This window comes from Mesocricetus auratus, unplaced genomic scaffold (genome assembly GCF_017639785.1).
Source record: "Mesocricetus auratus isolate SY011 unplaced genomic scaffold, BCM_Maur_2.0 Super-Scaffold_100042, whole genome shotgun sequence".
NCBI lineage: Eukaryota > Metazoa > Chordata > Mammalia > Rodentia > Cricetidae > Mesocricetus > Mesocricetus auratus.
In genome coordinates this window covers 6818359-6888509 of record NW_024429219.1, presented here as the reverse complement: position 1 = coordinate 6888509, position 70151 = coordinate 6818359, and the positions used below count along the sequence as shown (strand labels likewise).

The following is a 70151-nucleotide window of genomic DNA, read 5'->3' as shown; positions in this document are numbered from 1 at the left end:
TTTTTAAGTACACTCTCAGGGATGGGTACTGTCAAAAGACAGAGATCAACAGCTGTTGGCCAAGACGGGAAGAAAGCCTAATCCTTGTGTACCTTTTGGGAGGTCCACTGGTGACGTCAGCCTGGAGCACTTTGGCCCCTCTTCCACAGAATCACCACATGACCCTAGAATTCCACTTCCAGGCCAAAAGGATTAGGGCAGGAATTCAAAGAGGATTTTTTTTTTACACCATTTTGCTTGTTTTTGAGTCTTACAGAGTCCCACCAGGCTGGCCTGAACTCACTCTGTACCCCAGGCTGGCCTGAAACTCGCTCTGTGCCCCAGGCTGGCCTGAAACTCGCTGTGTACCCCAGGCTGGCCTGAAACTCACTGTACCCCAGGCTGGCCTGAAACTCGCTGTGTGCCCCAGGCTGGCCTGAAACTCACTCTGTGCCCCAGGCTGGTCTTGAACCGTGGCATCTTTCTGCTTCAGCCACCCAAGGGCGGGGATCCCAGGTGTGGTATTTTAACACCTGTGCCTTTAGCAGCGCTGTTTACACACTGAGCCAGAAGGCAGTGGAAGAAAGAGCAAGCAAAATGTGGCCTAGCAGTACAAGGAGCAATAATTCAGCTCAGGAGCTGGAGAGACGGCTCAGCCGCTCAGCGCACACGCTAGCTCATGCACAGGACCCACGTCAGGCAGCGCAGCCCTGCTTGTGACTCCAGCTGCAGCGGGATCCCAAGCCTCTTGCCTCTCCCAGCAACAGTACTTGATGCCTTTACCATTGCCATGCACACATAATTTAAAGTAATGAAAATAAATCTTTAAAAATATAAGAGCATGCACTGCTCTGGCAAAGGATCAAAATTCGGTTCGGGTCTCCCTCCCTCCCTCTCTCCCTTTTTTTTTTGGTTTTTTCAAGACAGGGTTTCTCTGTGGCTTTGGAGGCTGTCCTGGAACTCGCTCTGTAGACCAGGCTGGCCTCGAACTCACAGAGATCCGCCTGCCTCTGCCTCCCGAGTGCTGGGATTAAAGGCGTGCACCACCAACGCCCGGCCCTGTGTATATTTTTATACGTATTTATTTATTATTGGTGTTCACGTCCTAACAAAGGTACGGAGGTTAGAGGACAGCCATCAGAACTCAGTTCTCTTCTTCTGACACTCGGATCCCAGATGTCACACTCAAGTTGTCAGGGTTAGTGACAAGTGCCTTTGTGTGTTGAGCCATCTCCCTGACCCGGGTGGTGGTGCACGCCTTTGACCCAGCATTTGGGAGGCAGAGGGATCTCTGTGGGAGTTGGTTTCAGTACAGCTAAGTGCTGTTACACAGAGAAACCCTGTCTAGAAAAACAAAAACAAACAAACAATAAAATCTGGGCATGGTGGCCCTCATCCTTAATCTCAGCAATAGGGAGGCAGAGGCAAGTGGATCTCTGTGAGTTCAAAGCCAGCCTGGTCTACAGTGAGTTCCAGGCCAACCAGAGCTACAAAGTGAGACCTTGTCTCCACCGCCCCCCTCCCACCAAAGGATATATATGCGTGTGTGTGTGTGTGTGTGTGTGTGTGTGTGTTCATGTGAGTGTAAGTTAAAGCTGACTTTTTTGTTTGGTTGGTTTTTTGCTTGCTTTTACTTATCTTTTTTTTTTTTTTTTGACAGGGTCTATGTATCCCTGCTGGGGCTGGAATAAATAAATAAAATTTAACTAAAATCAAGCGCCCTCTGCTTCCGCTCGGGTGTCCATGTGGAGAAGTGCAGGTCACCTCCCTAAACCACAGACTTCCCATTGTTCTCCAGTCCCTTTGGAATCCAGGCTGCTACCCAAGAAAGCTGTGTCGGTTCAGATCCCCTGCAGAAGCGGCGTGGCGAGAAGCTTCCTCTTTTATTCCACAAAAGCTGCCGTTTCTCCGTGTCGTTGCAGCAGACTGTGCAGCCCCCGCTTTGGGGGAAACGACCGAGTCCCTGCGGCGGGCGCCGGCGGCTCCGGCAGTCCTCACCCGGACACGTGGCAGCCCTTCCCAGCTCTGCACACCGAAGTCCCCCTGGTGGACGCTTCGCGGTGAAACTCGCAGTGGCCCCTCTTCCAATCCGAGTCGTGTCAGCTCTGACAGTTGGCGCCAGCCTGCAGGAAAGGAAGGAAACCCTTGGGAGAGAAGTTGCATCCTCGGCCCGGTGCGGCTTTCCCATCATAGCCTGCACCACATTGCCTTTCTTTGGTTCCTAAAAGTATTCGGATATTTCCAGGCGTAGACTGTGGAGCAGAGGCCTCAGACGCTGTTTCCCTACTGGGTCCCACCGAGGCAGGATATAAAGAGTTCCAGCTGAAGCCTCAGTTTCTAGACTTTCCGCACAATTAGCATTTTCTGTGAAGGTGACCAACAAAATGTGTCTTTTATGTATTTCCAAATAAAATGTTACAATATCGCGGGGTGTGGTGGCGCATGCCTGTAATTCCAGCGCTTGGGCGGCATAGACAGGCGGATCTCTGTGAATTCGAGGCCAGCCTGGCCTACAAAGCGATTTCCAGGACAGTCAGGAAAGAAAAAGAAGAAAGTTAAAATGTCAATGAACTATCATCCTAAGGCCTAAGTGTATACACTGTCTTTATGTTGGCCACCATGACAAGGAAAATTAGTTGTGTTGAGTCTCCTGATGCTGGGACTTCAACCAGGCTCTGGCATGGCGTTCCCATCCATCTGGGTGGTCCCGCCGGCTTGAAGACTTGTGCAGTCTCCCTGAAGCCCTCCCCCCCATTTACTCGCCACCGCTGTGTAACTGCTCCCCTCCCCCCTGAGCCTGGCTTCCTCTTCACATCACATTCCCTTCTGCGTTTTGGTCCCTTCCCCCTCCTTCAGCTGGCAAGTTCCCACAGTCCTCCCTTCCCTGCACTATTCACCTTGTGCTGCGGATCCCTCGTCTAAACTGGCTGCCTCTCTCCAGATGTGAGTCCTCTCCAGATGTGAGTCCCAGCCTGAGAGTGGATTTTCGCAGATGGGGGCTCTCTGCAGGACTTTCCTATCTGCATCTCCCAGTGCCTCCCCCCCCCGCCAACAGCCCTATCTCCTCTCAGATCATGCGACCCCTACCTTTCTGTTACTGGAACAAAATATCCAGAGGGTAGCAAGATAAAGAAGGGTTTGTGCTGGCTCACACTTCTAGGTTACAGCCCCCCAAGGCTGGTATGTGTGTGTGTGTGTGTGTGTGTGTGTGTACATACATACAGCCCCCCAAGGCTGGGGTGTGGGGTATGTGTCTGTATGTGTGTGTGTGTGTCTATGTGTGTACATGCATACAGCCCCCCAAGGCCGGGGTGTGGTGTGTGTGTCTATGTGTATGTGTCTGTGTGTGTACATGCATACAGCCCAAGGCTGGGGTGTGGTGTGTGTGTGTGTGTGTACATGCATTCCATGATACACATGGAGACCAGAGAGTAACTTGTGGGGGTCAAGTTCTCTCCTTCCACCATGTGGGGATTGAATTAATATTGTCAGACTTGAGAGCAAGAGCCTTTACCCATTGAACAATCTTGCTGACCCGCAGTTTTTATGTCTACGTATGGGAATTGTGCCTGCACGTATGTCTCTGTACCACATGCCTGCCTGCCTCCTGCCCAAAGGGGCCAGAAAAAGGTATAGGACAACAGGACACCCTGGAACTGCGTTGACAGACAGTTGTGAGGCGCCATGTGGATGCTGGCAACTAAGTCTGGGTCTTCTGGAAGAGCAGCCACGCTCTCAGCCATCTCTCCAGCCACCCAAACTGACTGGAAATTTCCTTGATGACCTCTCTTGTCATTCCAGTTTCTTCTCACCCTACCCAAGCAAACCCTGTAGCTGGGTTAACTTCGCAGTCCTTCAAGCGTCATTCCAGGCTGCATGTTGAGGTCCATGGCAGATGCGAGGTTGCATGCCTGTACTCCCAGCACTCAGGAGGCTGAGGCTGCAGGGACTCCATGTAAAAACAAACAACTCCCTGAGCTCCCCTGTTGCGGGAAACGCTTTTGGTATGTTGTGAAGGTATGCCTCTGTTTTACCTGGCCTGCCTAAGGCACCTTCTGATTAATTAATAAATTAATTCATAAATAATTAATAAAAAGCTGAATGGCCAATAGTTAGGCAGGAGAGGATAGGCAGGACTTCTGGACAGAGATAGGAACTCTGGGAAGAATCTGAAGGGCACTGGATTCACTAGACAGACTCAGGGGAAGTAGGACACATTGGATTTGGGAGAGGTAATGAGCCACATAGTAAAACATAGATTAATATGAATGAGTTAATTTGGGCTGGAGAGATGGCTCAGAGGTTAAGAGCACTGGCTGCTCTTCCATAAGTCCTGAGTTCAATTCCCAGCAACCACATTGTGGCTCACAACCATCTACAATTCAGTCTGGTGCCCTCTTCTGGCATGTAGGCAGAACACTGTATATGTGATGAATAAATCTTAAAAAAAAAAAAAAAGAACTAAAGAAAGTGACTGTAGAACAAGAAGTGTCCATGTTCATTATCCAGGAGCTGGCAATCCAAAGAATGGCCTGTTATGCTCCCCCTGTTATGCTCCCCCTGCTACATTCCCCCTGTTGCGCTCCCCCTGTTACATTCCCCCTGCCTTTCAGCTAAAGTACTTCCTACCCGCACCGGTCACATCTGTACCCATCTCCTTGCCAGTGCCGCCACCTGTCCATCTTCCGTAGCTGCTTCATCAACCTTTGTCACTAGTCTTGGGAGCAGGGATTATGTCCTGTTCCTGTTCCCCAGTGTGTAGTTTGTACACTGAGCGGGTTTTCAAACATTCCTTAAAAAATGGGTTGTGCCCTGTCTCGTAAAAACAAAAAAAAAAAACCAAAAAAACAAAAAAACAAAAACGGGTTGTGCTGGCCTTGGCCTGGTGGCACATGTCTTTAATCCCAGCATCCAGGAGGCAGAGGCAGGCCAACATGTGAGTTCAAGGCCTACCTGGTCTACATAATGAGTTCTAGGTCAGCCACATTTATATTGTATGTACTACACACACACACACACACACACACAGAGAGAGAGAGAGAGAGAGAGAGAGAGAGAGAGAGAGAGAGAGAGAGAGAGAGAGAGAGAGAGAGAGAGCTCATGTTAAATTTGCAAAGAAATAAAGTCAGCATCACTTGGAAAAGTTTATTGAAGCTGATAGCTTCTAGAACAGGCTGGGTGACATCCTTCCAACGACAAGGCCCTTCTTCAAACCAAGACAGATAAACAAACACCTGTTCCTTTTGCAAGGTAATTTAGCACTGAACGGTCGCCTCAAGTGGGCTCTGAGGCTGGACGCGGTTCAGGCTCTCTGGAATGTTTGTTTGCACACCTGGCCTTCACAGAACATTTCCTGTGACAGGAAGGCATGGAAGAAGAAAGACAAAGAAGTTGGTGTACATTCTCAGCATGTCTGATACTAAATATGTGCGGATTTTGCCTCCCGATACCAACTTAAGGTCTTCTCCACCCTGATTTCTCCTACTCTGACATGAAATGGGTGTCAACAATTTAATCCCAACATTCTTTCCTAGAGTTAGTGTAAACCCACAAAGGCAGTTTTATACTTTTTTTTTTCCTTTTGAGACAGGGTCTCTCTACATAGCACTGGCTGTTCTGGAACTCATTATGTTCCAGAACAATTCTGGAACTGAATTGCCTTGTTGGTCTCAAATTCACAAACATCTGCCAGCCTCTGCCTCTGGAGTACTGGGATTAAAGGTTTTGGTGCCATGCCTGGCCCCGATTTTATACTTTCTAAAAGCAGAGTGTTGTACCTTCTAGATCGTGTTTTAGAACTATTGACTGGTTTGTACTTTAACCTGCAGTCCTGAAGCTCTGGAACAAATCAAAGCCTACTCTGTAAAGAGTAAAGCCACAAAGCAGCAAGAGGCCTAGAGGGAGCCATACCCCTGGCCTCTCAAGGGAACGAGACACGGGCACCATGGACTTGAGTTTTATCGACAGCAGGGCCCACCCTGAAACACTATTGTTCTCGGGATTTCATCTAGTCCGAGCTAATCTCCAGCTTGTTTTGTAGCTGAAGAGGAACGTGAACCTTCCGATGCTTCTGTTGCCACCTCTCAATTGCTGAGCTTACAGATGTGGGCTCAAATTCAGGGTTTCACAAGTGCTGAGCAAGTACTCCACCAACTGAGCTACACCGCCAGCCCCTGAAACAGTCTTCTTAGATACTTAGATACTTAAATCAAAGGTGTGTTTTATTAAAATGTCAGTCCATCAACCAGATGGAACACGAAGCAGACAGGTCCCTAACTTCATATATTATATATATATTTTAATACATGAATACATGGTCAATTCAGCAGGCAGATCTCTGTGACTTCAAAGCCAGTCTGGTTTACAGAGCGAGTTCCAGGACAGCCTCCAAAACAATACAGAGAAACCCTGTCTTGAAAAACCAAAAAAAAAAAAAAAAGATTTATTTTTGGTTGTGTGTGTGTGTGTGTGTGTGTGTGTCCATGTGGGGGTCTGTGCACATGAGTGCTACTAACCTCAGAGGTCAGAAGAGGGTGTTGGATCCTGTAGCGCTGTAGTTAGAGGAAACTGTGAGTCACTTAACACTGGAAACCAGACTCAGGTCCCTTCAAGAGCCGCATCTTCTCATTTGCTCTTACTGAGTCATCTCCAGTCCCTGGAAATGGGTCTTTAAAAATATATGTTCTTTTTTTTATTATTTTTTGAGACAGGGTCTCTCTGTGTAGCCTTGGCTGTCCTGGAACTAGATTTGTATAGACCAGGCTGGCCTTGAACTCAAGAGATTCACCTGCCTCTGCCTCCCGAGTATATGTTCTTATTTTTATGTGCAAGGATATTTTGTCTATGTACACATGCCTGAAAAGCCCAAGGAGGCCAGAAGAAGAATTAGATGCCCCTGGGGCTTGAGTTAGACAGTTGTGACCCACTGTGTGGCTGCTGGAAATTGAACCCGGGTTCTCTGGAAGAGGCTCCTGTCCCAGAAAATGTTCTCTTTTATATTTATTTACTTATGCATATGAGTGCTCTATTTCATGTCTGCCTTCATGATAGAACAGGGCATCAGATCCCATTATAGATGGCTTATGAGCCACCATGTGGTTGCCAGGAATTGAACTCAGACCCCTGGAAGAGCAGTCAGTGTTCTTGGCCACTAAGCCATTTGTACAATCCTCCAGAAGATGTTCTTATATTAAATCAAAAGAAAAGACACATTGTTCTAAGTAGGACATGAAGGATGAAGGTAACTTCCAAAGGTAAAAAAACAAAAAAGACTGAGAAGGGAAGGGTAGGGTGGGTGACTGTCCATGGCTTTCTTTTTTCTAAACATATTTAGGTATTTTTTAAAGATTTATTTATTATATATACAGTGTTCTGCCTACATGCCAGATTGAATTGTAAATGGTTGTGAGCCACCATGTGGTTGCTGGGAACTGAACTCAGGACCTCTGAAAGATCAGTCAGTGCTCTTAACCTCTGAGCCATCTCTCCAGCCCCCAACTTTTTTTTTTTTTTACCATTTTTTTAGTATCATTATCATCCCTTCAAATATCAGAACAAAGAACACTCATGTCAGTGTATTGCTCAACCCTCATCAGAGCAGCTTCCTCCTGTAGTAGATGGTAATTAACATAGAGACTCATAGTTGGGTAATGGGCAGACAGGAAAAGACCTTGGAGTACTCAGTGCTGAAGGAGATGCCTTACGACATCCCTTGAGGTTCGGGGAATCTATGCAGAAGGATAGAAAGAACGTGAGAGCCAGAGGTGGTGATTGACTCCATGGAAACAGCATTTCCCAGACACAACTGGGCTGGAGTATATATATGAACTCACAGAGACTGTGTCAGCATGCCCGAATCCTGCATACATTCAAATCAGACAAAATCCAACCATGGAGAAGAAGATGGTCAAAGTCCAGACCCTAGCCAAGAACCTATTTGTAACTGATACCTTCTGGGAGAGGGGAAATCAGTTTCCTCCAATAGCACAGGGTATTATCAACCACACCCCAGGGCAGACCTCATACTCAGGCAAAGTAGACCAATGCAAAATGAATTCCATGGTTTTGTTGTGCAATGACTTGGTCTTTCTTTCTTTCCTTCCTTCCTTCCTTCCTCCCTCCCTCCTTCCCTCCCTCCCTCCCTCCCTCTCTGCCTCCCTTCCTTCCTTCCTTGTCTTTTGGGTTTTATTTTGGTTTCAAAGAACATAAAAGCAGGTAGTTAGGGAGATAGGGATGGTCTAGGAGGACTTGGGAAAGGAAAAATAAGATCAATATATACTGTTGTGACAGTTTTTTTAAATAGTAAAACACAAAATAAGAAGAAGGGGGTAGAAAGATGGCTCCCTGCTTGGGAGCACTTGATGTTCCTGCAAAGGAGGGTGCAGCTCCCTGCACTGACATTGGACAGCTCACAACCACCTGTAGCTCCAGTTCCAAGGGGATCCAGTGCCCTCCCTTTGGTCTCTGCAGACTCTGCATGCATGTGGTACACGTACACATATGCAGGTGCACACACACACACACATCACATACACACATATCACATACCACACACACACACAAAAAAGTAGAGATTTAAACTTCTCTCCCCGCAAAAATGGTTTTTAAACAACAAAACGGTCGGTACCAGGTGGAGCTGGTCCCCTTCAATCCAGTGGCTCCAGCCTCTGTCCTTCTTCTCCCCTTTCTGTACACAAGTGAGTCTGCCATTCTCCCAGGTAACCAAGCTCTGTGTGAAGCGAGAAGACGATGCTCTGCTCTTGTAGAATCCCCACATACCACCAGGTAGAGTGTAGGCCAAGTTAACCTTGTGAAATTAACAGCCTATGCTACATTTAAAAATGCTTTTATCTTGTCGGGCATTGGTGGCTCGCGCCTTCAATTCCAGCGCTAGGGAGGCAGAAGCAGAGGCAGGTGGATCTCTGTCAGTTGGAGGCCAGCCTGGTCTACAGAGCGAGTTCCAGGATAGGTCCCTGTCTCAAAAAAACTAAAGAAAAAAAGTTTTTATTGTATGTGTTTGTGTGTGGCCTACATGCATGCGTGTGGACTGTTCACATCTGGTGTTCACAGAAGAGGGTGTCCCTGCAATTGGAGCTACAGGTGGTTGTGAGCAGCCATTTGGATTCTGGGAATTGAACCTAGTTTTCTACAAGAGCAAGTGCTTTTAAGTGCTGAGCCATCTCTCCAGCCCCCAGCCCGTAGATGGTGGTTCTGTTCCACCTGGTCCCACAACCGTTTGGTCCCAAATAATCACATGGAGACTTATATAAATTATAAACTGCTTGACCAATGGCTCAGGCTTCTTATTAGCTAGTTCTCTCTTAATTTTTTTTTGTTTGTTTTTTCGAGGCAGGGTTTCTCTGTGGCTTTGGAGCCTGTCCTGGAACTAGCTATTGTAGACCAGGCTGGTCTTGAACTCACAGAGATCCGCCTGCCTCTGCCTCCCAAGTGCTGGGATTAAAGTCGTGAGCCACCAACACCTGGCTCTCTCTTAATTATTAACCCATCTCTATTAATCTAAGTATTTCCATGTGGTCTTGGCTTACCAGAGAATGCTAGCTTCCCTCTGTGTCCTTTCCCCAGAATTCTCTTCCTCTGATAGCCCTGCCTATACTCCTTGCCTGGCTACTGGCCAGTTAGTGTTTTTTTAAAATGTTTTATTTATTTATTATGTATACAGTCTACATGCCAGCAGAGGGTACCAGATCTCATTCAAGGTGGTTGTGAGCCTCCATGTGATTGACGGAATTTGAACTCAGGACCTTTGGAAGAACAGTCAGTGCTCTTAACCGCTGAGCCATCTCTCCAGCCCCTGGCCAATCAGTGTTTTATTCATCAACCGATGAGAGAAACATATATACAGAAAGACATCCCCCATAACAAGCCTATGTTCTTTCTTTTCTTTTTCTAAAGCGCTAGAAACTTTACCTGGGCTTCATTGGTGCTGAGAGCTCCACCCAGCCACACCCTAGCCCCTTACCATGCATTTTCTGTTATCCAGGCCTTTGTTATCTTCCTCAAACTCTTCTCCAACCTTGAATTTAATGAGGTAGTTCCTTAAGCTGCTGTACGTGTGGATGGTAAATGAGTTCTCATTTTGTTCAATAACCTTCTGCGGCTTCAGCAAGTTGGCGATCGAGTTGCAAAGTCAATACCTGGAAAGTTAATTGTTACTCTACTTTTTATTTTTTTACATTTATTTACGTGTGGGTATGTGTGTGTAAGGACAACTTGTTTTAAAACAGGATCTTACATTTGCATGCTGTCTTTGAACTTGCTTTGAATAGAAGGTGGTACTGAGCTGGGTGATGGTGGCACACGCCTTTAGTCTTCGCACTTGGGAGGCAGAGGTAGGGAGAGCTCTGTGAGTTCGAGGCCAGGCTGGTCTACAGAGCTACACAGAGAAACTCTGTCTCAAAAGAACAATAAATAAATAAAGAAAGAAACAAATAAATAAATAATCACTTTCACTGCGTTGGGGGGGAGCAGTGTTGGAGTCTGGTCTACTTACTTGAAGGCTAAAGGAAGAGCTTGTCAAGTAGCAAGTGTACCAAGGTATGGTAGCTTAGGCCTGTAGTCCCTATACTTGGGAGGCTAAGACAGGAGGGCTTCCTGGAGTCAGAGACCAGCCTTGTCTACATAGTGAGGTCCAGGTCAACTTGCCCTACAAAGGGAGACCTTGTCTCAAAATAGACAAAAAACCCAAACAAATAAATCCCAGAACAAACCTGCCAAGCAAACAAGAGTCAGCATGTAACAATAGATGCTGGTATCTGCCCAATCTGTGAAATCAGAGCCAGCCCAACAGACTCAGCCTGCCAGGGCAGTAACACATCAAGAGTCCTTTGGGAGGCAGGGACAGGCACCCCACTGGTTGCCATGGAGTTCAGGGTCTAGGACTCAGCTTTCCTATGGCACGCAGGGGCAGCCCAAGCCGACTCTGCCAGCTCATCTGCAGGAGTCCACAGTGGTCTCCATTACCAGCTGAGCAGGACACCTCCCTACCCCGCCACCCCACTCCTGCTCTGGAGCAGGATCTGAATTCCTGAGAAGATTGTAGCTGCTGTCAGCCTGGTTCAGAGTCCCTCCCCCGCCTTGTCCAGCAGCCCGAACCAGATCCCAACCTACTGTCCCCACTAGAGTTGGATAGACAGGTACACAGGCGCACCAGAGACTCCGAAAGATGCAGAGAGGTACCGAGGGACAGACAGGGGTAGGCAGGGATGATTGTCCAGCAGGGAAGTCAAAGGGACAGAGGAAAGAAGATAGACAAGGGGCCGGGCGTTGGTGGCGCACGCCTTTAATCCCAGCACTCGGGAGGCAGAGGCAGGTGGATCTCTGTGAGTTCGAGACCAGCCTGGACTACCAAGTGAGTTCCAGGGCAGCCTCCAAAGCCACAGAGAAACCCTGTCTCGAAAAACAAAACAAAACAAAAAAAAGCAAACAAACAAAAAAGGAAGATAGACAAGGGTTAAAGACGGGTGCGGGGACTCAGGAACAAGGCCAGGACTAATCAGCCAAGAGCATAACCCACGGGAGACAGGAGGACCTGGAACAGACAAGACAGGTCAGGCTGCCTTGGCTCAACCCTATGACCCGAGGCTAGAGCCTTGCTCCCCTCATTGTCCCCTTTGCTGCACAACACTCAGGTCCTACCCAGGTGCACTGAGGTCTGCTGGCATGGTCAGGGATGGGCAGCCAAAGCCTGAGAGTCACTGGCAGTGCTGCCCAATAGTGTCAACTCGGCGGGGCCTGGGCGGAGGGGACAGCAGGCAGGGATAGGGAAGCTGGCTCTCCCTCCTAGCTTCCTGCCCCACCCACTTCTGGTTCCATCCACGGCTCCTGTCACATCCCACCTTGGCAACCCCTATTTCCTTCGGGGCTCCCTCCTCTCGTTCAATACTAAACACCTCTGCCTCGATGTTAATGACTAAAGCAATTCTTTCAGACTCATGGCATTAAATACCGTGTCAACTGCAAATATCAGTGTCTGTGTAAGTCCAAGCCAACACACAGGCATCCCAATGAACTTTTTTTTTTTGAGACAGGGTTTCTCTGTATTGTTTTGAGGCTGTCCTGGAACTCGCTCTGTAGACCAGGCTGGCCTGGAACTCACAGAGACCCGCCTGCCTCTGCCTCCCGAGTGCTGGGATTAAAAGCGTGCACCACCAGCGCCCTTAAGGGCTGTGCTGTCTGTCTAGCACCTGCCTTGTTTATGAGACAGGGATTCAGAACCCAGGACCAGCAGCCCAGAGATGGCACCACCCATCATAGGCGGGGCTCTCCTCTATTGATCACTAATTGAGAAAATGCCCTACAGCTGGATCTCATGGAGGCGTTTCCGCAATGAGGGCTCCTTGCTCTGATGACTCCAGCTCGTGTGAGGTTGACACAGAACCAGCCAGTACAACACCCGTACCCCAAACCCTGAAATTCATGGCTTTTCTGTTCATGACCCCCAATCTTCTCATCCTCTCCCTCTTAACCCTCCCTCCTTCCTTAGTTCTTGCTTTGTGTGTGTGTGTGTGTGTGTGTGTGTGTGTGTATGTGTGTGTGTGTGTGCCCACACACACACACACAAGTTGAGGCATTGCTGGAGATGAACCCAGCCTTGCCTCTACCAGGCTCTCACCTGGTCCTTCTTGACTTGGTTTCTTGCCACTTCCCTGACAGAATTATATACTGTCTCTTCCAACTTATTAACCCCAACCACCCTATTTTTTTTTTTTTTTTTTTTGGTTTTTCGAGACAGGGTTTCCCTGTGGCTTTGGAGGCTGTCCTGGAACTCACTCGGTAGACCAGGCTGGTCTCGAACTCAACAGTGATCCGCCTGCCTCTGCCTCCCGAGTGCTGGGATTAAAGGCGTGCGCCACCAACGCCCGGCCACCACCCTATTTTTTTTATAAAGATTTATCTGTTTCATTTTATGTGTATGAATGTTTTGCCTAGATGGCAAAACTCACTACACGTGTGCAGTGCCCATGGAGGCCAGAAGGGGGCACCGGAATCCCGGAACTGGAGTTCCAGGTGGTTGTGAGTCAGCATCTGGACACTGAGTCAGCACTGGTACAGAAGCTGGGCTGTTCACAAGAGCAGCAAGCGCTCTTCACCGTGGAGCCGGCTCTCTTGTCCCACGACCTGGTTTCTGTGTGAGTTTTGGTAGCGATTTAGCTCTCTCCTTCAGATCTCTGCACTGGGGCATCTCCTCTTTCTGAGGCAGTCTACCCTGCTCTTGTCTGGGTTAGCGCCTTTGCCTTCCAGTTCTAAGGAGGAACTGTTTCTTCCAATACTGCTCTCTACAGAGAGGAATTACCAAGTAGACACGCCTGGCCTCCTTCCACATCCTATTTCTTCCTCACGGAGCTGAGGTGAGTGTCCCAGGACTAAAGGAGGGCCCAAGACATAGGACTTTACTCTGAAACTGCAATCTGGGACTTGCAGGCCACTGAACCAATTTAATCAACTGGATAGAATTAACTTGAAACTAACTTGTGAATAGAAAGACTTCGAGGTCTGGAGTTCTTACTCAGTTGGTAGAGTGTTTGCCTAGCACGTATAAACCCTGGGCTCATTCCCTAGCCTTGTATAAACAAGGCATGGTGATACATGCCCACAACTTCAAAGGTCATCCTTAGCTATTAGCAAGTTTGAGGCTAGCCTGTCTAAAAAACAAAGCAAAACCGCCAGGCGTTGGTGGCGCTCACCTTTAATCCCAGCACTTGGGAGGCAGAGGCAGGTGGATCTCTGTGCGTTCGAGGCCATCCTGGCCTACAGAGAGAGTTCCAGGACAGCCTCCAAGACAATACAGAGAAACCCTGTCTCGAAAAACAAACAAACAAACAAAAACCAAACCCCAAACCAAAACCCAAAAAAATAAAATAAAATAAAACCAAAACTAAACCAAAAGCAAACAAATAAATTACAAATGAAGCAAATCCCTCTGAACTTTGAAAGCATCTCTCTTTTTTTTTTTTTTTTTTTTTGGTTTTTACGAGACAGGGTTTCTCTGTATTGTTTCGGAGGCTATCGGTCCAGCCCGACCTCGAACTCACAGAGATCCGCCTGCCTCTGCCTCCCGAGTGCTGGGATTAAAGGCATGCGCCACCACCGCCCGGCGAAAGCATCTCTTTCTGATTCACAACTTTCCATCAGACAGGCTGCTCCAAAGTGGATTAATAGAATTAGTGATTAAATCTCCTCCAACAACAACAATAAAAAAATCAGTTTAGTTCAGAAAATAACTTGGCTTGGGGTTTAGTTTAGGACACGCATCAAGTGCAGAGAGAGAGAGAGGAGACAAGAGAAATTTAAATTGTTTCTCACAGGCATTTGGCCACAGAAATGACTAGTACCTGCTTCTGCTCCCCTCGTTTGGGGACTGCCTTTTTTTCTTGCAAGGGAGAGACTGCGTTCCTGACATCCACGACTAGTGTCCCCAGGCCTTGCGCTATGCCTGGCAAGTGCTGAATACATGCTTGATTGACTAACTGAATGAGTGAATGTGACCTTTTCCAAGGGAGAAATGCGCTCCTTTTGAGAAACCAGGGTGGGAGCAACGTGCCAGAAAGGGCTGTTGCTGCTCACCTGGCATGTCTTGAAATTTGAGGGATACACAGCCGTGAACTCTGCCCAGACTTCTCAAGTATGGGACAGGACATGAACAGAACAGTACCTTCCTCCTAGCCTCAACCATCTTACTGTTCCAAAACCTGACCTAAAGACACAACTAATAATACTCTTAGCCTTTGTGCTAGTTGCTATGGCTTTGGGCCAGCTTGAACAAAGGCCACCTATTCTGACAGGATTGAACTGCAGCTGAAGGGGACAGAGATTTAACTGGTTCATAGGCTCCAGAATCACTTCTCTTCTATTCAGAGTTTTGCTCCAGACAGGACCAGAAATTACCGCTGAAAAGGGAAGAAAATCGAAGAAGGAAGGTGTGTGCCTCCATATCCTGTGCTAGTGACTCTACCATAAACGTGTAGACAAGATGAGGCTCCGGACCTGCACGTAGAACTCCTCCTCAATAGAAATGGATGGGAACTGATGAGGACACTTGGAGTGGCAACTGTCTGTCCCTTGCTGGAATGTATGCTGATCTAAGAAAACCCATGGGCATGGTGATGAATCGCCCACCATTGGAACCTCTCCTCCCTACTATTGGGAGGCAATATCATCAAGGGAGTGTCTTTGATTCCAGAGATAGTCCCAAGTTAGTTTAAAGCTAACCCACTCACTCATCTCCTTTGCCAAGGGTTGATTTTAAGGATATGAAGCCTTCAACCAACTTGAACCAAGCGGGGAATCATGACAGGCTGCTGGGAGAAAGGTCTGATTTGAACAAACCAGCTGGGGACTCAACCTCTCTCCCCAACCCAAGCCAAACAGGCAGCTGGCGTGTTCTGTGTGGCAGGAGCTACCTTGCAGCTCAAGCGAAACAGAACTAGGACATTGTGACTGGCAGGGACCTTGATAACTCTGGTGATTCACTCGCACAAACCTGAATTCTGCCCTACATCTGTGCTTCTGAATACAGAGGTCTTTATTGTTTAGGTCACTAGGGTTTGAGCTTACTACAGAGAGAACATAAAATCGAGGCATTTTCTCCTCCAGCAACTGTCTTGCCTTGGGTCACCTACTTGAGGGTGAAATTCTGATTTAATCCTGACTTAATTTACTGTGTATCCACAGAGAGGGGTATTTGAATAGAACAAAATGCTACTTTGTAAATACTGATTGTGGTGCCCAAGATGCAGAGATCCCCAGAGACTACCAGGGAGACAAACCCACCAAGCTGCAAAAGCAAGGCTTTATTATTCATCTAGCCATGACAGGGACCCCATCTGGCTAGCCGATGCAGTAGCCTCCAGAGTCCACTGCTAGGTTTTAAAAACAAAAGTCACAGAATTACATCAGTAGGCACAGGTTGGTTTCTGATGGGTTGATATTTGAGAACAATTAGAATTTCTTAAAGTCATATTTTGACACGAAATACCTGTGTACCAATTATTCTCATTGATCAGTGCTGAGAGGGAACATTCTGTGGTTTCTATGGCATTGTCTTGTTACTTGCAGGTGGCCTGTTGTTCATAGATACCAATAGTTTTCAGAACTGTATCCTGGAGACTACAGGGGAGGGTTTGGTCTCCCCTGGAGTTTCTTTTGTGGCTAAACAGTTCCTAGAAACCAAGAATCTAGGAGTCTGGGGGGGTCTGAGTTTCTTTTTCTTTTTCTTTTTCTTTTTTTTTTTTTTTTTTTTTTTGGTTTTTCGAGACAGGGTTTCTCTGTGGCTTTGGAGGCTGTCCTGGAACTAGCTCTTGTAGACCAGGCTGGTCTCGAACTCACAAAGATCCGCCTGTCTCTGCCTCCCAAGTGCTGGGATTAAAGGCGTGCGCCACCAACACTCGGCTTGGAGTTTCTTTGTGTTCAGTTCTGGCCCTAGGCTCTGGGAGGCCAGAGGATCTGGAGTTTCCTTGTGTCAGAGTCCTACATGTCTTTTCTGTAGCCTGTCATGGCTGATAAAGCAGGGGCTTAGTGAGGGTCTGGTCCCTTCACTGTTCTCTCAATAATAATACTGTGTCGTGAAACACTTGAATTTTGTTCTGGGGACTCTGCCACCCCTGTACAGCTTGTTGCTTGTGGTGAAGTTTGGACCCTAAATAACCTACATGAACAGTTGGGAATCAGCACAAAGAGCCTTTAGCCCCTTGTTCTTGCTCTGCCACACTACTTAGGAAAGATACCATGTGGCCCATTTTGCCAGTGCCCATAAAAATGGCTCTGCTTCAACTTGACTTAAGGTCAGAGTTCAAGCCCATTATTGCTTTTTCAAGGTCAAACAGCAGAATGTTTGGCCTGAGGTGTGGCTAAACTAATGCACACACATGAGTCCAGTAGACTTTGTCAGAGCCCCTGGAACTGCAGTTAAGGCCACTGTGAGCTACCACGTGGCTGCTGGGAACTGAACTTGGGTCCTCAGCAAGTGCTCTGAACCACTGAGTCGTCTCCACTCTCTCTCCTAAGGTTCTTATGAAACATCTTTCTCCCACTTCTCACATCCTCCCACTGGTCTTTGGTATAATTGTTCCAGTGTACATTCCCCCGTGTTCATCACTCAGAGGTATGGATTAGTGAAATTCTACACATGAGATTTTATTCGGAAGACACCACGAATGGCTGTGGATGTAGCTCAGTTGGTAAAGGCATGTTTAGCATACGTGAAATCTGAGGCCCTATCCTTAGCACTGGCTGAACCAGAAATGGCTGTAGCCCAGGCCTGCATTCCAAGCACTCAGGAGGTGGAAACAGGAGGATCAGAGGTTCAAGGTCATCCTCACCTACATAGGGAGTTTAAGGCCATCTTGGGCTAGAGAACCCACCTCAAAGCAAAACAGACTGAAGAGAATGCCAGGTACAGTCTGAGAGCACGTCTGTAATCTCAGCGCTCCAGAGACTGGAGCAGGAGGATCTTGAGTTTGAGGCTAGCCCAGGCTACACAAGATCTTGTCTTACACATCTACCAAAATAGTCAGTAGGAAGAAACAATGAGGGTAGGGGCACAGGTAAGCACATTTGTCAGAATGTCCACGGAAGCCGAGTGACAGTCCATTAGACTCTTACTGGCTTTGTGTTAGTTTGGAAGTTTCCGTTTTGGAGCATAACTGTTAAGTTTTCTGTTTGTCCTGAAAACTCCCTGGAGAGCTCCCCTTGCTTTGGGAAACACAGTGCACCCCACAAGTCACTTAGACTCAGTGAGGCCCATGGGCAGAAATGGTAGAGAAACAGGTGATGACAGGTGACAGATGTACAAAAGGATACACAAGGCGGGATGCTTTTCCCAAGTTGTCCAAACAGAATCAGGAGACTTCCCCAGCACCTGCCAGGCACCAGCGCAACAGGCCAGAAGGTCCCGACTGATGCCCCAGATCTAAGAACATTTTCCTCACACCACTGTTGGAAACTTGGTGGCAGAGGGCAGGTCTGGCACTTTTGTGGCTCCCTGAACACTTTGGCTCTGAAACCAGAACCAAAAAAAAAAAAAAAAAAAAAGTACCCTGACTCTGAAACCAGTGCCAAAGAAACACACTTTGTCCCTGGAATCAGAGCCAGTGAAATAAATATACCCTGGCCCTAAAACTAGAGCCAAAAGGACCAGAGAAAGAAACAGAATTTGGCCCTGAACCAGAGTCAAATCTGACCCTAACCCTGTACAGAAAACTGACCAATCCCTGAGCAGGAGATCTAGCCATCCTAAACTCAGGGATTGAAATCTGACCAATCCCTACTCTGGAAAATTCCCCCCACCAAGAATCCCTACATAAACCCTGTGTCTGTTCGGGCTGCCCGGCTGTCCTCTGCCACCGCGGCAGAAGGCAGCCACTCTCCTGGATTCTCCCCTCCCAATAAATCTCTTGAATGAGGTTTGGGTGAGACCTTCTTTCACTGGAGCAGAGACAATCCTGGGTGGAATGGAGCAGAGCAGAGCTGTAACACTTTTCGCTGGGGTAAACCTTCCCCTGGAGGGGGAATGGAACTGAACTGTAACAACTTTGCCTGGGAAACCCTCTCCTGGCACAGCAGAGCTGATACACTGGGAAAGCCTTTCTCTGAAGCAAGGCTGTAAGCTGCTTTGCTTACTGTGACCTATGGTATTCCTTGGCTCCCGAGTGCCAGAATATCTTTCCATCCGAGCTGTAACACTCAGTATTTGGCTCCCGAGTGTCATAATCCATCCTTGTCCATGCCATCTGATCTGTTGAAATGCTTACCAGCAGGAAGGCAATACTAAGTGTCAGCAAGGAACTCTGAAGGGGACCTGCTGACTGAGGTACTTGGATGTCTGGCCCTAGAAATCCACCCTCAAGGCAGACACTGTCCATCGTTTCACAGTCTCACAGGCATGTGTTGAAGGGGCAATTGGGCTACACCTTTCTTTCCCTCTGTCTTCCCCCACTTTGTCCTCCCTTCCCATTCCCCCCCTTGCATTATAGAGACATACCTGGTGGTGCAGGCCTATACCTGTGATCTCGACTTCTCTGGAGTCTGAAGTGGAGGGCTGTTAAAGGTCTGACTGTCTGGATGACAGAATGAGTTCAAGGCCTGAATAACTTAGTCCCTGTCTCCAGATACACAAATGTCTAAGGATGTAGCTTAGTGGTAGAGTGCTTGCCTGGCAGGCATAAAGTCCAGAATCTTAATGTAAAAAGTAATGGGTGTGGAGGGTCGGGAGTTCAAGGCCAGCTTGGACTGCATACAACTACTAAATGTATAACAGGGCTGAGTGGAGAGGTGGTATAGTGTAATAGAGCTTGTGTTCAACAAGCTAAGCCTGCGTTTGATCCACAGCGTGCGTGCACTATTTAGGATAATAAAGAAATACAGATTAATAGTGTGACAGTTTGAAAGAAAATATCCCCCCCAAAAGAGTGGCACTATTGGGAGGTACAGCCTTGGGGGAGATGGGGTTTGGTTATGCCTCGACTCAATATGCCAGGCTTTGTTTATCTCCTCACCTTTTCTGAGAGTGGATGGAGTGAGGGGAGGTAGGGGTGAGGGGAAGGAGGGGGGAGAGGGGGGAATTGTGGCTGGTATGTAAAATGAATAGAAAAGAAAAGAAGAAAAGGAGGTGTAGCCTCGCTGGAGTGGGTGTGGCATTGTTGGAGTAGGTATGGTCATGTTGGCAGAAGTGTGTCATTGTTGGGGTGGGCTTTGAGGTCTTTTTCTCAAGCTTTACTCCGTGTGACAGTTAGTCAGCTTCCTGCTGCCTGCTGGTCAAGATGTGGCCAGCCCTACGTCTGCCCGCATGTCACCACGTTCCCTGTCATGATCGTAACGGACTGGACCTCTGAAACTGTGAGCCATCACCTCACTTAAATGTTTTCCTTTGTAAGACTTGCTGTGCTCGTGGCGTCTCTTTACAGCAATAGAAACCTAAGACACATAGTCATCTATAACAATCAAACTTACAGTCATGTTAGATATGTTTTCAAGGTCATACAGAGATGTATTTAGATAGATAGGTGATCTTCAAATACTTCAAAGACCTACAGAATATGGCATTTAATATGTTCATAATAACATAAGGCTTTTTATGACAGTGAGAAATATATGCTTCTGACAGCACCAATCTACATCAGAAAAAGGATGATGGGCATCGAAGATCTCCATATGGAGTTTGCTTTCTTTGTGGCAAAAGCTAGCCATTTGGGCAAGAATCTGCCCTTGCCTCAACTGCTGACAGAATGTTGTCCAAACTGATCAAGCAGGACATAAGACAAACTTTGCCCAGACAAGTTAGGATAGTACTTCAAAATTCCTACTCACCAGAAAAGTCTGTTATAGCCAGGCAGTGGTGGTGCATGCCTTTAGTTCCGGCACTCGGGAGGCAGAAGCAGGCGGATTTCTGTGAGTTTGGGACCAGCCTGGTCTACAGAGCGAGTCAGGACAGCCTCCAAAGCCACAGAGAAACTCTGTTTCGAAAAAAACCAAAATCATCAAACAGAAAAGTCTGTCAGATATTTTAGGCCCATAGGCTGAAGATGAATGCTCCAATGTTGCAGAGGAACCTTGGAGTAACTGTCCAGGCATCCAGATGTGTCCGCTGTTTCTTAGTTTTGGAAGTTGCTTGCTCTGCACTTCCTGTTTACTTAGGTAATATCTTAGGTACTATTATATCAGGTCTCTGATGGAAATTGAAGACTAGCTTTCCTTGCTACCAAATTCATAAAGGACCTTACCTAAGAAATGTTGTTGGGCAATGGTGGTGCATCCCTGTGGCAGCACATCTCTCTCTCTTTTTTTTTTTTTTTTTTTTTTTTTTTGGTTTTTTCGAGACAGGGTTTCTCTGTGGCTTTGGAGGCTGTCCTGGAAACTCGCTCTGTAGACCATGCTGGCTTCGAACTCACAGAGATCCGCCTGCCTCTGCCTCCCGAGTGCTGGAATTAAAGGCATGCACCACCAACGCCTGGCGTGGCGGCGCATCTCTAATCCCAGCCCTCTGTGAGTTGGAGGCCAGCCTGGTCTACATAGTGAGTTCCAGGACAGCCAGAGCTGCACACAGAAAAACACTTTCTTTTTTGGTTATTATTTTAATTTTAAATAGCTTGTTTTACATGTTAATCCAAGTTCCCTCTCCCTCTCCTCCTCACAAGAAAAACACTTTTTTGAAGAAAAGAAAAAAAAAGAAATGTAAAGTTTATAAGGTTGAGAAATACAAAGGTGTGGGGATCACAGACCCTGGCCAGAAACCCACCCCTCCATCAGCCTGGGAGCAGGCAGCTGCAAGATAATGTTTACTGAAAACATGTTTACTGAAAACAATTCAGTGCCATAAAGCTCCTGATAGGGCTCACTCACTGAAACACCATGACTTTGATCCCCCCTATGGCTAGCTGCTTCTTCCTGCTCCCTGCTGTTTCTCCCCATTCTGGTGCTGGAGATTTAACCACCAGCCAGGAGGGTGAGAAGTCTGTGAGAGCTGTGAGAGGTGTGTGAGAGCTCGGTTGGAGAATTGTGTGTGTATGGATGGCAGAAGTCTTTAAAAAGGGAAGCGTTTTTTCTTGCGGGTTCTCCTAAACTGACTTGGGGAGCATAAAGTTTTCTTAACGCAACCAACCGGTCCCTGTGTCATCAATCCTCGCCACATTCTCGGATACAGGCTGCTCAGCAGGTGCAACACAAAGGTTTAGTTGTATACCTGCACTCCAGAAGAGGGCGCCAGATATCACTATAGATGGTTCGGAGCCACCATGTGGTTGCTGGGAATTGAACTCAGGACCTCTGGAAGGACAGCCAGTGCTCTTAACCTCTGAGCCATCTCTCCAACCTGCACTCAGATTCTTTATGATGTAAGGACACAGTAGAACGTACCCAGCACACGTAAGTGCTCATTAGGTTTGGGCACTGTGAAGTCTATGTGGTGCTATCAGTACAAGGAGTGTGGACTCCAGAGATGGACACTACTGAGCGTGTTGGGTGTAGATGGAGGCCTTGGGAAACAATTTTGAGAACTGTGGAGAAATAGTACCCTGAAGAAAAGTTAGAGGATCCTGTGTCATGACAGAATGGCTGTTGGGCTCTCAGAGAAATGGATCAGACAGGGGGAGCCTAGGCAACAAGGAACAAACTGTATCCTCTGACTTGGATGAATCAGTCATCCCTTTGGAGCAATCCCTACAATACATTACCATGGGAACCACACTCTGTACCCAGCAAGTTTGCTGTTTACATGGTAAATGATAATCTAAAGGCTCTATGTGTTATTAACCTCTCAATGAGCAGGTCAGGGAAGGAATTTCATTTGCTGTACTCAAGTTATTCAATACGATGGATAAAGACATAAAATCCACCAGCACCAAACAAAAGAAAATGGATGCTCCACACAGTCTCTAAACTCCAAGTTCACATGACAAAACAAACTATGAAAAGATGCTGTTATAATTTAAGAAAAGCAGCACGAGAAGGGAAAGACACCATAGGACAGGGTTCAAGCAGAGGGGTTTTTTAATTAGGGAAAGGGATCATAAAAAAGGGAGGGGAAAGACCAGCCTCTGGAGACAGGAGCAGCAGGAGAGAGGGAAAATGGCGGAGAGAGAGAGGGAGAAATAGGCAGAGGGAGAGAAAGAGAGGAGGATGGGAGGTGGGCAGGGCCCTTTTAAGAGGGAACATAGTGCATAGGCACAGGCGGTGTTCCTAGTGGCAGTGGCTGAGGGTGTACCCTGTCAGAACCCTATGGGCAGGCCAGTACAGGTGCCTGAGTACTAACAGATGTGATCAGGATTAACTAGTGGCAGATTCTCTTTTCCCTTAAGGGAAGGCACGATGATTGTAATTTCCAGGGCTGAAGAGATGGCTCAGAGCTGAAGAGCAATGGCTGCTCTTCCAGAGGACCCAGGTTCAATTCCCAGCAACCACATGGCAGCTCACAATCATCTGTAACTGGTTCTGGGACATCCATTGCCTTCTCTGGTGTCTCGGGTACCACACACACACTTGGTACACAGACATCCATACATGCAGGCAAAACACCCATAGATAAAAAAATAAATTGAAAAAAACCCCTGTAATTTCCATTATCCAGAGAGGAACTTCTGGCCTTGAGGACATCCCTCAATTAACCTAGTACGTGGCTGCATTGTAAGCAGCTTCCTGGGAGGGCCCCGCATGCCTTGCCCAGTGGGTCCTGAGGTGACCATAAAGTAGCAGGGTTCCAACACCTCCAAAGAGGACACACTAAGGTCTAAGGTCAGGTTAGAACACTAGAACCTTACGGTACACGGCACACGAGATGACCTGTGTGTGCTCTGCCAGCGTTAGGACTGATGGCTCAGCTATTACTATTCAGTCCTGCCCCAGCTCTTCAGCTCCAAAACAACGGGGAAGAGATCCCTATCTTTGCCATCTGAGACGTGGCCATCCACACGTTCAGCCAGTGGGGACTGAGGCTTTCCATGTGTCTTTGACAGTTGATGGATGGCTTTAATAAGATAAGTAAACATTTCTTCTCCTGACTGTCAGATTCAGATCTGACAAGACCATTGCATAATTACTTTTTTTTTTCTGTACCAGTACAAAGTCTTCCTCTAGATGGGCAAGTATAAAACATGAATTCCAAAGGTGAACTGGGCCACTTGGGAGTCAGAGGCACACAGATCTCTGTGAGTTCTAGGCCAGCCTGGTCTGTATCCTGAGATCTGCATCTCAAACATTTAAAAGGTAAATTATCCGACTTTCATTAGGAATTTATTTATTTATTTATTTACTTTGGTTTTTGAGACAAGGTTTCTCTGTATTGTTTTGGAGGCTGTCCTGGAACTTGCTCTGTAGACCAGGCTGGTCTTGAACTCAGAGATCTGCCTGCCTGTGCCTCCCAAGTGCTGGTATTAAAGGCATGCTCCACCAATGCCGGCAGGAATTTAGCTCTTTTGTTCATGTTGAAACAGAGTTACTTGTGGCCTGAAACCACGATTGTGCAGGTGACCTTCTCCAGTCAACCAAATGCTGAGATTATGAGTGTGTGTCACCATGTCCAGTTCAAGAGCTTGACTTTACCCCTGTACTGAGTGCAAGACCATTTTCTTTTAAAAAAATATTTTATTTATTTACTAGTTTGTTTATGAGTCCTCTGTCTACATGTATGACTTTATGCCAGAAGATGGCATGTGAGCCACCATGTGGGTGCTGGGAATTGAACTCAGGACTTCTGGAGGAGCAGCCAGTGCTCTCAACCACTGAGACATCTCTCCAGCCCTGCAAGACCATTTTCATAAAACATAAACAGTCGTCTCTGGTCTATATCTCATAAAAGGCTATCCCCGACCTTTGTTTTAAAAATGTGTGTGGCAGCCTCAATGCAGAGACCGGAGAAGGTCCTGCTGGTGGGACTCTCTGACCACACTGACCCAGCACTACCCCCTTCTCTGGTGGCTGCTAGAAACAGGAACATCAGATGTGTCTCAGACACCTAGTGAGGTTCCCAAAGATGCCGAGTCAGAGATACCCTGGGTGATGGCCGGTAGGAGCCAAGTTGAGCCTTTCCTACCATGTGGTGTTTGCCACGCTAGTTACTTCTCCATTAAATTCTCACATGGATTTGACTTTGGGAAAGACCTCCAGGGATCATTCCAGAACTCCCTTAAAGATGGCAGAAGCCCAGGAGGGCAGATTTCTGGGGGTACCATGCACACTATATTCAGACTGCTAGTGAGTCATTTCTGTCCTGGACCTGCTCCTGCCAACGGCAGCGCAGGGTATGGAGGGCTGGCTCCTGGGGAATGAGGACCCCAGCAGACACTATGGCCCATGGTCCTTGGTCCCCATCATCCCCTCCTGGCTGTACACACAACTCAGGGATGACCTGACCCTGCAGACTGCACCACCAACTATGTTTTCCAGGAAAAGATCCTAACTGGAAAAAAAAAGTGTGGCGGCCAATTCCTGTAAAATTTCAATCTGTAACAAATCATATAACAATTTTGTGTTTTTGTTTTTTGTTTTGGGTTTTATGAGACAGGGTTTCTCTGTATTGTTTTGGAAGCTGTCGGTCTAGCCTGGCCTCGAACTCACAGAGATTCGCCTGCCTCTGCCTCCCGAGTGCTGGGATTAAAGGCTTGCGCTGGGATTAAAGGCTTGCGCCACCACGGCCCGGCCAATTTTGTGTTTTTAACAAAAGGCTGTGATTTCAGTTATTATGTCAGAGAAACAGAACCAGAAAAAGTGTGAGGCGGGAGACCCTTTCTCTGCATAGGTTCAGGTGATGCAGGCTCACATGGTGCTGAGACAGAGGCCACAGGTCTTCAGAAACTTGACGGCTTCAGATGGAGCACGGAGCTTTCTTCCACAAAACAGCATTGGCTCCAAGTTCACGGCAGGAAGAGCGGCTGGGGCTGACCCAGTCCATCCCTCATGTTCTCGAGAGCTTCGCTCATCCCTAATTATAAAATTATAAATAAGGGTGAAGGGCATGGTGGCGGCGCACGCCTTTAATCTCAGCACTCTGGAGGCAGAGGCAGGTGGATCTCTGTGAGTTTGAGACCAGCCTGGTTTACAAGAGCGAGTTCCAGGACAGGCTCCAAAGCCACAGAGAAACCTGTCTCGAAAAAACAAACAAACAAAAAAACCCAACAACAACAACAAAAAGATGTCGATGGGTCAGTAACAAAGCTTTGCTAAGAAAATACTTACAGCAGAGCCTGGCCCCACCCCCTCCCCCCAGAGATAGGTTTCAAGCAACCACATCTGGACAAAGTTTAGCCAGTTACTCTTTTTATTTATCTCATGTGGAGGTCAGATACCTTTTGGGAATGGGTTCTCTCTTGCTACGCTGTGGGTCCCGGGACTTGAACTCAGGTCGTAAGACTTGGCAGCAGGTAGCTTTGCCCACTGCGCCATCTCACCATCCCTTTAGCCAGCTATTCCAGTGTGGAGCAAGGAGAACTGTGGCATAGTCTGACTTCTTCCAGGTGTACTCACAGCCTCCATTTGCAAAGCTGGAAAACCACTGGTCACTGGTGTGTTTTACAGGGCCACTTCTTTATTTAGAGACAGGGTCTCCAGCATCCCTTGATGGTCTCAAACTTGCTGGTTGTCAAGGATGACGTTGAACTTTTGATCCTTCTGCTTCCATGCTCTGAGTACTGGACTACAGGCGTGCACTGCCATGCCCAGTTATGTGGTACTGGTAATTTAACGCAGGGCCTTAGGCCTGCTGGGCCAGTGCTCCACCAACTGAGCTACGTCCATAGTCAAGGTCACATTGTAAAGACTTCCTTCCCCGTCCATCCTGGATAAAGATGGCTAGCACCAAGCACAAACAGCGTTATCAGTTCTCTGCATAACTAAAGCTAGCATTTTGTTTTATTTGTCTCTTAGTAAGAGTCTGTGTTGTCTAGTGTCATCTCTAATTGGGTTCAAAGTGATTCTGCTACCTCAGCTCCTGGAGCAGCTTGGGTTACAGGCACACATCGCTGTCCTGGCTAAGGTGAGACTTTCTTTGTGTGTAGGTGTTTTCCTGCATGTATGTCTGTGCAGCATGTGTGTTCCTGGAGCCCAGAGGCCAGAGAGGGCATCAGGCATCCCCAAACGAGAGTCACAGACAGTTGTGAGCTGCTGTGTGGGTGCTGGGGATTGAACCTGGATCCCTTGGAAGAGCATCGAGTGCTCTGAGCCATCTCTCCAGCCCCTGAAGGGAAGCTTTTGAGTGGACTTGCTCCTCACATCTGCTTCTGCTGTGAGGTACTCATAGTGTTGTTCCTGAAAAACTTAGAGTGAGCATCACTGAAATTTCATTGTAGTGAATGAGCTGTTATTTTAAAAAGGAATTATTCTTTTAAAAAATGCCTTATTTAAAGCATTCATTTAGCAACTGACCTTAATTTACTGTTGGTTTTTAATCAAACTTTTAAACTTCAGCTTACAAAACAGGATGGAAATTCCCTTCCTGGGTTACTAACACCGGTTGATTTGAATCTCCACAAAAAGCATCTGATGTCATGCACAGCATCATGCTGTGGGATTGCTGTGCTTGTTCTGGGAGACATTCCTCTGTAGAGGTGCCAGAATGACCCCAACATTCCTTTCTTCACTCTCGGAGTTGTACAGATCATGCTTTTCAATGTACTCTTGGACAAGGTCGGGGACCAAGTAGCGGATGCTCTGGCCCCTTCTGAGAGCTCTCCGGATCTTGGTGGAGGAGATGTCATTGGTGATCCATTCATCCACCAGGTGGATGTTGTTCTGATGTCTCCACAGCACATCAGACTCATAGATGAATTTCTGAGCATCACTGCCAGCTCGAGTGACACATATGAGCCCGTAGTTGGCCACGATTTGGGTGATGTCCTCAGTCTTCCACAAGTTGGGCACACTGAAGGACTCCAGTAAATCTGCCCCACACAGCAATTTCACCCTGGGCACACCTGGAAGGAAGAACCAAACAGAGCTTCAGGTTTTGTTTTCTTTTTTTTTTTTTTCAAGACAGGGTTTCTCTTTGTAACAGTCCTGGCTGTCTTGGAACTCACTCTGTAGACCAGGCTGGTCTTGACCTCACAGAGATCCTCCTGCCTCTGTCTCCCGAGTGCTGGGATTAAAGGCATGTGCCACTGCTGCCCCAACAATCACCCATATTAAAGTGACCGTGTGTGCAAGGAGGCAGATCTACTGTTTTACCCCAGAACCATTCCATCCTTCCTTCAATCATCAGCAACCCAGCAGGTGTGGAAGAAGAAATAAAGTACCAAAGGGTCTCAGATGTAGAGCCTGAGCAACCTTTGGATCCTGGTCCAACATCACCAACCTGTTGGCTTTGGCTCTTGGGGTTTCTTTGGGCTAGCGTCCTGTTTTTGTTCATCCCACTTCCTCTTCCGCCCGGGTCTGTCCAGCTCAGATGAGCGTTGTGGGTGATCACAGCTGCCAGTTGCCAGCTTCTCCTGATGGTGTCTACAAAATGACAGCACAAAAGAATGTTCCTTGGGGGCTGGAGAGATGGCCCAGTGGTCAGGAGCACTGCTTGTTTTCCAGAGGACCCAGCTTCAATTCCCAGCACCCACATGGTAGCTCACAACTGTCCAGTTCCAGGGACTCTGACACTCTCACACAGACATACATGTACACAAAATACCAACGTACATTAAATAAATAGATAAAATTTTAAAAGAACGTTCTTTGATGTTAGAGTGCTCTCTGAAGTATTGTGTGTGTTGCAGCAGTGAGAGTTAATGGTAATTATTCCTTTCCACAAGCATCTGACCCAATCTCCTCAGCTTCTTAGGTTATGAGAAGTGCTGGCCTTGCAATGGAGAGGAAAGCGGAGACTAAGAGTTGCAGTCCAAGGCCAGGCAGAAGTGGCTCTCACCTTTAAACACAGCACTCTGGAGGCAGAGGCAGGTGAATCTCTGTGAGTTCCAGGACAGCCAGGGCCACACACAGAAACCCTGTCTCAGAAACAGACAAAACAAGAACAGAAGGGTTGCAGGTCCACCTGAACAGAGCTCTCGACATCCATCAACCGACAGAGCAGTCACTACTTACTGTCGGCCTCTACTGCTGTCTGTCAGCCCCACTGAGAGCAGAGCTGATTAAGCTTATGTTTATCAGAACTGGATTTGAGTCTAGTTGTCTGGTCCAGGACCAACCCCCTGACCACTAAAGACCATGGCCTGATCTTGGAATGAAGAATCACAAGGCAAGGGCAGGGACTGAGGGGCGCGTGCATGGAAAGCAGCACTGTAGGAGTTGGGCTGGCAGCAGAGTTGCACTTCCTTATATCAGTGCAAAGCTACTCCAGCAATATGGACCTCACCTTTAGACCCACAGTGGGCCGGCCCTTCATGCCCTTAATTCCTTCCCCCAATGAACAGTCAACTGAATGTGCAAGAGATCCAAGTTACCATGGGACCAGAGAGATCCAAGTTACCATGGAGATCCAAGTTACCATGGGGCCACAGAGATCCAAGTTACCATGGAGATCCAAGTTACCATGGGGCCAGAGAGATACAAGTTACCATGGGGTCAGGGAGAGCCAAATTATCATGGGACCAGAGAGATACAAGTTACCATGGGGATCCAAGTTACCATGGGGTCAGAGAGATACAAGTTACCATGGGGCCAGGGAGAGCCAAGTTATCATGGGACCAGAGAGATCCAAGTTACCATGGAGATCCAAGTTACCATGGGGCCACAGAGATCCAAGTGACCATGAGGTCAGAGAAATCCAAGGTTCCGTGGGGCCAAAACAAGATCATGGCCTCCCAGGGAGTTTTACCATCAGCAGGGAGACCATTTTCCAGTTAAACCTAAAAGGAGTTCTGATATATCCAGGTAGCTGCCACCTCCTGGCTCAATGCCCTGTCCTACCCTAACACTAGCCAGAGTTCCTCATGGAAATTTCCAGTGTTGCTGAGATTCTGTGAATAAGACCAGCAAAGAGTCCTGTACGACAGAAGCTGCTGTCACACTGTGGCATCCTCCATGACCCACAGCTCAAGGCCTAGTGCCTTCTGTCTGTGATCTCAACAGTCACAGGGCAGTGGGAGCAGATCAGGTCCTGCTCTGACTGGGCAAAAGCCACTCTGGTGTCTCCGGTCTCTTTAACACATGGACCTCACATCCAAGCACACTGCACTCAAAGTGTCCAGAGTGGCCTCCGTGTCCTACTCTGACCTCTTCCTTATTCAGCCAGTTTGGAGGACTGAGAATCTAAGATCAGGCATTAGCCCCTCCATTCACTCTCACGATTATAAAGAGACGGTTAGATGTTGCTTCCTTCACTGGTTTCAAAAGTTCGAGCACAGACATCTGGAGAGCCTCCTGTGCGCTCCTGAAAGTACCACAAGGTTGGGCTGGAGCCTGTCTGACACTCCTTGTTAAATTTGACAAGGCCGGGGAGTAGTGGTGCCTGCCTTTAATCCCAGAGTTTGGCAGCAGAGGCAGGTGGATCTCTGTGAGTTCAAGTCCAGCCCGGTCTACAGAGCAAGTTCCAGGACAGCCAGGGTTGTTAATATAGAGAAACCCTGTCTTGAAAAACTAGAGAGAGGGGCTGGAGAGATGGCTCAGAGGTTAAGAGCACTGACTGCTCTTCCAGAGGTCCTGAGTTCTATCCCAGCAACCACATGGTGGCTCACAACCATCTGTAATGAAATCTGGCGCCCTCTTCTGGCGTGCAGACATACATGGAGGCATGATGTTGTATTCATAATAAATAAATAAATCTTCAAAAAAAAAAAGAAAAACTAGAGAGAGGGAGGAGGGGAGAGGGGGAGAGAGGGAGAGGCAGAGAGAGAGAGAGAGAGAGAGAGAGAGAGAGAGAGAGAGAGAGAGAGAGAGAGAGAGAGAGCTTGTACTGCTGTGAGGGGTGTGGGGGCAGAGGAACCTCCTCAGAACATTCAGCGCACTTCCCTGAGCAAATCCCAAGAACAAAGAAAAGCTCACATTTATAAGTTTGGGAGTGGGCTGGCAGGAATTTTCACATCATCTGGTTTAATTTAACACAGTGAGAAAGAGCACAGAAGAACCAGAATCTTAAGGTGAGAACTGTCAAGTCACATCTCAGACTGCAGGGAGTCTTTTTATTTTTTTTAATTATTTATTTATTATATATACGGTATTCTGCCTGCATTGCATGTATATCTGAACACCAGAGGAGGGCACCAGATCTTGTTATAGATGGTTGTGAGCCACCATGTGGTTGCTGGGAATTGAACTCGGGACCTTTGGGGGCATCCAGCGCTCTTAACCTCTGAGCCATCTCTCCAGCACAGACTGCAGGGAATCTTCACTTCATTTCTTTAGGCTGTGTGTCCTGGCCTTTTTAAAGGGTCACTGTCTTTTAGGTTAGGCCCATGTTCTAACCTCCCGTTTAATCCATGCCCTTCCCTCTCCCACTCCTAAGAAGACCGATGACTAGCTGGACACGCCTTTAATCCCAGAGCTCAGGGGAGGCAGAGGTAGGTGGATTTCTGAGTTCGAGGTCAGCCTGGTCTGCAGAGAGAGTTCCAGTTACACGGAAAAACCCTGCCTCAACCCCCCCCCAAAAAAAGAAAGAACAGATGACTACTCTATCCTTGAGGAACTCTGTCTTTCTTCTGTCAGACAGGAAGGCCAGGCTTGCTTCCTTTACTCTCTGACAGGTGTGTCTGAGGAACAACCGTGTTTGTCTGCATCTCACCACAGGCTTAGGTGTCTCTGCACTCTGCGGCTGAGCTTTGCAGCCTGTGGAGGAAGGTGCAGCCTGTGGAGGAAGGTGCAGCCTATGGAGGAAGGTGCAACCCTCCGTGGTGGTTTGAACCAGAATGGCCCCCAGGCTCACATATTCACAGGCTTAGTCATGGGGACAGGCACAATTTGTTAGGATTAGAACGGTTAGAAGGTGCGTCCTTTTTAGAGGAACTGTGTCACTGGGGGTGGGCTTTGCCGTTCAAAAGCCTCTGCCAAGGCCTGAGTGTCTCTCCTGGCCTGCTGATCAGAACATAGCTCTCAGCTACTGTTCCTTCAGTTCGGGCACAACGTGTGACACAGTGCTTCCTGCAGGGATGATAATGAACTAAGCCTCTGAAACCGTAAACCTGCCCCCAGGAAATGCTTTCTTTTATAAGCATTGCCTGGGTCATGGTTTCTCTTCTCAACAACGGGACACTAAGATACGGACCTGTCAGTCAGATGCAGGCGGACTGAAACCATGGCAATGGGAAGGACCCCTCTCCCTTCCCTAGAACCAGTGGTGTGGACTGAAAGGGGTAAACTAAACTCAGAGGCTTCACTTCTAATAATTCAGAAACAAAGGACCAGACCCTCACTCAGCCCCTGCTTTAGCAGCCATGACAGGCTACAGAAAAGACACATAGGCCTCTGACACAAGGAAACTCCAGATCCTCTGGCCTCCCAGAGCCTAGGGCCAAAACTGAACACAAAGAAACTCCAGACACGTGTGTCCCCTCCCCCCCCAGCTCCAGCCTCCTAGATGCTTAGTTCCTGGGAACTGTTTGGCCACAAAAGAAACTCTAGGGGGGACCAAAACCTCCCCTGTAGACTCCAGGATACAGTTCTAAAAACTATTGATATCTATGTACAACAGGCCACCTGCAAGTAACAAGACAATGCCATAGAAACCACAGAATGTTCCCTCTCAGCACTGATCAATGAAAATAACTGGTACACAGGTATTTTATGCCAAAATATGACTTTGAGAAATGCTCCTAGTTGTTCCCAAATGTCAACCAATCAGAAACCAACCCGTACCTACTGCTGTCATCCTGTAACTTCTGTCTATAAAACCTAACCGTAGACAGGGAGCTTCACTCCCCCTGGAGGCTGCTGGGACAGCTGGCCAGACGGGGCCCTGTCATGGGTGGATGAGCAGTCATTAAACCTGGCTCTTGCCGTTTAGTGGGTCTGTCTTCCCGGTGGTCTCCAGGGACTTTCCAGTTGGGCACACAGGCCCACCCCACTGTTACCTGAGCACCTGCACAGTCTCCACCCACTCCTTCTGAAGACTCTCCCACGTGTCCACTTCCAGCCAGTGTGAATTCTTGGTGGCGAGCTCTGCCATGATAATTCGGTGGTGGGCAGGGATGAGTCCTTTCTTCTTGTACGCATCACCAACAGGTGAAATTATGCCTTTGATGACTCTGTATTTTCCTGGATAAAGAGTTGGGTTGATATGAGGGATAACAAGTCAGATTTTATGGACAGAAAGTATAACAATTAATTAGTTCATAGTTAAACAAAGAGTCAAATTTAGTAGCTAACTGAAGCTGTGGTGAGGGTCTGGCAAGATGGCTCAATTGGTAAAGAGTGTGCTGTCAAGACTGATGATCTGAGTTCAATCCCCAGGACTCTCATGGTGAAAGGAGAGACCAGACTTCTCCACCTGACCTCCTCCTCATGCACACATGTCACACACAACACCGCACATGGAAGTAAATACAGCTTTTTGTTTGTTTTTCTGAGACAGGGTTTCTCTGTATTGTTTTGGAGGCTGTCCTGGAACTCACTCTGTAGACCAGGCTGGCCTCGAACTCACAGAGATCCACCTGCCTCTGCCTCCTGAGTGCTGGGATTAAAGGCATGCACCACCACCACCCAGCTGTAAATACAGTTTTTAAATTAAAAAAGAACCTGTAATGGCATATTATAAAAGTTATCATTTAAAGTACTTTAACTGTACAATCCTCAAGTGTTGAGCACATGCACACTGTTACACAAACTTCACAACTACCACCTTCTCCAACTAAAGCCCTACACCCCTAATGTACTCACTCTGGGTTCGCCCACACGGCTTACACTTAAAATTCTTGCTGGTCAGAATTCCAACCGAAACTGCTGAATTCCTTGTCAGAAGCCTGACTCCATTTGCACTGTCACCTAGAACAGACGCAGGGTCCTGGATCCTCATCTCGGTGCCTGGCAACATCAAGCACGCACTTCCTTGACTGTCTGCAGTCCTGCCCTCCTCTTATGCTAGGCACACCTCCTCCTCTTTCTCTTTTCCCATACAAGGTCTCTCTGTATAGTCCAGAGCTCGCTCTGTAGACCAGGCTGGTGTGGAACTCACAGAATCCGCCTGGCTCAGAATCCCGAGTGCTGGGAGCTGGGATGAAGGACGTGCAGCTTCATTTACACCCTCTTGCTACCTACTCTGCAACAAGGACTTTCCCCAAGAGCCACCTCACTGGCTCCATTAACCTTTCTTTGGCTAAATCTCTACACCAGGGAACAGAACAACTTGCTTGGGTCCATGATCAGGCATTCATACTCAAACAGTCAAGTGCATCTCTAGTCTTTTTCTTGTTTTGTTTTTTGTATTTTGAAGACGGGGTTTCTCTGTGTAGCCTTGGCTGTCCTAGAACTCGCTCTGTAGACCAGTCTGGCCTCCAGGTCACAGAGATACTCCTGCCTCTGCCTCCTGAGTGCTGGGGTTCAAGGCGGGCTGCTGCTCCTACCTGTTGCGTTCATGTAGTCCTTGCCCAGCTCAAACAGCCTGAGGTGCATGTTGGTGATGGGGTTGAAAGAGCCACAGGCCAGGAGAACCACTTCCGTCTTCCCGGATGTGTCCATGGCGAAAAGTGGGAGTCGCTGATCTACATGGAGACCTCTGACACCACTGTTGTCTACAAAGGAAAAAGGAAACAAGCTCATTTACAGATCTCCTGACATCCACCCATGTTCTCCCTGCAAACAGGTGGGCAAAATACTTGGCTTCGCAGACTGACATGACCTGGGAAACTGGCTTCCCTGCCTGCGTTTGTCTATGGGCGTGCAGTTCCTACTGAGTGGGACGGGATGTAACTCTCTATTCCTGATGGGCCACTTTGCTTGGGTGATTATGACAGAAAAGACAGCACATTAGTTCTGGGCCTAGCACTCTGAAGACACTATAATCCTAGAGGTTTTTTTTTTTTTTTTTTTTTTTTTTTTTCCGAGACAGGATTTCTCTGTGGCTTTGGAGGCTGTCCTAGAACTCGCTTGGTAGTCCAGGCTGGTCTCAAACTCACAGAGATCCGCCTGCCTCTGCCTCCCGAGTGCTGGGATTAAAGGCGTGCGCCACCAACGCCCGGCCAGTCCTAGAGGTTTTTTTTTTTTATTTGTTTTTTGTTTTGTTTTTTTGAGACAGGGTTTCTCTGTGGCTTTGGAGGCTGTCCTGGAACTAGCTCTTGTAGACCAGGCTTGCCTCGAACTCACAGAGATCCGCCTGCCTCTGCCTCCCGAGTCCTGGGATTAAAGGCGTGCGTCACCAACGCCCGGCAATCCTAGAGGTTTTTGTTACAGTAACATATAATAACATGCTAGAGGACAGCAGGCCTCTAATTCCAGAATGTGGGAGAGGGACACAGGAGGAGAGCAACAAGGTCTCGTAACTCAGGATGGCCTAAAACTGGAATGTAGTGAAGGACACCTTTGAACTCCTGATCCTCTTGCCTTTACATTCCGAGTGCTGGGATTACATGTTTGTTACCATGACTGACTAAGGCGGGGTACATTCTTTTTTTTTTTTTTTTTTTTTTTTGAGACAGGGTTTCTCTGTGGCTTTGGAGGCTGTCCTGGTACTAGCTCTTATAGACCAGGCTGGCCTCGAACTCACAAAGATCCTCCTGCCTCTGCCTCCCGAGTGCTGGGATTAAAGATGTGTGTCACTAATGCCCTGCGGCTGGGTACATTTTAAAGAAAAGAGATTCCATAGGCCTAAGAAGTTAGCCTGGCTGCATCACAACATGTTGGAAAAAGAGAAAATGAACCAGTCCTGTGGTGATGTTTTATTTCGGCTCTAACAAATGAAGCTTGCCTGAAGATCAGAGTGCAGAGCTAAACTACTAGTTAGACATAGTGGTCAGGCAGTGGTGGCACACACCTTTCATCCCAGCACTCGGGAGACAGAGGCAGATGGATCTCTGTGAGTTCGAGGTCATCATGGACTACACGAGAATGAATTTGCCTAAAAGAGAAACAGAGCTCATACAAAGGTGATCCCTGCACTTGGAGTCACACTTCTTTAATCCCAGGACTAAGGAGGTGGAGATAGGAGTGATATGGCTGGGCAGAGAACGGGATATAAGGCGGGAAGAGACAGGAGCTTGGGCAATCTGAGATTCGTAGAGACAGGATTGTCTCTTCGGTCTGAGCACTGGTGAGGTAAGAACTCTCTAGAGGCTGGCCGCTCTGCTTCTCTGATCTTTTAGCTTTCACCCCTGATAGTTGACTCCAAGTTGTTTTTGTTGTTGTTTTGTTTTTTAGAGATATTGTTTCTCTGTGTAACAGCCCTGGCTGTCCTGGAACTTGACCTGTAGCACAGGCTGGTCTCGAACTCACAAAGATCCTCCTGCCTCTGCCTCCCAAGTGCTGGGATCATAGTTGTGCGCCACCAACGCCTGGCCCAGGAGTTTTATTATTAAGAAAAACTAGAATTCATGTTCTGTTCAGAAAGGGTCAACCCTATGGCGCAGCCTAACTTTGAAACAAGGCGCACATCTTTAATCCCAGCACTCGGGAGGCAGAGGCAAGCACATCTCTGAAGCTGCCTGATCTACAGAGCAAGTTCTAAGACAGCCAGGACTACACAGAGAAACCCTGCCTCAGAAAATACCAACAAAGCTGGGCGTTGGTGGCGCACATCTTTAATCCCAGCACTCGGGAGGCAGAGGCAGGTGGATCTCTGCAAGTTCGAGGCCAGACTCGTCTACAGAGCCAACAGCCTCCAAAACAATACAGAGAAACCCTGTCACGAAAAACCAAAAACCAAAAACCAAAAAAAAAAAAAAAAAGAAAATACCAACAAACAAACAAAAGAAAAACCTGCTTTTCTGAAAACCAATTTACCCTCGTGACCTCCTTGCTTTCCACTAGGCACATCCTGAAGGAGCTACCTCAGCCACACAGCATGGGGACTTCTGAAGAAACACTCAGACCACACCTAAACTATAGCAAAAATGCCAGTCCTTTACCGTGCTAGACTGCTGTGGGATGACAGCTGTATCCCAGCCACCCCAGTGCTGGTAAGACAGCTGACCTCTCAATATGTGACTGCAGCCATCAGAGGTCAGCCAAACCACAGCCAAGCCACAGCCAAACCACAGCCAAGGCACAGCCAAGCCACAGCCAAACCACAGCCAAGCCACAGCCAAACCACAGCCAAGATGCTTATTCCCTCAGCAAGCCCAGTTGACACCAGAAGCACATGACCAGCAAACTCTCAGGTGCTCCTGAGTTACAAGCAGAAATGAATATTTAATGATGGATGTCACTTGGGTTTGGGGATATGATGGGGGAATGTCCACTATGTATATGTTTCTCTTATTGGTTGATGAATAAAGCACTGATTGGCCAGTAGTCAGGCAGGAAGTATAGGTGGGGCTACAAGACAAGGAGAAGGCTGGGGAGAGGAAGCAGAGAGAGGCCGCAAGGAGATGCCCGTAGCCAAGGAAGGGGTAACAGGTCTGGACCCTTCTCTGGTAAGATAAGACTACTTGGAAATACTTAGATTAATATAAATGGGTTAATAAGAGAGAGCTAGATAATAAGAAGCCTGAGCCATCAGCCAAACCAACAGTTTAGAATTAATATGTCTCTGTGCTTATTTGGGACTAATTGGCTGTGGGACCAGGCTGGAAAGAAATTCCATTTACAGGGATATAGCTAAGTGAAAGAACACTTGCCTAACATTTATAAGGTGTTCAATTGTCTGCATAGAAAAAAAAAGGTAATTTATATAACTCTTAAAGAAACAAGTTGAGCAACAATGATGTAGTCAGTGGGAACCAAGATAAGCATGTCTGAGGCCCTCAAACCACAGTCCCCTAGAGTTCTAGCTGCTTGGGGGCTGGGACAAGGCTCTGAGAGGAGCCTGGACAAGAGACCAAGACCTCCAAGTCTTCCCAATCCCCCCTCAAACAAACAAACAAATAACAACAAAACAAACCCCAACAACCACAGGACTGGGAGATGCCCAGTCAGTAAAGTGCTTGTCAGTCCCACAAACCAGCAGGGCAATGGTGGTGCACATCTTTAATCCTGGCACTTGGGAGGCAGAGACAGATGGGTCTCTGTGAGCTCCAGGACAGGCTCCAAAGCTACAAAGAAACCCTATCTTGAAAAAATATAACAAAGCAAAAGCTAGGCACAGACAGGAGGGTGTTGAGGGATCTCTGGCTTGCCAGTCTCTCCAAATTGATAAACTCCAGGTTCACTGAGAGACGCTGTCTTAGAATAAGGTGGAGAGGGATTGAGAAAGACTACTAACACTGATCTCTGGCTTCTACAAGCATACACACACACACACACACAGACACTTACATACACACTTATGCATAAGCACATGCACTCACTCACACACACACATGCAAGAATTCATATACGGATGCACATTGGATTGGTAGTACACACCTATAACTCCAGCCTTGGGGAAACAGAGGCAGCCAGTCTAGTTCAATCAACAGGCTCTAAGTTCTGTGTGAGACCCTATTTCAAAACGTAAAGTGGACAGCTATTGAGGATGACACCAGATACTGACCCTGGCTTCCACACATGCATGCATGCATGCATACATACATACATTCATACATGTGCACCTTCACATACACACATTCCAATCAACCAATAAAACCAAACAACAAGAGACACAGAGAAACCGCCGAGCATGGACAGAACATTAAGTATACTGTTAAACGAGTTAAGGCTGGGGCTGCAGCTCAGTGGCTCAGGGCCTGCCTCACCTGCAGGCACAGGGTACCCTAGGCTCACTCTCCAGTAGTGTTCTCCTCCACCCTCCAACAATAAAAAAGAGAAGAAGAGTTATACTGTAGGGATTTCAATGTCCCCCTTCTCACTCCTCATACAAAACCAGGGTTCCCTATGCCTATCTCTGCTGGTGTTACCTCTATTCACTTCCCATATGAAGTACCTGGAAGAAACAGAAGTGTCAGAAGTTCAAGGCCAGCCTGGGCTACAGGAGACCCTGTATCAAGAAAAGGCAGCATCTCCATAGAACTGTGGCCTAGGGAACCGGGGTATACGCTAGCGCTGAGCACGCCCGCGCCCAAGTCAGGATCTAGACACTAGGCCCCCAAGGAGAGCAGAGTGGAAGGAAGGTAAGGCCTAGGGCGTGGTGTGGAGGGGGTCAAGGAGTTGCCTAGGGTCTGGAAACAGAGATGAAACAAAATGCTCCCAGCCCCACCCTGTGCTCTGGGAGGAGCTCAGGTTTCTGTCCCCTTGGGGAATGAGGAGGCTGGCTGAAGCTGATCCCTCAGCACACAGGAGGAAGTCTTTGTCCTCTGTCACATCAGCGACCTGTCTCATATATCCATCCTGGCTTTATCAATTCAGCCACCTCAGCTAGACCCTCCAAGTCACAGAAGGGTTAAGTTACAGCGAGCGCGTACGTCGTCACCTGTCCCAACATGGAGGTAACGGATGGGCATGGAGTCTCAGAGAGAACTGTTCTAAACGCTACCGGACCAGTGTCGCCATGATTCACTTTTGTTTGGTCCACACAGCCTACCACCTGCACTGCTGGCTGCCGAGGTCGCATCGGCTCAGGCTGTAAGTGACCCTCTGTAACACACTGTGTCAAAGGCTCGTTGCTTCCTGGGGCAGTCTTCAAGTCTAACCAAAATTTGCTTCTAAATCACCCATCTTTTGAGTTTTAAAGATACTATGACGGAAGCATTAACTCACAGCTACAACTGTTCCAAAGAGCACTGTGACTCTGCTGGGCGGGCTGTCCTTGTCCCATTTTCAGATGCTCAGTCTAGAGCCATGCTGGCCACTGTTAAACGACCTGCCCGGTCAGACCGCCTCTCTCCACCACCCTCTAAAAGGATGCTGTTTCTTTCAACCTAGTAACTTTAAGCACAGACCCATACCTTTTCCTGACGCTGCTGCAGCTGTTTTGCAAAGTATAGATTTTGAAGGTATCAACAAATGCTTTCTATGAACACCCTGGAGTCATTCAGCCCTCATCCGTGTTAATAAGAGAAAACACTAGTGGGGGAGGAGGTGGGTTATTATTTAACGATTACTGTGTGCAGCAGCCAGCAGTAATTCCCATCTCGGTTCATCAGTCACAGTCGGTATGGCTCCCAACTGTAGAAGGCTGTCAGGGGTGTGGGAAGAATCCTAGCTGTTTCACTTACTGCTGCTGTCTGTCCTTGAACAACTCAAATTTTCTGAACCCTGGTTTCTGCATTTTTAAAATGGGGACCCAAGTCTTGGTTTCATGTTCCTGTAGTCCCAGGACTTAGCAAGCTGACACGGGAGGATTGCTTTAGTCCAGGAGTTCAAATAGAACCTGGGGAACATAGTAAGATTTAGTCTAAAATAAATAAATTAATTAAAAAGTGCGTGTGTGCACTGACTCTTGTGGCGGGTGGTGGTGCTTATCTTTAGTCCCAGTATGCAGAAGGCAGAAGCAGGCAGATTTCTGCTGAGTTCAAGGCCAGCCTGGTCTATACTGGAGTCTTTGGCCAGCCACGAATATGTAGTGAGACCCTACTGTAAAAAAAGAAAAAGAAAATGGTGGAGGGGGGCATAGTGGTTACCTTATAGAACTTTGTGAATATTAAATAAGATAACGCATATAGGATATTCAATATATTTATCCAATTCAAATATTCACTTTTATAGTTTTGTTTCTCTATCTATGCTTACTTTGAATTAGTACTTCTTACTACTTGTGTGTTGTTTCCTAACATTAACTAAGGTAAAAGGATCCAGTCCTACAGATTTCCCAGCGGGCTGGATACTGGCTTTCCACTGGGTATCACCAGGCAAGTGGAGTGCGCGGCAGTTCACTTTTGCCCGGTTTAAAGCCCTCTCTGTGGTTCCTTGAAATCCTAAGCTGCACCTCCCTGTCCCTGTGCTGTGCAGACAGGTGATGGTGTTCCTGTTTGGGAGTGGCACCCTGATGCTCCAGTTCGATGTGCTGCTGCGGTGAGTCTCAGCCCAGAAGGGCCTTACCTGTGGGGGTGGGGCGGGTGCTCCCTGGGATTCCTGTTACACTCTTAACTGCTGCCTGCCCCATGGTTTCTGCTCCTATTATTGGTGGATTCTTGAAAATTTCAGTAAAGTGAAGGTTGCAGAGATTTGGACAGATCAGGTTTAACTTTTCACAAATATTTACTTCCAGTGTAAAAGACCATTAAATGGGAGACAGTGAAGACACCAATGTCTCTATCATGGATTCCCTAGAGGCCAGTCCCAAGGGCCTAAGTGTTAGCTAATGTCTGCAGAGCTGAGGGCAAGGCAGGAGGAACACTCAACCAGCCAACTGGATTCCAAACTGATGTTCCATTCAGATTCAGCGCTAGTGCTTAGTTGTGGAAACTAGAGACAATTCACTAACAACAGTGGAGGATAGAGATCATTCACTAACAACAGTGGAGGCTAGAGACCACTCACTAACAACGGTAGAAGATAGAGACCACTCACTAACAACAGTGGAGGCTAGAGACTGTCCACTGAGGAAGCAAAGCAAACACAATCTACTTGCTTAACATATAGAGTCACAATCTTTTGGGTGTATGTGTGTGTGTGTGTGTGTTTGGGTTTTTCGAGACAGAGTTTCTCTGTGGCTTTGGAGTCTGTCCTGGAACTCGCTCTGTAGACCAGGCTGGCCTCGAACTCACAGAGATCGATCTGCCTCTGCCTCCCGAGTGGTGGGATTAAAGGAGTTAGGGCATGAAGAGGGTGGATGTACCTTCTCCGACACAGTGATGGATGGAGGACGCCGCCTGTGAATTGCTTTTCAGGCCCAGATCCTCGCGGTACTGCAGTCAGCCTCTCCTGGCCAACTTGGTTGCTAATATCGTCTTCACCTTCTTCACTCTCGGTAGGTGTGGAGCTGCCTCTAAGTGCAGGTGTCTATTATTTGATAGAGTCTGTGGGAACAAAAGCGGCTAAGACGTTTGTGTTCTACAGATGTTCACGGACATCACAAGAAAAAAACACATTGAAAACTCCCGATGGTTGGCTGGGTTGCAGATCAATGGTAGAACGTTCACCTAGCACGTGTGATGCCATGGGTTTGATTGGCATCATCATTACAAATAAAATGTTAAATGAAGAGAATCTTTTAAATGTTATCCTACAATCAGAATGTGAAAGTGAGGCTAAATCTAGTAAAATAAATCACATTTTCCTCCTTTCTTCCCCCTCCTCATTTTTTTCCTGGGGTGGGGCAGGGCAGGGTAGGGTGTTAGTTCCTTGAGGTGGATGATCTTGAATTCTCTGTGTATTCCAACTAGCCTCAAATTTACGGTAATCTTCTGCCCGCGGCCTTCAATGCTGGGATTACATACGTGGGTCACCACGCCTGACCTGTAACAGTTTAGTCATAGTAAAGTTCTGGATTTAGTTATTCATTCAGTAAATAGTGTTGGGCCAGCAAGCCGGCTCGGCAGGCAATGGTGCTTGCTCGGCAGGCCTGGCAGCTGGAGTTCGATTCCAGAACCCAAGTGAAAGGCTGGAGAGAACAGACTCTGAGCTGTCTTCTGACCTACCGCCACACATTGCCAGTGGTACTTGCGTCCACACACAGATCCCAATTCTCACGGACCTCTCTCTCCTTAGTAAATATAAAAATAAGCCATGTTGGTTGAACAAGAGATGGTGTTTCTGAGGCCAGGCACAGTGGTACACACCTGTAATCCCAGCACTCAGGAGTCGGAGGCAAGAAGACTGTGAGCTTGAGGCTAACCTGGGCTACAATAGTAAGAGCCTGTTCCAAGATACGAAACAAAACAAGGAAAAGGAGCGTGCCTCTGAGTGAATGAAACCTAATGAGCACTTCCATCCTGTCCTTCCAGGTCTCACCGTACTGCTCACTCAGATGGAGCCGGCCCCCCAGGCTCTGAGAGCGGCATTTGCTGTGTTTGGTGTAGGGTCTTTTGGTGAGGGAGTGTGCACCGTGCTGCTAACAGTCTCGGCATCAGATTGTGTATGCTTTTTCTTTTTTAAACATTAATTTATCTATGTGGATGATTGCATGCATGCCACAGAATTTGAAGGGGGGCAGAGGACAACTTGTGAGTGCCGCCGGTTCTCTTTATCTTCAACAGCATGAGGCAGAGAGCAGTCCCGCGGACAGCACCTGAGGTTGTCCTCCTGCCTCTGCATGACGTACACCCTCATGCACACATTAACTGCACATAGATGCACACACGAAAAGGAAATAAATATATTGGTTTTACGAGACAGGGTTTCTCGGACCAGCCCAGCCTCAAACTCAGAGATCTGCCTGCCTCTGCCTCCCGAGTGCTGGGATTAAAGGCGTGCGCCACCACCGCCGGCAAGGAACTATATTTTAAAAGAGCATGGGTGTAGCTCATTGGTGGAGAACATGCTTAGCATGTATGAGACCTGGGTTCCATGCCAGCACGTTCCTAAAATCATCCCACACGACATGCAGGTTGTTGTCGGTGACGATGGTGGTCTTGCTGTTGCTGCTTTGTTTGTTGTTGCTTGTTTTTTGAGACAGAGTCTCTCTTTGTAGCCTTGGCTGGACTAGAACTCAGAGATATACCTACCTCTGCCTCCAGAGTACTGGGATGAAAGGCGTGCATCACCACACTCAGCCTGAGATTTTCCTTATTGTGGATGAATTCTACTTTAGTAGAATTTTATCTTCTAAAGATTTCTAGAAAGTATATCACTATTGTGTGTTTGTGAAGTGTATTTGGAAACATATGCCATGGCAAGCATGTAGAGGTCAGAGGACAGCTCTGTGGAGTTCATGCTCCCCTTCCACCAAGCAGTATTGAACTTGGGTCATCAGGCTTGGCAGCAAGAACCTTCACCCTTCGTCTTAGCTGGATTTTCTATTGCTGGCAAGAGACACCATGACCACGGCATGTCTTATACTAAGGGAACATTTAATTGGGGTGGTCGCTTAGTTTCAGTTCAGTCCATTATCATCACGGCGGGGAACATGGCAGTGTGCAGGCAGACATGGTGCTGGAGGAGGAGCTGAAGTCCTGTATCCTGTAGGCAACAGGAAGTTGACTGAGACACTGGGTGGTATCCTGAGCATAGAAAAACCTCAAAGCCCGCCCCTACAGAGACACACTTCCTCTAACAGGGCCATGCCCAATCCAACAATGACACACTTCCTAATAGTTCCACTCCCTATGAGATTTGGGGACCAATTACATTCAAACTACCACACCCATTAAGCCATCTTGATGGCCCTAAAAACATATTTTGGTAAATGTCAAAGACAATAAATGTTGCCTGGCATTGGTGGTTCATGCCTTTAATCCCAGCACTCAGGAGGCAGAGACAGGCAGATCTCTGTGAGTTTGAGGCTAGCCTGATCTACAGAGCAAGTTCTAGGACAGGCTCCAAAGCAAAACAAAGAAACCCTGTTTAGAAAAAGAAAGCAAAACAAAAAATAAAGACCAATAAATGTTACAAGACTACTGTAGCACATGTGCCCATGACTGTAGAATTTGGGAGGCAGAAGTATCAGGATTGCAAGTTCTGGGTCAGCAGGGGTTACACAGAAACACTGTATCAAAACCCAAACAAAGCAGGGCGGTGGTGGTACATGGCAATCTCTGCTAGTTTTTGTTCAGCCTGGTGTACAGAGTGAGTTTCAGGACAGACAGAGCTACATAGTGATACCCTGTCTTGAAAAACAAACAACAACAAAAAGCCAAACAAAACTCAAACCAAACCCCACTGGCTAAACAACGAAGGTATGCCTGATGGTGCTTTTTGCTTCTCATACAGGAGAAAACCACCCCTGAACTGTACTATTTATCTGTGCTGTTGTCAGTGGGCAGTCTGGTATCCACGGGTAAGTAAAAACACTTCCCTAGTTCCCATCCGGGTTAGATTACAGACCCCTCAGAAGAAGACATCGATTAACTGAGATCACTATGCAGTAGGCAGCCCTGGCTCCTCCTCCAGCAGAATGCTGAGACAACAGAGTAAAATGGAATGGGAGGCTTGGGATTGGAGAGGAAGCATTTGGGGATGGAGCTCAGTGGGGAGAGTGCTGGCCCCAGCACAGCAGAGACCCTGAGCTCAGCCACTAGCACTGCCTATGCCCAGGAGGTGGCATACAGGTACTACAGCGGGGGCAGCAGGAGAATCAATAGCTCAACCAGTTCCTGGCCCACTTGAAATACATGAGACTCTGCACTCACAAAGCAGGGCAGGTGGATCTTTGTGAGTCTGGGGTTAGCCTGGTCTAATAGTGAGTTCTAGGAACTATACAATAGAGAAACCCTGTCTCAAAGTTAGATCTTTTCACAGCAGCAGTGATGAGCTGCACAGACTTGGGTTTCTCAACAGTCCATCATCATGGGCAGAGGAGGGGCCCATAAGGCCCCACCCATTCCTGGGGAGCTATAGGCAGTTAATGGTTGCTGGTGGAGAGGGAGTCAAGATTCCTTACTGGTGTACCCACCGGTAAGTTGTTCTTGATCTCCACCACACACACACACACACACACACAGTTACACACAGTTACACACAGACACACACCACAGCACACACACAAAGTCATGTAGGAACCTTAATTAAATCCTCTGGGCCATCAAAAACAAAAGGAGATGTGGAGGTGGGGGGACTTGATGGGAAGGAGGGGTTTGATAAGAGGGAGGGGACAAGAAGATACTGTTGAGAATATGACCAACAAGGATTTTATTTATGTGGCCCCATGTGAATGAACTTTTGAAGGAATTGTTCCAGTATAATATTTTTATTATTTTTGAATTTCACATAATATACCCCAGCACACATTCACTTTCCCCTCCTCCCAGGTCCACTCTCCCACTCTTTTTTTTTTTTTGGTTTTTTCGAGACAGGGTTTCTCTGTGGCTTTGGAGGCTGTCCTGGCACTCGCTCTGTTGACCAGGCTGGCCTCGAACTCACAGAGATCCGCCTGCCTCTGCCTCCCGAGTGCTGGGATTAAAGGCGTGCGCCACTAACGCCCGGCCACTCTCCCACTCTTGTGACCTCCCCCCAAAACGGAAAAAAAATACCAACTCCAATTTGCATTGCCCTAATACTCATGGAGCATGGTCGAACTCCCAGTGGCCAGCCCCTTAAAGAAAGCAGTCCCTCCCCACCCTAACCCTGCCAGAAGCCATCAACTGTGGGGAGCTACATTTCAGCATCCCTCCCACAATCCTTAAGGGTTTTCTTCAGTGGCTTCCTGTCTAGGCTTCTTTGGGGTGGGGTAGAGATGGGAGGATGGGGAGGAGAGCTTGTCATCGAAGCCTTCTGTGTCTTTTATTTTCAATTGTGAGTCAGCAATCATTGATACCAGTGCGAAAGAAGCTTCCTGAGAAGGAATTGGGTTTTTGTTTGTTTTCCAGATAGGGTTTCTCTGTGGCTTTGGAGGCTGTCCTGGAACCAGCTCTTGTAGATCAGGCTAGTCTCGAACTCACAGAGATCCACCTGCCTCTGCCTTCCTAGTGCTGGGATTAGAGGCATGCACCACCACTGCCCTGCAGGAATTGCTTTTTTTTTTTTAAAGCATCCTCCCAAGCTCTGCTTCACTTTAATTAGATCCTGTGCTTTGTCCCGCAGTGCTTTTCTCTGGCATGGGGCTCATCTGCCTGTCCAAAGTGACCTGTCCAAGGCCAGGTGCTAAGCCAACAGTGTGAGGCTAGCCCATGGGTCCTGCTGGTCTCCTGCCTCAGTTACATGCCTGGGTCAGAAACTGTGCCTGCCCAACAGCACCGCCACTTACTGTCAAGCATCTCACAAGACTGTCTCCTAGCTGCCATTTCTACAGGAACCGTCAGCTGCATACCAGGGCCACAAAGGAAGCATGTCAAGACCAGCCATCGTGGAAGAAAGTTGCCTTTAAACATGAGTGAGGGCTGAAGAAGCGGGAGATGGATTGGTCAAGTGACAGCTCAGGATTGCCATCACCAACAAACCTATCCAAAGGAGGAGCGGCGGGTTACACAACTCTCAAGATTGCCGCGCTGGCTTCCTAGAAACCTCACTCTCCTATCTCGAGAAGTTAGGGTCTGTGCTGACGACAGCTGCAGAAAGGAAGGAGGATAAAAGGAGGGAAGCCACTGACCTCAGAAACCAGCAGAGTGAAGCTTCACAAGGACACAGCAACTCGTTCGTTCCACAAGATCAATTTACTGACGCTTTACACCGTGGGAGTTTTTGGATAAGGAGGCCCTGTTTGTGGATTACAACTATCTTTCATATCAGTATAGCCGATGATTTTATAGCCAATTGTCTGAGTTTCATTCTGTTGCTGTTACAAAAAACTTCCACCAAAAGCAACTTGAGGAGGAAGAGTTTATTTGCCTTCTATTTCCAGGTCAGTGAAGGAAGTTGCAGCACGAGCTCAAGCAAGAACCTGAAGCAGAAATTACTGAGGGATGCCGTGTGCTGGATTAACCATGGCAAAAATTACTGAGGAACGCTTTGTGCTGTCTTTGTGCTCTTGCCAAGCTGGCGCTTCCTTATACACACAGGACCACCTGTGGGAGTTGTGTTGCCCAGTGGGCTGGGCCCTCCTCTATCAGAAAGGACAGCCCCCCACAGACACACCCATAGACACACCCACAGGCCAATACAATTCTTCAATCAAGTTGTTCCTTTCAGGATGACTCTAGGCTATGGCAGTTAATGGCATAGCTGACTATGAACTTTTACCCAGTTTCTTTTTATTAGGTATACAGTGTTGTGTCTGCATGTATCGCTGCAAGCCAGAAGAGGGCACCAGATCACATTACGGATGGTTGCGAGTGTGGTGGCTGGGAATTGAACTCTGGAAGAGCAGCCAGTGTTCCTAACCACTGAACCATCTTTCCAGCCCTTTTCAACTTGATACACAAACACATTATTTTAAACTATAATAACCTTTCAATTTCTTGTCCCCAAAGTCTCATGTTGATATTATAAAACAAAGGATAAGCCAACCTTCAAAGTTTTCAGTCTTTTAAAAATTTAAATACTTTCAAAGTTTTAAGTCTCTTTTAAAAGTTCAAGTCTTGTGTTTATTTTTGTATACAGGGTTTTACTATATAGCCCTGCTGTCCTGGAACTCACTCTGTAGACCGGGCTGGCCTCGAACTCACAGAGATCCACCTGCCCCTGCCTCCTGAGTGCTGGGACTAAAGGCGTGCGCCACCAGTGCCCGGCTGAGTTGCAAGTCTTAGGCAATGGATCCCTGCTTATGGCACCCCCACTCTCTTTCTTGTGCCTCTCTTTGAGTGACAATACAGCTACACATTCTCCTTAAATGTGTCTGTTCCAATTAGGCTTATATTACTGTAATAGTGACGATGAACACAATAATAACAATAGTAACATCCGCTGATGTGTTCCTACATGGCAAGCATCTCCACTGCACTCACGGAACCCTGACAACACAATGAGATCACCAAACACACCACCTTACGAGTGGGTCCCAGAGAAGTTGGTTAACTTGCTCAGTGTCTGACAACTGGAGCAACACAGTTAATTCTAAAAATCGAAGCTCTTACCCATTACGAAAGACACAACGGTACAAGCTATCTGTCGGTGGACATAGAAAAGACGCCCAGAACTAGGGATATACAGGACTTGCCTAGCATGAAGGAGGCTCTGGGTTCAACCCCCAGCACTGCACAAATAGGATGGGTAGTAACCCTTGGGCGGTAGAAACAGAAGAATCAAGAGTTCAAAGTCATTACATGTTGAGTTTTAGGCCAAGGGAAGGTACATGGAGACTGTCTCAAAAATTAATGAAATAATTAAGTCCAACATGAGCATGAGGTGTAGAACATTAGGCTTGGGTGTGGGGCTCTTGGTTCAGTCCACAACACCACATAAACAAATAATAAAGGTGGCCCAAATGTCCAGAAAGCCTTTGGCTTGAGGTCCCTCCCAGCACTCAGGTTCCACCTGGCCCAGCATGTCCCTAAGTGATTATCTCTGCTCCATACTAAGTAAGTCCAAGCCAAAGTCCCCTAAACTCCTGTCGCCCTGCATTTATTTCACTTCTCAGCTAGGATTCCCACTTCTGAAGTGACTTTCCTCAGTTCTGCCTTTCACAATGACTTCTAATGCATAATTCCTCCTTCCGCTCCGCCTCCTGACTCATGCCCAGAACTGCAGAACCAGACTATCACCCACCAAGAGGAAGCAAATGCAATGCACGGAAGGCGGGGCCTCTCCTCCACAGCTAAGGTGGCATGACACACTAAAGCCAGCAACAATGACTCAAAGGAGCACCGTACCATCATCTACAGGTACACACTCTTTTAATCTCAGTGTCAGGGGAGCACAGGCAGGAGGACTCCAGGGAGTTCAGGGCTAGCCTGGTCTACACAGAGTTCCAGGCAGTGAGACTGTGTCTCAGAAGTAAACAACCAGAATAACAAAAGTGCACAATAACAAGTGTCCATTCAGCAAATCCTTCAAACGGTTGTGTCGTCTCTAGGCTCACCCTTTTTCTTGCTGTGTGAGACACAGCCTTGCTTCGAAGTCCTGGCTGTCCGGGTACTCCAGTTTCTTGTTCGTTTGGCATTAACTTTGTCACTGACAAGGAAGGACAAGTCAACTAACATGGGACATGATTCCAAGCTCTAATTCATAACCTACTACCCAGAGCTAAGTAAAACTGTCTCTTTCAGCCGGGCGTTGGTGGTGTATGCCTTTAATCCCAGCATTCGGGAGGCAGAGGCAGGCGGATCTCTGTGAGTTCGAGGCCAGCCTGGTCTACAGAATAGGTGCCAGGAAAGTCTCCAAAGCTACACAGAGAAGCCTGTCTCGAAAAACAAACAAACAAAAAGAAATAGTTGATACACATTCACATATCGAAAATTTAAAGACTCCATCAACACAAGAGGCCCCCTCTTGACTCAGAAGCACTTTTGTAAAGCAGGCTGAATAGTTGGCTAGAGACGCCGTTTCCGTCTCCAAAGTGAGGCTGGAAAAACAACACCAAAAAAACCCGAGGCAAAGTGGCTGCAAGAACACACCCCGTAGAGCGCTATGATAATTCAAGTCTGAAGTCTGTACTGATGGAATGAAATGCAAACGTCGATACAGCCTTTGGACAAAGGTCACCACGATAGCCTGTGGCTCACTGTATTATTGCCTCTTCAGGAAGATGGAATCACCCACAAAGTTTCTCCACTCAGTTCCCGGGTAACACTTAAAGTCCATTCAGCAGATATTTTCCTAGTTCTCAAAGTGCTTTCAGGAAAGTGATTTGCTCTTTCCCAGATTTGGAAAGAACTTAGGAGGAAAGGGGAAGTTCTTCACGAAGCCCTCCTTTTCCCCCATTGCCTCGCACCCACGTCCCTCTAAGAGCATGGGTGCCAGCTCTCAGGAACCCCAAGCCACCCCAAAGCGTGAATTAACCTGGACCAAGGTCACAGGGAAATTTACCAACTTTTTGGTTCCGAGCGAGAACCAAAGGACAAGCGCTGACTGAAGACCTGGCCCCAGGGACCGTTACAAAGGACTCTAAAGGCCCAGCCACTGCGCATTCCCCCTTGCTTGGCACAAGAAGGGGCCCTGGACTGACGACCCAAAGCCGGGTATCCTAGGACCGTGTGTCCCCGGGGTGCTTACCAGGCCCTGAAGGCCAAACGGACCCAGTCCTTCAGCAGACAACCGCGGCCCGGAAACCAGTGTAGGGGACACCGCGGCGGCGCTTTCATTGGTTCCACGCAGCCGGAAGTGCGCGCACCCAGCGGAAGTGCTCCTCCGGAGTGGCTCGCCCGGCCGGGGCCGTCAGGGGCGGGGCCCTTGATTCCAAACACTGGGATCCTTTAGCCGGCGGCGGGCGGGCGGGCATCGCCAGTGCAGGAGAAGGTTGTCCGGTTCCTGATCAATCGCGGAGAGGCGTCGGACTCCACGCCACAGCAGGTGACCCCCGGCCTCGGCGGGATCTGCGGACCGGAGCTTCGAGTTCTTCTACGAGGGGGAAATTGGCGGCCGAGGCTGCCGCTTTTCCTTAATCCTGTCCCCGGGGTTCCTGGGTCCAGCGCTGCTCACTTCCGGCCCCGAGAAGGTGTGGTTTCTGCCCCCTGCCTTTTGTACTTCTGGCTTTGACAGTTTTCCTCTGGGCGCTTCCTGGGTGCTGTGGCCTCACCAGAGGAAACCTCAGTGAAAGCTACGGGAGGCACAGGCCAGGAATTAAATGACCTCGTTTGCATCTTCCTAGGAGTGGAGAGTGTGTTTCAGTTACAGGCTTAAGTTAGGACGGCCGTAGGCCAAGTTCATACATAGCAAATAAAACTACTTAATAGTTTCCCTTGGTCTAGCCAACTCCACCCCTAGGAGGTGTGAAGTTCGAGCCTCCTGTAAACCCTATGAACAATTAATTAATGCTTTCCTCAAGTTGATGACACTCAAGGCTTCCAAAGCTGGAGGTTTGTGCAGTTTGAGAAGCCCGGGAAGCGTGAATGAATACCTTCCACGCCGGGTTGACAGTATTTGAGAGCCGTTTCTACAGTTTTGAGGAAAATGCACCTCTTCAATACTAGGTGGTGCCAGTGAGTTAAATCTTTCTGGTCTAAATGTGTAGCGTGTGGTTAAAGCTAAAAAAAAAAAAAAAAAAAAAAAAGCCTCTATTCCCTGAAGTTTGTTCAGAATAACTTTGCTTCCCGAGACTGTATTGAGGCTTGGGGGTGTGGCCTGCTGATGAGTGCATATCTAGCCCGCTAGTTCTTCCCATTCCCCCCAAAAGGAGATAAATAGATTTTTCTATTAAACAGTGATAACTTATTGGGCAAGGGATTTATCTTATTGGTAGAGTGCTTACCTAGGCACAAATGAGGCCCGGGATTCAATCTCTTGTTCAAAAAAGAAAGGAAAGAAAAAGGCTAGGCATGTTGGCATATGCCTGTCACCCTAGAAGTAATATCGTCCTTTTTCAGTTTTGTTTTGGTTTTTGGAGACAGGGTTTCTGTGCATGGCTCTGGCTGGCCTGGAGTTCATTCTGTAGACCATGCTGGCCTCAGACTTAGAGTTCCGCCTGCCTGGGCCTCCCAAGTGCTGGGATTAAAGGCCTGTGCTGCCACCACTGCGCATTATTTTATATTCTCTTGACCTTGAATTGCACTGGTATGTTCAATCTTTTTTTTTTTTTTTTTTTTTTTTTTTGGTTTTTCGAGACAGGGTTTCTCTGTGGCTTTGGAGGCTGTCCTGGAACTCGCTCTGTAGACCAGGCTGGCCTGGAACTCACAGAGATCCGCCTGCCTCTGCCTCCCGAGTGCTGGGACTAAAGGCGTGCGCCACCAACGCCCGGCTCAGTCTTTTTAAGTCACTAGATGCAGTGTATTACATGTGGGTTTGTTCTTCGTTACAGCGATTAGAATGGCTTCCAGAGGAAAGACAGAGACAAGCAAATTAAAGCAGAATTTAGAAGAGCAGTTGGATAGACTGATGCAGCAATTACAAGATCTGGAGGAATGCAGGTAATAGTACAAGTGCATGTTGCTACTCTGTCTCTGATGGAGAGGGTTCAAGCCGCATGGCTGCCGGCCCATGTGTGTGACTTTGGTCTCCTACATAGTATTTCACAGCACTTTGCCTGCTGGAGAAGTAAACTTCTCAGACTTGGGAGTCATAAAAGACTGGGATATGGAAGGCTTAAAAATGCTTAAGCTCCTGGAAATAACAATGTTTACTCTGTCTTTGGTATTTAAAACAGCTCTGTGTAGAGCAAACTCCTGGCTAATTGCTCAGAATAATACTATGATTGGGCGGAGGGATGGCTCTGTGGATGGGTGGGTGCCCATTATGCTGGAGGCTCTGGACTCTGTCCCCCCCAGCGTGGAAGAAGAGGGAAGGGAGGCCAGTGGCACGTTCCTGTACTCCAGGAGGTGAATGCAGGAGAATCAGAGGCTTAATGTCCTTCTTGACTTCGTGGTGAGTTCCAGGCCAGCTCGACTATATGAGACCTGATTCAATAAAACAGAAGAAAACAAACAGTTAATTGTAGTTTTTAATAACTTTTTGTTGTTGTTGTTGTTTTGTTTTGTTTTTTTGGCTTTCGAGACAGGTTTTCTCTGTATTGTTTTGGAACCTGTCCTGGAACCCTCTCTGTAGACCAGGCTGATCTTGAACTCACAGAGATCCGCCTGCCTCTGCCTCCCGAGTGCTGGGATTAAAGGCGTGTGCCACCAACGCCCAGCTTAGTTGTAGTTTTTAATAGCCTCACAAGGAAGTTGTAAATATAAAAAATGAAAGAGACACAATACAGTGTTTGACCTAGAGTAAGTGTTCCATAAATGGTAGTGCACCATTTATGGTGGTAGAGCTGTTGTTACTTGTAGTCAGTATTTAATGAGCGGCTTGTTTGGCGAATAAAAATACCTTTTATTCAGATGGCAGGTGCACCATGCTGCTCGCCCCTGGGGTGCACAGGGTGCTTCCTGCGGTTGAGGGGACTGACGCTAGCAACAACTCCTTAATGTGACTGTAAGGCCCCTATAGTTATCTGAAGTTGTGCAGGCAAACTGAGGTTTGCCTCTGTTCACGCCTTGCCAGAGAAGTTAATGTGTGCCTGCAGTGCGCCTCATAGTGGGAGAAATTGTTTGGGGCGAGGGGAGATAGCATGCTCCCGGCCCTGGGTTTAGCCACATGGAAAGTGGATGAAGATGCCAGTCGCCGAACTCTTTGTCTGTTTTTTTTTTTTTTTTTGGTTTTTCGAGACAGGGTTTCTCTGTGGCTTTTGAGGCTGTCCTGGAACTAGCACTTGTAGACCAGACTGGCCTCGAACTCACAGAGATGCGCCTGCCTCTGCCTCCCGAGTGCTGGGACTAAAGGCGTGCGCCACCAACGCCCGGCTCAGTCGCCGAACTCTGCAGACATGTGTGCCCCTACAGCTGCAGTCCCCTTCAGCCTTGCTGTAGATCTGGTCCTGAGATTTTCAGACTTAGACTTGCCTGTTATTCTGCACTCTGATGTGACCTGTGCTGCAGAGAGGAGCTCGACGCTGATGAATATGAAGAAACTAAAAAGGAAACTTTGGAGCAGCTGAGCGAGTTCAACGACTCCCTGAAGAAAATCATGTCAGGAAATATGACTTTGGTGGATGAGCTCAGTGGCATGCAGCTGGTAAGAGGAATTCACTGATTGATTCTCTTATGCATGCTTTGCTTTTGTTTTGTGAGTGTATGTCAGATAGAAAATGGCCACGTTGAAGGCGGAGGATGTAGCTCTGTGGTAGTGTACTTACGCGGCATGTACAAGACCCTAGATCATATCCTAACACCTCAAAATAAAAAGTAAGGAGTAAATGAAAGAAAAAGCACTGGGTTTATGACATAGCCTCTTGATTTTGTGTCTATGTGGCTCCAGTAACACGCTCAGAAATGGCGAATGAAAACCGATTTCAGGCACTAAAACCTATTAGTTGTTACTCATCAGTCCAATATTGCAGATGTAATTGTGTGGAATATTTTGGTTACTTTTTGCATTTCTCTGTTTCCAGGCTATTCAGGCAGCTATCAGCCAGGCCTTTAAAACCCCTGAAGTCATCAGATTGTTTGCAAAGAAACAACCAGGTCAACTTCGGACAAGGTTAGCAGAGGTAAAGTTTCTTCATTCTGATCCAGTTGCCGTGGTTTTCTTCCTAGCCCGTGACTGTACTTATCATACTAGCCTAAATTATACTGTTTAAAATTGCTCAGTTGGTGTTAGAGCCACAGCCCTCAATTTTCTGACAGCTTGTACCTTGGGCAATTACAATTCATAATAAATGAATTCGTGAACAGTATGTGGCCATTTAAATCACCTCCAGCCACTTCTGCTTGACCTCTACCTTTAATATTTTGTCCTTTACATCTGGAGCCCTAACTTGGGATCCTATTTGGAATTTATCACCAACGTTGTTTCTGTGTATGTACACTTAATCTTTTTTTTTTTTTTTTCAGATTTGTCTATTTTATTTTTTTGGTTTTTCGAGACAGGATTTCTCTGTAGCTTTGGAGGCTGTCCTGGAACTAGCTCTGTAGACCAGGCTGGCCTCGAATTCACAGAGATCCGCCTGCCTCTGCCTCCCGAGTGCTGGGATTAAAGGCGTGCGCCACCAACGCCCAGCCTTATCTATTGCTTAAAATGATGTGTGTGCACTTCAGTGCATGTGTGCACACGTGTGCAGGTGCCCACAGAAGTGTCAAATGCCCTGTAGCTGAAGTCACAGGTGGCTATGAGCTGCCCAGGGTGGGTGCTGGGAACTTAACTTGAGTCCTCTGAAAGAACAGTACACAGTTCTTAGCCACTGAGCCGTTTCCCCTGCTTGTTAAATGTCTTTTTTGTTTTGTTTTGTTTTGCTTGTTTTGTGCTTTGTTTTTCCAGACAGGATTTCTCTGTGTAGTCCTGGCTGTCGGCCAGGTTGTCCTAGAACTCACAGAGATCCCCCTGCCTCTGCCTTCTAAGTGCTGGGATTGAAGGTGTGTGCCACCACTGCCTGTTCTTTTTCTTTCTTCTTTTTTTGCCCCCTGTTTTGATTTGCTGTCAGGCATCTTTATAAACTTGTTACTCCAGAGATCTGTCTGTGGACTTGGATATAATTATGAGCTAACAGGTAATTTCCGTCTACAAGTAATTCAGTGGAAGAGTAAGAGCGTAACTTCAGGGAATGCGGATATGGTTCAGGTGTAGAGTGCCCTGTGAGCAGCTCACAACTGTGGTCCTGGCTCTGGGGACACAGAGACCACACAGTTCCTGGGGCCCTTGCCAGTGAGAGCCCCTACCATGGAGCTCTGGCCTCACCCAAACACACTTGTATACACTTAGGAGCACATGCACACACGAGGAAAAATCATAGATTAAGGTGAGATCCGTTGCAGAGCTGGAGCAATGGTTAAGAGCTCTGACGGCTCTTCCAGAGGACCCAGGTTCAATTCCCAGCATTCCTGTGGCAGCTCACAGTCCTCAGTAACTCTAGTCCAGGGTACTTAACACCCTCACATAGACATACATGCAGGCAAAACACCAATGCACACAAAATAAGAATAAATAAGTTACAGAAAGAAAAACAGATGAGATAGATTGGGTTTAAGTTTCTGCTGTGCATACGGGGTGGGGCACATGACCTTTGGCAAGTTGTCGTAGTCACCCCGTACCTTGTACCTTGGTTTTCTTATCTGTAAGAAGGTGCTTATGACAGCTTCTACTTGTGGTTGTCATGTGGGTTTGATGACGCTTGGAAGCTGGCTGCAGTCCCAGCTGTTCGGGAGCCAGAGGAAGAAGGATCATTTGAGGCCAGCCTGGACAACATAAGAGACCCTGTCTCAAAACCAAATAAGAGGGGCCAGGTGGTGGCAGTGTCCACCTGTAATCCCAGCACTCAGGAGGCAGAGGCAGGCGGATCTTTGTGAGTTCTAGGACAACCTGGCCGACAGCCAGGGCTACACAGAGAAACCCTGTCTCGAAAAGCAAGCAAATAGACAAACAAACAAACAAATAAGTAAATAGGAAGGACCGATGTGGTGGTGCTTCGGGTGAAGGCGCTTGCCAGCAAGCCTGACATGTGTGTTCCATGCTTGGGCACACATGGTGGAGGGGGAGGACTGACTCCTGAAAATTGTCCTCTGAGCTCCACACATGCACTGTAAACACAAAACAAATCAATAAATGTAATTGAAATGAATAAAAATTTTTAAAAAGCCTTTAATCCCAGTACTCGGGAGGCAGAGGCAAGTGGATCTCTGTGAGTTCGAGACCAGCCTGGTCTACAAGAGTGAGTTCCAGGACGGCCTCTAAAGCCACAGAGAAACCCTGCCTCAATAAGCCAAAAAAAAAAAAAAAAAAAAAAAACACCTGAAGACCTGAGTGCAATCCCTGGAACCCATGTAAATAAATGTAAATGTCGAATGAGAAAATAAATTCCATGTCCTCTGACCTCTGTGTGCATGCTATGGCATGCCTGCTTACATGCATACAATACGCATTAACATATAAAGTTTAAAAAGAAAAGGTAAAGAAAACAATCCTGTCTCCACAAAAGTAAAGTTTTCAGGAAACAGGTTTTTTCCTCCCCCAGTGGAAGCTGTGGCCTCAGTGTTTACAACTTCACAGTGGTTTATGCTATGGACTCAGGTTGAGGGGCCACAGGGTGACGCAGTGCATGCTGGGTTCCTGGAGCCCATGGCAAGGTGGAAGATGGGAACAGAAGCCACAGAGTTGTCCTCTGAGTGTCACATGTGCACCGTGGAATGCACACACCCCAACACACATGCACACACACATGCACGTGCACTCAAAACTGGTCTGAGGTGGTGGCCCATGCCTGTAGCCTTAGCATTCGGGAGTCTGAGGCAGGAGAGTTACCCCCATGCTTTGAAGTCAGTCTGAACTACATAGAGAGTTTGTTTCAAGAAACAACAAACATGGGGTGTACAAACTTGCAGGCCCGCAAGATAGATCAGCACTTTAGATTTCAATTTCCTGAGTTTGATTTCCCTCCCCAGAGCCACATGGCAGGAGAGAACTAAGTGCCACAACTTGTCCTCGGACGTCACACAAAGGCCCAGGCACGCACGCACGCACGCACGCACACGCGCACATATACAAGCACACAAGCTCACACATGCACACACACTAATAAACAATGAAGGTGTTTTTTTTTTTTTTAAACTTGCCTGATGGCACTTTTGTGTGATGTTTCAGACTATTTCTCTAGTTTTTTTGTTTTTTTGGTTTTTTTGGTTTTTCAAGACAGGGTTTCTCTGTGGCTTTGGAGGCTGTCCTGGAACTCGCTCTGTAGAGCAGGCTGGCCTCGAAATCACAGAGATCCACTTGCCTCTGCCTCCCGAGTGCTGGGACTAAAGGCGTGCGCCACCACCGCCGGCCTCTCTAGTTTTTATGTTAACAAGTAGCTGTGCTTTAAGAAGTGGACTGAAAAGCGGGGCTTTCTGCACAGAACGGCTTTGGCTCCTGTGCACATGCCTTGCATTTGTGCTTTGCAGATGGATAGAGATCTGATGGTGGGGAAGCTGGGAAGAGACCTGTACACGCGACAGAAGGTGGAGATCCTCACCGCGCTCAGGAAGCTTGGAGAGAAGGTCCTGGCACTTGATGGGATACGCTGGTAGAACATTCGTGTTGTACTTTTTCCGGAACGTGCTGCCCTGGTTGTAGTCTAGAGACCTAAGAAATCAAAGCAGTGTTTTTAGGTTTATTTTATGTGTGTGAATGTTTTGTCTGCTCGTTTGTGTGTGTACTATTTACATGGGTACCTGGTGTCTACAGATGTCAGAGGACAGCATTGGATCCCCTGGAACTGGAGTTTTGGATGACTGTGAGCTGCCGTGTGGGTGCTGGAAAGGAACCAGGCTCCTCTGCAAGAACAGGAAGTGCTCTTAACTGCTGGGCCTTATCCAGCCCCCGAGACTTCCTCACTGTGGCTCTAGGACTTGCTCTAACAGCGGCACTCACTCAGTGTACTTTGTCTCACCTTGTAGCTGACAGAAGATGATGAGGCCTTCCTGTCAGCCAATGCAGGTGCAGCGCTCAGCCAGTTTGAGAAAGTCTCCACAGACCTTGGTGAGTGAGTGCCTCCATCGTCCCTCCCCTCCCCTCCTCTCCCCTCCCTCCCCTCCCCTCTGCTCCTCTTGCTTGATTTCACTCCTTCTCTTCTGTTTTTCTTTTTCTCTGAGTAAACATAGATTATTATGGAAAAGTAAATGAACTCCCGAGAGTAAAAGGGTCTTTACCTTTTTTTTTTTTTTGTGATGCTGTGATCAAGCCCAGTCTTGTTCTTGGAACCTGGGTTTGTACTACGGCTCGAGACTGACTGAGAGCACGCCTGAGACAATAATGACCTCTCCTTGAGTTCACAGTGACACAATTTTTTTTTTTTTTGGTTTTTGAGACAGGGTTTCTCTGTATTGTTTTGGAGGCTGTCCTGGAACTCGCTCTGTAGACCAGGCTGTCCTCGAACTCACAGAGATCCGCCTGCCTCTGCCTCCCGAGTGCTGGGACTAAAGGCGTGTGCCACCAACGCACGGCCAGAAACACATTTTTAAAAATTACATGTATTTGCTGGGCGGTGGTGGTGCACGCCTTTAGTCCCAGCACTCGGGAGGCAGAGGCAGGCGGATCTCTGTGAGTTCGAGGCCGGGCTGGACCGGCAGCCTCCAAAACAATACAGAGAAACCCTGTCTCATAAAAACCAAAAATTCCATGCATTTAAATTACTTTTTTTAAGTCAGGTGGTGGTGGCGCATTAATCCCAGCACTCAGGAGGCAGAGACAGGCGGTACAGGTGTGCAGGTCCCAGAACAGCTTGCAGGAATTGCTTCTCTTCTACCGTGGGTCCTAGGATTAATCCTAGGTTATCAAGTATGAGGGCAGGTGCCTTTACCACTGAGCCATCTTACCTTTTTTCAGAATCAGGGAGACTGGGGGGTGTGTGGGGGGGGGATCATCTATTTTAAATATTTACATGTATGAGTGTTTCACTTATGTGTATATGGGAGTCCATAAGAGGGTGTTGGGTCCCCTGCAACTGGATTACAGTTGTGAACTGGTGTGTGCGATGGGAACCAGACCTGCATCCTCTAGGAAGTACTCTTAACCACTGAGCTAGGACCTGCATCCTCTAGGAAGTACTCTTAACCACTGAGCTAGGACCTGCATCCTCTAGGAAGTACTCTTAACCACTGAGCTAGGACCTGCATCCTCTAGGAAGTACTCTTAACCACTGAGCTAGGACCTGCATCCTCTAGGAAGTACTCTTAACCACTGAGCTAGGACCTCAGCCTCAGCACCCTCAGCTTTGCATCCAACTTATAAGATCCTTCAACAGCCGGGCGTTGGTGGCGCACGCCTTTAATCCCAGCACTCGGGAGGCAGAGGCAGGCGGATCTCTGTGAGTTTGAGACCAGCCTGGACTACCAATCGAGTTCCAGGACAGCCTCCAAAGCCACAGAGAAACCCTGTCTCAAAAACAAAAACAAAAACAAAAACAAAAAAGATCCTTCAACAACATGTTAGTGTAAAAGTAAGTAAGAATTTTACATATTTGCCTTCAACTCTAGAGCTGAGTTGGGCTCCTCACTGGTAAGCCATTCTTCTGGCCGCATTGTTATGTAGAGGGAAGGGGATCCAGATGGCAGCCTGCCGTGTAGGGGTTACTGCGTCTGATTTCTGTAGCTATGTGGTATGTCCCCTCATTACCTGGGACTGTAAATGCTTTGAAGTAATCTTTTCATTTTCTGTCTTTTTCTTAGGCTCTGGAGATAAGGTCCTTGCTCTGGCAGGTTTTGAGGTTGAAAAGGCCAAGAAATGACATTGTGGCAGATTGGTGCCACCAGCCCCATCCTAACTGCACATGGTGCTTTCATCCTGAGGACTTGGGGGCAAAGAAATAGAGTCTCAAAATGCCCAAGAACAGGTGACGTGACAACAGTGTGGCTTCTGCTTAGGTCCTTCATCCTAGAAGGTCCTCGTCCTTCTCTGTGTGGGGCTCCCTCAAATGACCCTGGGCTTGTGGGGACAGGGGACCTGCTGGACTCATTCTTATAAGACGCCTTGTGTTTCAGTGCTGACAGGAGTGAGAGCTGTCAGCTAGCGACTGTCCTGATTCTTGTCTGCACGCCTTGGGTGACCCGTACGGTGATGCCACTAGCTCTCCGTGTCTATAGAATCTTAGAAACCTTTTCATTTTCACACAAGGAAACCGAGATGTAGAAAGAGCATGTGATCTGCCTAAAGTCACGTTAGGGACAGAGCTGTGGCTGTGGCTCAGGTGTCCTGACTCCTGGTTTTATTTCTTTATTCTGTACTGTTGTTCGTTTGTATTGTTTTTAAATAATTAACTTGTATTTATGCAAGTTGGCGTCTATGAAAATTCAGTGTCCTGACTTGGAGTTGATGGACACTAAGGGGCTGTTCCCAGCCTGTGAGCGGGCAGCATGAATGGGGCCCATTGTATCTCTGGGTTTCTAACAAGCAACAATGGGAGGCCCTGTTGAGAGCCTCCTGAAGTAATTTAACCTCCTGCCTTGTCTCAGTGGGGAGCAATAGGAAATGACAGCCCCAGGCCCTCTGCTGTGACCTCTTGCCAACTCTGAGGGTGGTAACAGTAAGTTACTATAAACTGTGCAGTTTGGGGAGAAACAAACTAAGTTAGGAAGAAATCAAGTTTCTCCCTGAGTGCGGTGACTATTCGTGGGCAGACGCACAGCCACGTCCTCACACGAACCTTCCCAGGCTTCCTCTCTCTCTCTCTCTCTCTCTCTCTCTCTCTCTCTCTCTCTCTCTCTCCTTTATACAAATTTAAAACGTTTTTACTGCTTCTTGTAAACTTAAAATCTACTAGGTGCTTTGCCAACTGGACAAATTAGGGGCCTCAGCTATGTAAATGCCTTATTTGGAACTTGTAATGTCTTTTGGATTTTTTTGAGGGGTGGGTCTCTGGACCAACAGGACGACCCAAGCCTAATGACCCGAGCTTAATCCCCCAGATCCACCTCGAGAAGGAAGAGAGTTGACTTTTACAAGTTGTCTCCTGACCTCCACATAAGTGCCATGGCCTATGTTTGTACAAGCTTACACACGCACGCCCACCCACACTCAGTAAATCCAAGGAAAATTGAAAAGGGGCCTCCCTGTGTTGGAGTCCTAGGCTCCAACTCTTGTCTGGTACGCGGATGAGTGCTGCTGTGCCTTCCCAAGGGGTCGTCTCCATTTGATGTCTCCTGACCATCACTCACTCAAGTGTAGCACACCAAGAAAGGTTGCCCACCGCTGTAACCTACGGTGGATGTATGCCGCCACCATTCCATAGAGATGAAGTTCCTGTGAATGCGGAAGTCACTGTTTGCCTGTGTAGATTCAGTAGCTGTCTGTACAGTCACAGTGCTGTGCAGCTCCCAGCCTGGTGCCTGGTCATCCCCTCATTGCCCCCCCCCACAGGAACCTCTGTCTAGTAAGCAGTCACTCCAAAACGCCTTCCCGCCAGCCCGCCAGCGTCCACAGATCCGCTCTCCTGGCCCCGTGGACTTACTCTCTGGATAGATAGTTCACCTGAACAGATGTGTGATGATGCCCTATGTGGCCTTGTTATGTATCTGACTTTCTCACTTCATGCAATGTTTTTAGGGCTAACCCACATTGTAACACACCTCAATTCTTCATTCCTTTTAGTAACTGAGTAATACTTCACTGTATAAATGCTGTTTTGTTTAGCCATGTGTTTGATGATCAACTGAGTTACTTTCACACTTTCAGCTCTTGTGAATAGAGCCACTATGAGAATTTCTACACAACTGCTTGCTGAATGCCTATTTTTCAGTTTCCCTTGGGTCAGTACCTAGTGATATAGAGTTGTTATGTTGGCTTTTAAACTATAGCAAGGTTATCCTTTGTCTCCTGATCCCACAGTAAACCAAGGAATCTAAGAGTACTTTTTCATTTGAAAGAGACTCATAGCCTGGCACACGCCTTTAATCCCAGCACTCGGGAGGCAGAGGCAGGCGGATCTCTGTGAGTTCGAGGCCAGGCTGGACTGACAGCCTCCAAAACAATACAGAGAAACCCTGTCTCGTAAAAACCAAAAAAAAAAAGAACAGCACCAGGAGGCTAGGTATGGTGGCATACACCTGCAACCCCAGTACTGGGAGGCAGAGACTGGGGGATGAAAAGTTGAGGCAAACCGCAGCTTCTTGAAGCCCCTGTCTCAAGCCAAAAAGCAAACCAAGCAACCAGATCAGCATAGTGAGGTACTTGTTAATCACACCCACCTGCTAACTGAGAGTTATCCTTTGTTACTGACGCTGACACTTATGGTCACATCAGTTACTTCATCTTTTTCCACTTTGGTTTTTCAAGGCAGGGTTTCTCTGTGCAGCCATGCTGGCTGTCCTGGAACTGACTTTGTAGACCCGGCTGGCCTTGAACTCACGGTGCACCATCACACCCAGCTCAGTTACTTCATCTCATCAAGCCTCACCTTTTTCAGTGGCGCTAGTAAGACTTGCCTCATACCTTACTGTGCATTTCCGCCCTTAGTGCATATTAGCGTTGGCGCTAACCCACCAAGCTGCTCGTCTTAGCACTGTTTGACATCTGCTTCCCGAAATCACGTTCATGAGTCAGTTTTGTGCAGGTGCAGTCATTCAATATAGTAGGAGTGTCTCCTGTTCATATGTGCAGACTCTTTCAATCTTTGGAAGATCGGAGGCCCTGTCACTAACAGCTAGCCTTTGAATATTCTATGTCAAGATGTTTGGGGAAAATCCAAATTTCAAGCCAGGTGTGGTAGCACACACCTTTGATCATAGCACTGGGGAAGCAAAGGCAGTCAAGTCTCTGAGCTCCAGGCTAGCCTGGTCTACATAACAAGACCCTTTCTTTAAATAAATAAATAGATTTCCTCTTTTCTCAAAGAATTAGAGCTGAAGCAAAAACTAAGTTCTGGGGGCTGGAGAGATGGCTCAGGGGTTAAGAGAACTGGTTGTTCTTCTAGAGGTCCTGGGTTCAATTCCCCTGCACCCACATGGCAGCTCACAACTGCCTGTAACTCCAGTTCCAGGAGGTCTGACATCCTCACACAGACATGCATGAAGGCAAAACACCAATGCATATAAAATAAAGATAAATAAATAAAAAAACTAAGTTCCAATGAGAGAGTGTCTAAATGGGCTGTTAGGGAAACCAATAAAACAGATTTTGTGTGTCAGCGTTTTGATTGAGCTTGTGAATGGTGAGACAGGTATTTTAGGTAGGTGGACTTTCAAGGAGAAACCAAGGCTTTGGGGCTTGTTAACTTTGGTTGTTAGGCCTTTCACTGGAGACAGAATGCCAAGGGAAAGTCTGTGCAACTCCGCCGTTGATATAGCGTCTTCCTGCAGTGAATGATGAGCAATTGGAACTCTAGAGTAAGTGATCCGCCATCACTGCAGTGGTCAGCCACCTTCCTGTCTGCTGTTTGTTGGGTTTTGGTTTTCTCAGTATTCTTTCTCTTACAGAGACCTTTCTATTACTTTGCCTCTCAAAATGTTTTCCCAACATTAGTATGTAAATTAAAACTGTCAGCATTCCACACACAGATTCCCAGGAACAAATTGTACCATATAATTGCTTCCATTCTGTCTGGCCCTGGAAGTGAAGAAAGATATTAGAAACTGGAGAAATGTGTTCAGTGTTTCATCAGGTTTCTAAAAGCCAGCTAAAAGTGTGGCCCTAATAGATAATCCCCAATGATATGTCCCTTTGACATCCTAACTTGCCTCCATTTTGAAGTTTTTCTCACTATTAAGCTGACCTTGCTTGTTTCTGGCAGGGCCTTGAATACATGGGCTCACGCTGTGAGGTTTGAGGCTGTCAGTTGGAAGCATCCTAACTGAGAATGCATCTTGTGGTAGGGCACTTGCTGCGCATGTGCAAGACCATACATACATACATACATACATTAAAGGCGTGCACCACCACGCCATTTCTAAAATCATGAATTAGCCATGGATCCTCTGCCCCAATTTCTAGCAACTGTAACCATGGACTTTTGGTACATTCTCCAATGCCTCTAATGAAACCATGTTCTAGACATAATTTCAACACTTGAGTTAAGAATGTAAGTTATCAGCCGGGCGTTGGTGGTGCACGCCTTTAAATCCAGCACTCGGGAGGCAGAGGCAGGCGGATCTCTGTGAGTTCGAGACCAGCCTGGACTACCAAGCGAGTTCCAGGACAGCCTCCAAAGCCACAGAGAAATCCTGTCTCGAAAAACCAAAAAAAAAAAAAAAAAAAAAAAAAAAAGAATGTAAGTTATCGAGCTGGAGAGATGGCTCAGCAGTTAAGAGCACTGACTGTTCTTCCAAAGGTCCTGAGTTCAATTCCTGGCAACCACATGGTGGCTCACAACCACCTTGAATGAACTCTGATGCCCTCTGCTCGCATGCAGGCAGAAGATTGTATACATAATAAATAAGTAAAAATGTTAGTCATCACCTTTAATCCCAGCACTCAGGAGGCAGAGCCAGGCAGATCTCTGTGAGTTCCAGACCAGCCTGGTCTACAGATTGAGTTCCAGGACAGCCTCCAAAGCCACACAGAAACTCTGTCCCTGTCTCCAGAAAAAAAAAAGAATGTAAACTATCAGCTGAGCAGTGGTGGTACACGCCTTTAATCCCAGCACTAGGGAGGCAGAGGCAGGCAGATCTCTGTGAGATTGAGGCCAGCCCGGTCGATAAAGAGAGTTCCAGGACAGCCAGACCTATACATAGATCCCCTGTGTTGAAAAACAAACAAAAGAATATAAGTTGTCTTTTAAATTTTATTCATTTTGCTTTTGTACAGCCTCGCACAGTAGCCCAGGCTATCCTAGAACACGAGGGTAGTACACTGGCATTGCACACGTGCGGCTGCACACTGACTCGTGAGAGTTTGCTGTCAGGTTGTCTGCTTGCTCAGCAGTTGGCTCTTTTCATTTATTTCTGTCACTGTCAAATCGCTATATTATTCAAGGCTATACTTGATTTATCTAGGGCTGGCAAGATGGCTCAGTGAGTAGAGACACCTGCTGCCACGCCTGACAGCCTGAATTCAGCCCTGGGGGCCCACATGATGGAAGGAGAGAGCCAGATCCCCCACGTTGTCCTCTAACCTATATACAAACACACATAAGTAAAATGATTTTTTAAGCCAAGTGGTGGTCATGCACACCTTTAATCCCAGCACTTGCAAGGCCCAAGCAGGTTTAAAGCCAGCCTGGTCTACAGAGCAAGTTTCAGGACAGCAGGGCTACACAGAGAAACCCCATCTCGTTTAAAAATGTTTTTTGTTTTTTAATTAAGGGGAAAAAACTATATGGAAAACCTGAAATTTCCTTTAGTTCTGACATCCCCCCCCCAATATTCATCAACCATGCCCCACTGGAAACTGAGGCAGTTAACTTCAACAACCACCAAAGAGACAGGTAGGTAGTTTAGGTCAAAAGTAAATGTTTTACAGGATTAGATTGGCCTTGTCTGTGGTTCAGCCAGGGTCTTGGGGAATGTGGAGTTTTGCTATTTCATCTTTGAAAAGGTGATCATTTCGTTAAGAGTCTGAAGTTCATAGCAAGTTTATCCTGAGTCTTCACTACCTTAGGTCCCCTTTGTAAAGTTTAGACCTACTGAAATACTATTTCATATTTACTCAGAGCATTTGTTCTCTTGGAACTCACACAGAAAACCCTGTCCCATGGCCTTGCCTCGTGGGGTCTTCCTCAGGCTGTCCTCTGAGAGTATGGGTGACTTGCTGCTTTGCCAGGGAATTGCAAGAACCGATTCCATATGATGGCATCAGACAGACACAGTGTTCTCAGGAAGCTGAGACATGGTTCCCGCCCTTCCTTTGAAAATGGATGCCGCTCTGGGGAATCAGACTGCCAGCCGGCGGCCAGCATCCTGTATGCCAATTGGCATTTTTCTTTTCTTACCTTTTTTGGTTTTATGAGACAGGGTTTCTCTGTATTGTCTTGGAGCCTGTCCTGGAACTGGCTTTGTAGACCAGGCTGGCCTCGAACTCACAGAGATCCGCCTGCCTCTGCCTCCCGAGTGCTGGGATTAAAGGCGTGCGCGCCAGTTGGCATTTCTGACCTGTGTTACCTGTGCCGGAGTAGGAGGTGCATTGTGCCAGATTGGTTGGCTTTGGGGTATCCACTCTATATACTAGAGAGTGCCAGGGGTCAAACCCCAGAGCTCACACATGCTAGACAAGCACTCCACCCTGAGCTACGCCCCAGCCCTGCAATCTCCACCTCCAACCCTAATCCCACCACTCTTCCACACCTGCTTTTTAAGTTTGCACGCTATCTGATCCTGGCCTCATTCCCTTTATTTTTCTTAACATTTCGTGTGTGTGTGTGTGTGTGTGTGTGTGTGTGTGTGTGTGTGTGTGCGCGCGCGCGCCTGCCTGTTTGTCTGTCCATCCGTCCGTCCATGTCCGTGTCCGTGTCTGTGTGTATCATGGAATGCTGGTGGAGGTCAGAAGACAACCTCCAGGAGTCAATTCTCTTCTCCACAATGTGGGTTTCAGATTGAATTTAGGTAATCAGGCTTGAGGGCCAAGTGCCCCTAACTGCTGAGCCATCTCTCTGGACCTGACCTCAGAATTTCTGTGTAGCCCAGGTTGACCTTAGTGGTCTTGCTTTAGCCTCCTGGGTGCTGGGATTACAGGTTTATGCCTGGTTTTCCTCCCACTTTTCAAGGGCCTTCAATACTCATAAGTGTTTTGTGAAGGACTGCCTTGAAGCTGCAGTATAAAGAATTGTGTGATGGTGCATGCCTTTAATCCCAGCACTCAGGAGACAGAGGCAAGTAGATCTCTGAGTTCAAGATCAGCCTTGTCTACAGAGCAATCGCCAGGATAGGCTCCAAAGCTACACAGAGAAGCCCTGTCTCAAAAAACAAACAAACAAAACAAAAAAAGAATTGTGTGGGACCTAGGAGAGAGGGCTCAGTGGGAGCGTGTGCTTGCTGTGCACACATGAGGGCCTGCGTGTGGATCCCCAGGACACCATAAAAAACGTGGACACGCCGGGCGTTGTTGGCGCACGCCTTTAATCCCAGCACTTGGGAGGCAGAGGCAGGCGGATCTCTGTGAGTTCGAGGTTGGGCTGGACCGACCGCCTCCAAAAAATACAGAGAAACCCTGTCTCGTAAGAAAAAAAAAAAAAGAAGTTGGGCATGGCTGTGCAAGCCTGTAACCCATGCCACGGGAGCAACGACAGATGGATCCCTGGGACTTGCTGGCCACCAGCCTAGCACCATGTTCATTGCAGTCTCAAGAGTGATAGAACAGGACATGTGACGTCCTCTGCTGGCCTCCGCATGAGTGTCCACCCTCACAAAGCACATACATCATACACATAAACACAAAAGTGTAAGAGCAGAATAAACCAGGTGTGGTAGGTAGCATATGCCTTTAATTCCTTATCCCAGGAGACAGTGACAGGAAGACAACTTTCAAATAGGGGCTGGTGAGATGGCTCCGAGGGTAAGAGTTCTTGCTGAGGGAAAACCTGATCCCTGGATCCCACCGTGCTGGAGAACCAATCCCTGAGCATTGTCCTCGGACTTCCACTCGTGGACCATTGCATGCCCCACCCCCACCGTGTACTTATACAAACAAAGAAGAGTAGAAATATCAAGAGTACTAGGTAAAATGGCGGCACTGTGTCTGGGAGAGAGAGAGTGTGTGTGTGTGTTCTGAGTCTAGGAGTCTAGAGGAATGGGAAGAAGGCCTTGGGAGTCGCTGGAGTACCGGTGTGGGAAACACTTCACAGGTCTGATCCTCCCCTGGTTCTCTTCCCCCGAGGTGAGGTGAAGGACTTTCTCAGTTATACTTCCTCTTAATGATGCAAATGAGCTTTAAGAGACCTTGTAATCGCCTGATGAAAGCGTGTGAATGGGCTTGTGGGAACTAGAGTGTTAATACTTGAGTTGTCTCAGCAGGGCATCATTGGCAGCAGAAATGGAAGGCAAATTAAAACTAGTTCCTTTATCTTTTCCAGCCCCTGCAACTCTTTTAGCTTGCTGCCTCTGAAAGGAAAATGAATGGAATGGTCAGCCCCAAGTTGTTTTTTTTTTAAAGTTTCTGTCACCTGTATGCATGCTTGGAGACTCCCTGCCTCCTTCCCTGCGAACCTTATTCCTAAAACAGCTTTTCTGCTAGTTAGTGAAATAAGCATCCCTTTCTATCCTGTCGTACTTAGCCACCAATTAGTCAGATGAGCAGAAACGCTCCCCTGCTGCGCACTGTGCCCGGGGCATGAAGAAGCCGGCAAGGCTTTGCTGGTGCAAGCTACTTTTAAAGCTCTTTTATCTCCCAGGAAAGGGCCTCAGTAGGTTTGGTCTACTCCCTGGAGCCTGTAGCTATTTCAATCTAACTACTCATTAAAGTCAATTTAAGATATTACTAAAACCTTTAGATTCTTTACATGAATCACCTCTACTTGAATCCAGTTAAAAATAGCCCACTTTCCCAGCCCAGGGGGCCCCATCTCCGCCAGTCTCACCCCCCAGCAAAAATATTGATGTCCAACAAGGCTAGCTACTTATTAAAAACCCAGGCCATCCAGGCATAATGTCACATACCTATACTCCCTTAACTCGGAAGGGAGAGGCAGATGCATCGTGAGTTCAGGCCAGCCTGGAACGTGTGTGTGTGTGTGTGTGTGTGTGTGTGTGTGTGTGTGTGTGTGTGTGTGTACATATATGTTATATATACATACATACATACATACTTGACCTCATCTCTGAACATCAAGACAGAAAGCCTGGATGGATGGCTCAGCAGTTAACAGCACTTACTCTTGCAGAGGACTATTCAACTCCCAGCACCCACCTGGCTGCTCACAACCATCTCTCCTCCAGTTCCAGGGGATCCTGTACCCTCTTCTGGTCTGCACAGGCACCAGGCACACACATAGTGCATGCCAAACATGCAGGCGAAACCTACACATAAACTGAAAATTAATAAATCTTGAAAAAAAGGCTGAGATTTTATTTTACCAGCAAATACTTGTATCACCACATAAACCAGGTGTGGTGGCATGCATGCCTATTAAATCCCAGCTTCTGAAGCTGGGTGGTGGTGGCTCACACCTTTAATGCCAGCATTTGGGAGACAGAGGCAGATAGAGCTCTCTGAGTTCAAGACCAGCCAGGTCTACAAAATGAGTTCCAGGATAGCCAGGGCTGTTACACAGGCTGTTTGTCTCAAAACAAAAACAAAAACAAACCAAAACCCCTCAAATCAGCATTTGAGCAATAGAGCAGGAGATTCAGAAGGATTTTTTTGGGGGTGGGGTGTGGGGAGGGTCCTTGGCTACACTTAGGAGTTTAAGGTCATTGTTGGCCACAACTTAGAATACATACGAACTTGTTTAAATTACATTTTTGAAAACGAATTTTGTTTAAGCTTGTTAGATGGGAAGGTGTACTCCAGCCTCAACTGCGTGTGGAGGTCAGGGAAAGTCAGGAATAGGATCTCTGTCCACTGTGTGAATCTTAGTATTGAACTCGATCATGAGACTTGATGACGTGTACCTTTAATCCCCAAGTTATCTGTCTCTCCATCCCCTGCCCCTGCTCCTTCTCCTCTGTCCTAGAGAGTAACAACAAAAGGAATAGGAGGTTTCTTGGTCCCAGTTGCTTCCAGATGCTGCAGTAGGACTCAGAGAATTATCCTCACACTTCCTTTCCTTGCCCGGAGTATGCGTCTTTGCCTTGTAGTTTGGGGCTTGGCCACTGGAATGTCTGTGGCCGTGACCCCTGGAGGGAGGGTCAGTGGGCTTCCCCTGTTCTTACTTTTCTGTCACTCACTGTTGGAAGAGTAATATGGCTGACTAGCCCCTGGGCTAAGGAGAGGTGGAGATGTGTGGAGTAATCGTAGTCTAGTCTGCTTCTGAACCCTGTTGATCCAGCCCGACCAGGCAGAGTGACTGGCCAGCCCACAGCCTGAAGCCTGACGATTTTAGCCCTTGAGAGAGAGAGAAAGGAAAAAAAGGGAGGGGGGAAGAGCCCACCACCAGCAAAGTGTGTGTGGGGGGGGAGTTGTTGTCTTAGTCACTTTTCTATTGCTGAGTTAAAACTCGAACAAGCAGCCGGGCGTTAGTGGCGCACGCCTTTAATCCCAGCACTCGGGAGGCAGAGGCAGGCGGATCTCTGTGAGTTCGAGGCCAGCCTGGTCTACAAGAGCTAGTTCCAGGACAGCCTCCAAAGCCACAGAGAAACCCTGTCTCGAAAAACCAAAAACCAAAAACAAAAAAAAAAAAC

At 47.6% G+C, this 70151-nt stretch overlaps 3 protein-coding genes across 6 annotated transcripts; 1 reads left to right on the top strand and 2 right to left on the bottom strand.

Annotated features, from left to right (window-relative positions):
- Window positions 1-5281: 5281 nt before the first annotated feature.
- On the bottom strand, window positions 5282-14569 carry Rbp7 (retinol binding protein 7). Its single transcript, XM_040734905.1, is given in 5 exon segments — window positions 5282-5332; window positions 8606-8707; window positions 9959-10113; window positions 10116-10133; window positions 14563-14569. Coding segments are annotated over 5 exon segments (333 nt in total).
- An 11154-nt stretch (window positions 14570-25723) lies between these two features.
- On the bottom strand, window positions 25724-50128 carry Nmnat1 (nicotinamide nucleotide adenylyltransferase 1). 3 transcript variants are annotated; one of them, XM_040734873.1, is made up of 6 exons: window positions 48869-48960; window positions 41156-41336; window positions 33912-34079; window positions 32424-32607; window positions 27770-27912; window positions 25724-27392 (listed from the first exon to the last, which is right to left on the bottom strand). In XM_040734873.1, exons 3-6 carry the CDS (start codon window positions 34024-34026, stop codon window positions 26977-26979), a joined length of 858 nt encoding a protein of 285 aa, XP_040590807.1. In that variant the 5' UTR covers window positions 34027-34079; window positions 41156-41336; window positions 48869-48960; the 3' UTR covers window positions 25724-26976. The 3 variants fall into 3 exon arrangements, with proteins under 3 accessions (XP_040590807.1, XP_040590808.1, XP_040590806.1); XM_040734874.1 differs by lacking the exons at window positions 41156-41336; window positions 48869-48960 and adding an exon at window positions 50002-50128; XM_040734872.1 differs by lacking the exons at window positions 33912-34079; window positions 41156-41336; window positions 48869-48960 and adding an exon at window positions 33229-33379.
- A 48-nt stretch (window positions 50129-50176) lies between these two features.
- Window positions 50177-61658, top strand: Lzic (leucine zipper and CTNNBIP1 domain containing). Of its 2 annotated transcripts, XM_040734875.1 has the most exons (7): window positions 50185-50443; window positions 51743-51851; window positions 53361-53496; window positions 53873-53971; window positions 57354-57449; window positions 57849-57930; window positions 59619-61658. In XM_040734875.1, the coding sequence occupies exons 2-7, from the start codon at window positions 51751-51753 to the stop codon at window positions 59675-59677; spliced, it is 573 nt and encodes a 190-aa protein (XP_040590809.1). In that variant the 5' UTR covers window positions 50185-50443; window positions 51743-51750; the 3' UTR covers window positions 59678-61658. The 2 variants fall into 2 exon arrangements, with proteins under 2 accessions (XP_040590810.1, XP_040590809.1); XM_040734876.1 differs by lacking the exon at window positions 59619-61658 and having other exon boundaries at window positions 50177-50443; window positions 57354-57475.
- Window positions 61659-70151: the final 8493 nt, after the last annotated feature.

Coding starts and splice junctions, on each gene's coding strand:
- Lzic (XM_040734875.1), top strand. CDS start 51,751: ATGGCTTCCAGAGGAAAGACAGAGACAAGCAAATTAAAGCAGAATTTA. Junction 53,497..53,872: donor AGCTCAGTGGCATGCAGCTG/GTAAGAGGAATT, acceptor CTCTGTTTCCAG/GCTATTCAGGCAGCTATCAG. Junction 53,972..57,353: donor TTCGGACAAGGTTAGCAGAG/GTAAAGTTTCTT, acceptor TGTGCTTTGCAG/ATGGATAGAGATCTGATGGT.
- Nmnat1 (XM_040734872.1), bottom strand. CDS start 33,364: ATGAGGATCCAGGACCCTGCGTCTGTTCTAGGTGACAGTGCAAATGGA. Junction 32,608..33,228: donor GCCGTGTGGGCGAACCCAGA/GTGAGTACATTA, acceptor CTCTTTATCCAG/GAAAATACAGAGTCATCAAA. Junction 27,393..27,769: donor CCAAGAGCCAAAGCCAACAG/GTTGGTGATGTT, acceptor TCTTCCTTCCAG/GTGTGCCCAGGGTGAAATTG.